This window comes from Lepidochelys kempii, chromosome 2, assembly GCF_965140265.1.
Source record: "Lepidochelys kempii isolate rLepKem1 chromosome 2, rLepKem1.hap2, whole genome shotgun sequence".
Taxonomy (NCBI): Eukaryota; Metazoa; Chordata; order Testudines; family Cheloniidae; genus Lepidochelys; species Lepidochelys kempii.
In genome coordinates, this window is record NC_133257.1 from 37,731,075 (window position 1) to 37,803,163 (window position 72,089).

General features: G+C 43.9%; 1 protein-coding gene across 1 annotated transcript; it reads left to right on the forward strand.

Annotated features, from left to right (window-relative positions):
• The first annotated feature begins 930 nt into the window (after nucleotides 1-930).
• On the forward strand, nucleotides 931-38,793 carry RRM2B (ribonucleotide reductase regulatory TP53 inducible subunit M2B). The gene is made up of 9 exons (XM_073330414.1): nucleotides 931-1,089; nucleotides 12,228-12,383; nucleotides 16,209-16,325; nucleotides 18,604-18,737; nucleotides 19,891-19,985; nucleotides 24,596-24,729; nucleotides 31,746-31,850; nucleotides 32,494-32,607; nucleotides 38,146-38,793. The coding sequence occupies exons 1-9, from the start codon at nucleotides 1,036-1,038 to the stop codon at nucleotides 38,296-38,298; spliced, it is 1,062 nt and encodes a 353-aa protein (XP_073186515.1). The 5' UTR covers nucleotides 931-1,035; the 3' UTR covers nucleotides 38,299-38,793.
• The last annotated feature ends 33,296 nt before the right edge of the window (nucleotides 38,794-72,089 follow it).

The window sequence follows — 72,089 nt, forward strand, 5'->3', positions numbered from 1 at the left end:
AGGATTGACAAAGCCCTGGCTGGGACGATTTAGTTGGGGATCGGTCCTGCTTTGAGCAGGGGGTTGGACTAGATGACCTCCTGAGGTCCCTTCCAACCCTGATATTCTATGATAGTATAGGGCCAGATTTTTAAAGCTATTTAGGCAACTAATTTTCAAAAGCATCAATAGGTACTTTCCCCCTTTAAAAACCTGGCCTGTAGTGAACATGTGGGATGCAGGTTCAACACAGAAAAAGCACTACACAGCGGCAGAAAGAGGCAAAATGACAGCTGCTGCTGCAGGCAATCCCCCTGTGTGGATCAAAGGAAGCTGGAGAAGTTTTGACACCAACTCACGAGATCATTCTGCCACGAGGTCACATGATCCCAAGGAACAGACATGTAGGAGAAAGAACAAAAATTTAAGACTTAAAATCTCAGGCATCAACTAGCAGGTGCTCGACTAGAGCCAGGGCGAGGGCTGATGGCTGAAGCTCCTGGCAGCCCGTAAGACAGTCAGGGACTGGGTGCGAGGAAAAGCTCAGCTAAACAGCGGGCTGCATGCAGCTAACGCGGGGAACGCTGCGGTGCTGGGGGCACTGACAGTTTCCGAGAGACGTCTCTTCGAGGCGGGCCTCTCCCTTTGCAGGTGTGACAGGTCCAGGGCAGCCCACGCAGCGCCCAGCCTGCCCGCTGCCGGAGGCCGCCGGCAGCCACGGGCCGGGCCGGGGGCTCCTGGGAACAGCAAACCCGGGCAGGCCCTTGTCACTTCGGGAGGGGGGGGGGGTGTAAAACATTTCACCGACTCACCCGCCCCCTCAGGCCCCTTCGCGCCTCTGCGCCGCCCCCGTGCGCAGCCGCGCACAGACTCCCCGCCCGGGGGAGGGCAGCGGCTTCAGCCGCGCTCGCTGAGCATGCTCAGTCGGAACGCGCACGCGCCGTCGGAACGCGCACGCGAGCAGCCGCGCCGTTTGTAACGTTCCAGCGGCTGCGCAGCGCTGGTCCAGCGTGTCCCTCCGGCCACTGGCGCAGCCCGGCTCGGCCGCCGCGCGCCATGGGCGAGCGCCGGGGCCGCGCTCCGCCGCAGGAGGCCGTAGGGCCGGAGCGGGTAAGCGCTGCCGGGGCGCCTGGCCCTGTAGCGGGTCACGCGCCAGGCTGGCTCGCGCTGCCCTCGGGGCAGGGGGCGCGCTGCGGCCGGCCCCTAGCAGCCTGGTTCGGGCTCGGGGCCAGGCCTACCGCGGGTGGGCAGCGCGGTGCGGCAGGTGCTCGGCGAGCCGGGATCTCCGCCCAGCGCCGGTTCGTTATTCACCCGGACGCTGGGGCTGACGACGGGTCAGCGTCCGTCTCGAGTGCGGCTCTTCGGAGGTTGGCGAGGGGGGAGTGAGTCGGGGCTACCGGCTCCCCTGGCTTCTCAAGCCCCCAGTTCCTGGAGCCCTGAGCTTCGCTAGACTCGCATGGCTCCCTTCCCGCTCAGCCTCGAGCTGTGATGGTGAAGTAAAGCTGGAAAATGTGCCCCAGAAGGCAGCTATGAAGAATCCGGGCCCTAAGGCTATACAAAATCTCACTGGCTTAAAAACGCTCTCATGGCTTTTGGGGGTGAACGGGGACTTGTGGTGTCTGAGTGCTTGGGGCTGGCAGCGCTATGCTCATAGTATCCAATGGGCACTCCTGCGCTCAGGGCTTGTCCACACTTAAAATGCCACAGCAGGGCAGCTGTAGCGCTTCAGTGAAGACAATACCTGCTGACGAGAGAGGTACTCCGCCTCCCTGAGAGGTGGGAGCCAGGAGAAGCCCTCCTGTTGACATAGCACTGTCTACACCAGGGATTAGGTCGGCATAACTGCATCGCCCAGGGGTGTAGATTTTCCACGTAGTTATACCAACATATTGTTGCTAATGTAGACCAAGCCTCAGTCATGACTTTTTGCTTTTTTACAGCCATATCTTCCTGGATTTATTTGTGTGTGTGTTTTAATGTAGTTCTCTGTTGTGTGAATGACTCCCAGGGACAACAGGTGTGCTGACACAGTGCTGTCCTCCATTGTTTCAGTATCATTGTGAAGCATTGAAGCATTCTCTCCTTGGACCTAGTGACTTAGGGTGTTACTACTAACAATAACTGGTAAAGTTATTCAAACAAAAGTGTGTTTTGTTTTTTAAGTTGACTGCATCTGTGTAATGAAATACATTTTTGCATAGAAAAAAGTCTAAAAAAAATGGACACCGGGGCTGCCAAACATCCTTTGATTTGGTCTCCTTAGTTTGGCTAAGTTCATAATAAAACATTTTGCTTTTAAAATATGGGATATCTTTGTTGATCTGAGTCTGAGCATGCACTCCTTGATTTCAATGGGAGTTCCAGCTACACCAGGAACACACAGGTCCTTGGGGAGCTTTTGAACTCTATCATATAGTAGTTGCTAAATTCTAGGGAAATGTCAAATAAATGTTAAGTGTTTACATGTATTTTGTCTTTTCTAAATTTAAATAAGGAAATTTGGTTAAGCCCTCTCCTTAAAGTGATGATAAGGGGTTTGACTTAAAAAGACAGGTAAATACTATCTTCTCTTGGGAGCGTTGTGATAATTAATTTGCTTGTAATGCACTCTGTAAGTGCTGAAATTCACTAGAATCTGAACAAAACCCTCCAGAAGTTGGAGGCCAAGTATGTTTGGTGATTTGTCTGTTACCCCACTGTTTAGATATTGATAGCTATGCAGGGATCCCAGCACAATTTGTTGGTTATTTATATTCGAGTAGTGCCTAGAGGCCCCAACCAAGATCAGGATCCCGTTGTGCTAGGTACTGTACAAAGACTTAAGGTATATCTACGTGGCACATTGAGTCCAGGCTCTGATCAGGTTTGAGCCCAAGCCCCCCTTCTGTCCACGGCAACTCAGTCTAACTTGGGTCAGCAAGCACTCTGGTCTTGGGGTTCTAGGATCCTGCTGGGGGAGTCAGAGCCCGAGTCCTGCTATAGCTCAGATCCAAGCCTTGTCATTTTGCAGTGTGGACACAAGTCAAACTGCAGATCCAGTTCAAAAGGTCTGCGTAGTGCAGTATGGGTGAGTTAGCATGGCTTTGATACCTTTATTAAATCCAAAGGCCAATAAAATTGCTCTAAATGTGGCTAAAATGCCTAAATAATAAGCAGTTTACTACACCTAAACAGTAACAAAACATTCATAAGCATTTGATCAAGTTACTTACAAACAGGCTAAACCCAGGGGTTATTAGTAAGGCTCAGATTTTGTCATGGATAATTTTAGTAAAAATCACGGACAGGTCACGGGCAATAAATAAAAATTCACAGAAGCCCGTGACCTGTCCATGATTTTTACTAAAAATATCCTTGACAAAATGAGGAGGGTCCAATCCCTACCCTGGCGGCTGGGCTACTGCGGGGTCCCCCTGCTGCTGCTGAGGTGGGGGTGGGAGGCTCCTGCCAACTGCTGCGGCTGGGCAGCAGCAGGGATCTCAGCTATCTGCGGTGAGTGGGAGCTCTGGGGGACCCACAGGGAGCTCTGGGGGACCCCTGCTGCCCAGCAGATAGGAGCTGCTGCGGGCCGGAGCAGAAAATGTCAGAGGGGTCTCTGGAAGTCACAGATTCTGTGACATAATCGTAGCCTTAGTTATTAGACCCATATTGGTTGGCTTCACTGCCGTCATGCAGGTATTAGTATTAAACCCTTTAAGAGTTTTCTTTCTTATGTCCTTTAACAAACAAGTGATGTCATTGCCAATTACTGACTTCAGCTGAAAGCCTATTTGAGACAGTTCATCCTTGTTTCTAGTCTTAACCCAGATAAGTTTTACAACCGACTTTCTTCCCAAGGCCTTTCCTCTCCTCCTCCTTGCTGCTCAATAGTTTTTTCATTGCACTTGAATTCACATAGATTTTAACACAGGTGTACAGGTTGGGATGGGCCATGTTGGCTCATTTGAAAACAGATTTTTTTTGTCTTATTTAAAACCATCTCCAGTTACCCCTGTGGGTCAGAGGCCTTCTTTTTAGAAACTTCCCCTTATCTCATTAGTAAAGCTAAGATGATGTCACAGATTCCATGACTTCCAGAGACTTCTGAAACATTTTCTGCTTCAGCCTCAGCATGGTTATCAGCTGATGGGAGGCCCCTCTCCCCCCCCCCCACCCGCAGATCCCAACTGCAGCAGGGCTCAGACTCTCATCCCACCGTCAGCCCCATTTTGTCACAGTTTTTTTTTAGTAAAAGTCAGAGACAGGTCATGGGCTTCTGTGAATTTTTGTTTGTTTCCTGTGACCTATCCCAGACTTTTACTAAAAATAATTGTGACAAAATGTTAATCTTACTCATTAGTTACTCTTTCAACCAGACATCCTCCCTACTTTATTACTTCTGGCCTTGTAACTTATTATTTTCAAGGCCTTTGTTATACAGCCAAAACTGCACAGGTCGTTTCAGGGGACAAGACAAGATGTCACATTTATTATAATAACACAATTTGATTTATGAACAATAACTAATATCTAATACCTATGTGCGCGCACACACACTCTCTCTCTCTGTGTTCTGCAGCTGCTAGGTAGTTACCAGTCCTGACTGTAGCCTGAGTTCGTGGCTTAGGTTCGTAGCTTGTGGCAGCTAACTGGCCAGGAAAGCCGGGCACAAGGAAGGGCTGGGTCTCTGTTGGGCATGCACCAATGCCTTCCATGTTGGCAGCAGAATGTTACCCTCCAAAATCTTCCATCTCACCCATCCTTTTTGTAGGCTTCAGTTTGAATCCAGAGACTGTAGGTCTTGCTGTGTCGCGCTGCCTCTGGGTTCCGTGTGATTGATCACCCATCAATTGCAGACATGACTTTCAGCCTAGGACCTGGCTTTGATGTTTCTTCAGTTGTACTTTTGTTCTATTTTTTTTAGGGTGGACTCTTCATGCTTTGTCAGGGCTGTTGTCTGGATCTTCAGTCGTTGGTGTTTACACTTTATTTCATCAGGACAGTCTGGGGCTGGAGGTTGATTCCATCATCCATACATACCTTATTCACACATCTAAACTACACTAATCAGATTACAGCAGGGTTTTGCAAAAATGAAGTGAGCATTTTAAAATGGAGTTTGGGACAAGTTAAAGTGGAGTTTGGGTTACAACATGGATAAGTGTAAGGAATGGCAAACAGTGAACAGAAGTTACAATGTTGAAACAGTGTAAGTTTCAGTGATTTAAGCCGCAATTGGATTGAAAGTGAAACTCTATTAGCCAGTTATTGGGTAACCAGTTTTATGAATGAATGTTGTTTATTAATATAACTTCATAAGCAAAGTTTTATGAATGAAAGTGAACAATTAAAAACAATTTCATTGATCAGTTCTACACCTTCCTTGTACTTGCTAGTCAGGGCCTTTCTTTACAACACACATGTCCTTAATCAAACTAATTCTTTAATTGCATATTTGTCCTACACAGGATTAGAAGCTAGGTCCTCTGAATCCCAGTCATTACCTTAGTCGCAGGACCATCCTGACACCAAGCAAGCAGCTGAGCTCCCTGCTTTTTTCAGTAGAAGGCTATTGGTAATTGGAAAATCATCCTCATTTTAGCAGATAAGGCCTTTGTATGCCCAGGTCAGGGTCTTACAGGTGCTGAGGGAAATCAGAAAAGGGACAAGTACTTATTGTCCCAATGCTGGTCTCCATGCTACTGATGATAAAATGTTATTGTTCCCACTGTTTTGGAATGTCCTTCCCATCTTCTCTTCCTACTCTGGAGTTTGCTTTAAGATTTCCTCTATCATTTTCGAGGTTATTTCCCTCTTGTGTATGCCCCCTGTACCAAAGCTAGGAGGGTGGGGAGTTGTGGGGTGAATGGGTGGAAGACAGTGAGGTTGCATGTTCACTCCTGCAGGCTGTCCTTGCACTGGAGGGTGTTACCTTGAGGTGAGTCCCTAGAAGACATAGAAGGATATTGTTAAAAAAGACAATGGGCAAACTGGGAAAATAAGCTGCACCTCTGTTTGCCAGGATGGTGTCTTTTAGCTAGTGCCGGAGGAGAATAGAAACACTAGCTATATGGACAGCCCTGAGAGAGCTGCTTTGTCTTACAATGTGCCTGCTAAAATAGAGCTCACTCTGATTGAAATTCTCTTTTATAAACACCTGTAGATCAGCAGAGTGCACTGCATAATAAACTTTTTCAATTATTGGTTTGGACACAAAGCATTGTGCTATAAAATGCCTTGCAGTCTCTAGACAGACAAGGTGGATGAGGTAATATCTTGCACCCTGCAATCTCTGTGCATTGTGGAATGCCTCTGTAGGCTGATTTTTGGCAATGTACCTCCATAAAATTTAATGTACCTAATGTGACCCTATACCCCATATTCTTCTTAGAGATATTCTTATGATATGAATATGGCATAACTAAGATATGTTTTGTGCAAGATGGGTCATGGGAGGTATCACTGAAAAGGTTATGATTTACTGAATGTAATTATTCAATTTGTAGGCCTGTATCTGAAGTTAGAAATATTAGCTATGTAATAATTACAACTGTGTTTTCACCTGGAGAACACCCACCAGACAGTATGTAATCAGCCTGTATGGGCCATTAGGAAGGACAATAGGACTTTGAAGCTACTAATCTCCCTCCTTCCTGAGAGGTTTCCTGGGATGCTGTGTTGACACTGCAGGGTCATGTGATCATGTCACCTGGTACAGGATACCATCTTGAAATGCTGGTACTTTTCCACAGGAAGGGGGTGGGGGGACAAACTAGAAAACAAGGTTCCCACCATATTCAAATCCTGTTTAATACTGGGGAATGAGTTAATCAGGGCTCTTCTCCACTGCTTCCCTGCCCAAGAAGGAAGACTGCTGAAAACACCTGAAGGATCAAAGGAACTAAGCTGGGGGAGGCAGGGGCTGAGCCCAGGCGAGAAAGGTCAGCCTGTAAAAGGAATTTCTGGAGATTTAAGCTGCAAGCAGTGCAGTTTACCTTCAAGAAACTCTGCGACCTGCTTGAAACAACATTTAGGGTGAGAAATTATTTGTAGTCAATATTCCTTAGGGTGTATCTATGCTGGCAGAGTTACAGTTCCAGCAGTTAACAGAACCACTCAGAGAGGGCTGAAGGAAAACCACTGTTGTGTGTTCACACTGTCAGCTGCCTGCGCAATAGTGTGTTCGCACTTGCGGTGGTATTCAGAGCAGTGCACTCTGGGTAGATATCCCTCAGAGCATCTCTTCCTTTTCTGCCGCTAAGAGTTGTGGGAAGGCGGAGGTCATTGCGCGGCATCCTGGGTCCTATCCCAGTGCCCCGTGATGCATTGCTTCACATCCCAGCAATCCCTGTGCTTCCATCCGCATTTGGCGCCATCTCTCAATGGTTTGTGTACTGCGCACTCTGCCTCTTCGGTCTGCAGGAATGGATCACACGTTTTTTACCAGTATGCTGCTCACTCTGACTAATACATCAGGCGTGGCAGTAGAGTTATTTCTTAAACTACAAAGACGAGGAGTGCGATATTGATCTTGCCACGCATAGTAGCTACAACACAAGATTGCTTGTGGCATTCGTGGAGGTGCTGACCACAGTGGAACGCTGCTTTGGGGCTTGGGAAACAAACACTGACTAGTGGGATCACGTCGTGATGCACGTCTGGGATGACAAGCAGTGGCTGCAGAACTTTCGGATGAGGACAGCCACATTCACAGGACCGTGTTATGAGCTCACCCCGCCCTGTGGCGCATGGACACAAGAATGAGAGCTGCCCTGTAGTTGGAGAAGTGCGTGGTGATTGCACCATGGAAGCTGGCTACTCCAGACTGCTACTGATCGGTCGCTAACCAGTTTGGAGTGGGAAAGTCGACTGTTGGACTCGTGTTGTCGGACATGGGCAGGGCCATTAATTGCATCCTGCTCCGAAAAACTGTGACTCTGGGCAAAGTGTGTGATGTGGATGGCTTTGCACAAATGGGCTTCCCTAACTGCGGAGGGGCAGTAGATGGCATGCATATTCCACCTAGCTACCGAATACATTAATCACAAGGGGTATTTCTCTATGGTTCTCCAGGCGCTTGTGGATCACCGTGGGCATTTCACGGACATTAACCCAGGCTGGTCCGGAAAGGTACATGACGAGGTCTTTCGGAACACTGGACTGTTCAGGAAGCTGCAAGCAGGGACTTTCTTCCCAGACCAGAAGATCACTGTTGGGGAAGTAGAAATGCCCATTGTGATCCTGGGAGACCCTGCCTACCCCTTAATGCCATGGCTCATGAAGCCATACACGGGGCACCTTGACAGCAGCAAGGAGCGGTTCAACAACAGGCTGAGCAAGTGCAGAATGACTATGGAGTGTGCATTTGGCCATTTAAAGGCCCTCTGGCGCTGCCTTTACGGGAGGCTGGACCTGTCTGATGACTATATTCCTCCACTTATAGCCGTGTACTGTACGCTCCATAATATTTGTGAAGGGGAGGGTGAAACCTTCACTCAGGGCTGGACTGCTGAGTCTCAGTGCCTGGAGACTGAATTTGAACATCCAGAGACCAGGGCTATTAGAAGGGCGCAGCGTGGGGCCATAAGGATCAGGGATGCCTTGAAGCAGCAATTCGAAGCTGAAAGCCACTAATATTTGTTGCTATGCTCAGGAGTGCGGTGCTTATACTGCTAGGAGGTGATTGTGGTTGGTGCAGACGATGCACTGTGAAGGTTTAAGAAAATTTCCTCTTGCTTTGGAGGTCACTGTTTGCTTTCAATTAATGGAATAAAGATTGCTTTCAAACGAACACAATCTTTTATTAAAAAAACAAAAACTGGAGGAGAGAAACAAACAAAAAAGCACATCAGCACTGAGGGAGATGGGGGAAGGGAAGGTCCCAGGAGGAGGTGGGGTCCCGGGACAGTGTAAAGATTTGTGTATGTCCAGGTATCATATGCAGCCTTGTCCTTTGGAGTACAGTGCAGTGGGTACTGAACTTCAGCAGAGCTAAACTGCAGAGGGACGGGTGTTGAGTGCAGTGGTTACTGGGAGTCTGCAGTGCTGTGATGTGGGAGGAGTGGAATGCTGCGGGTACAGACTGGAGCCAGAAGGTTGATAAGTCTGTGTTGGTGGTGTCTGGGGGGGCATGGGAAAGAGTTTTGCGACTGTGGCTGCAGGGGATGGCGGGTGCGAAGCTGCTCAGTTTGCAGTGCTAGTAGCACTTGGAGCGTGTCCGCTTGGTGCTCCATAAGTTTAACAGCCGCTTCCTTCTGGTGTGCCGCATTCTCCTTTCGGTCCCTCCTCTTGCTGTCCCGCCACTCCTTCAATTCCTGTTTTTTGGCTGCAGAGTGCATCATGACCTCACACAGAAAGTCCTCCTTAGTTCTTCATGGCTGCTTTCTAATTCTGTGCAGCCGTTCAGCCGGCGATAACAAAGATGGAGACTAGGCTCCCAAGGTCATATCTGTGAAGCAAAAATGCAACATTTTACGGAAGCAGTATTGTTTGCAACACACAGACCACTGAGTCAGTGATTTAAAACACAGCCACTATTCACATACGTGTCACTAACTGGTTGACCCCAGGCAGCACACATGAGCCACAAGACCCCCAAAATGGTGAGTAGCCGCAGGGGAAATAGGTGTTCCTGGACCCTACTGTACACTGGGCACATGGGTCTTGGGGCCCCACATTTTCCACAGGCTGTGTTCATTATGGAAGATATCTCACTGCTGAGGGTGAGCAGGGAATCAAGGGAGGGTCTTCTCCAAGACTGCGGCTTCCACCCTGGCCTTTATGCAGCTTGCCTGTGTGCAGCAATGTGTGCTCCCCCTTGCCTGTGTGCTCCCCCCCCCCCAAGTGATGGCAATGTGGCGTAGGAAAGTTACACTTAATGGGGTTAAGAAACAAAGCAGCTCTGCCAAAGAACCCACGGTAGCAGATTACCCATTATCTCCATGAGAGTTTCCTGGAGATCTCTGAGGCAGATTGACTCCCTCACTTCATGGGAATTAACAGCCTGTTCCGCCATTCAGACTAGGCATGTGGTGGTATGCGCATCACAGACACAAGCCTGCTTTCTGCAACCCTTCTGCCCCCAATAACTCGCTTCAGTGATTCCCAAAATCAAAGCCACTTCCAGGGGTCTCCTCTCCTGTTTACGCTTCGCCAAGCTCCAACAGCTGTGACTGGCTTGCCTCCTTCGCGGTAGAGAAGAGCTCCTGGCTGCATGCATCTCAGGTCTCCGAGTCATCCTCTTTCTCTGGGTCCCCCGCCCTCTCCACATCCTCATCCAAGATTTCATCCTGCTGGCTTGGTCCACTCCTGACTGGCACGTGAGCCACTGAAGTATCCACAGTGGACTTCGCAGTGGAGGTGGTGTCGCCACCGAGTATCATGTGCAGCTCTTTGTAGAACCGGCAGCTCATGGGCGCAGCACCGGAGCAGAGGTTTGCCTCCAGTGCCTTGTGGTAGGCGTTCCGCAGTTCCTTCACTTTGACCCTGCACTGTAGTGTGTCCTGGTCATGGCCCCTTTCTGTCATGCATCGTGAAATCTGTCCGTAGGTGGTATAATTCCTTCGGCTTTAGCACAGCTGAGACTGGACAGCCTCCTCTCCCCAAATGAGGTCCAGCAGCTCGGCATTGCTCCAAGCCGGGGATTGCCTGGTGTGTGCAGCAGGCCTGGCCATCTGGAAAGATGCGCTGAGACCATTGCACGCGTCACCGAGCAAGCTGGAAGGGGACTTTCAAAATTCCCAAGGAATTTACGGGGTGAGAATGATTAATGATGGTTGTGGGATTTTATACTTCAGAGAAATAAAACTTTATAGCTTTAAGTCTCTGTTGTGGGTACCATTTTTAGTGGGGCAGGGCAGTGTTTAAAGGTTGAGCAGGCTGAGAGGGGCTCCCAGCTCCATTCAACATTGCAGAGGACAGCCACTACCAGAAAATGTTGTTTAAATCCCCTTGTACAGTTTTATTCTATTACACCATGTAATACTTCCTGGTAGAGTTCTACATCACAGCAGTTTCAGGGTGGCTGTCCATATGGGGTTCTTGTATAATATCTAAAATCCTCTGGGTCAGGTGGCATTGTTTGCAAAAATGCTGTCCAGTGGCTCTTAGTATGGACAAGGTGGCAGGAGCATTATCAGTGGTCCTGTTCTTGTCCCTTGTCTTCAGGTACTTTTGCCAGAGCTCCTTTGCTTTGATATGGCACTGGAACCAAGTCTGGGAGTGTCCCTTGCAGTTATTTGCTATGACAATGGCTTGAGGATGTTTGCATTCTGGTGACTCTTACGCAGATATAACTGGATGTGCAGCTCTCCAAAGAGGGCAGTCAAGTCCAGGAGCTCTGGAGGGGTCCACAGAGAAGCACCAAGGTGCATGACTGATATAATGGGAATATGAGCCTGGGAGTGTGAACTCACTACTTCCTGGTATCGAACAGGGGCACACCTGGCTGCCCATCAGCATTTAAATAGGAGGATGATATCCAGTGAAGATGAAATCCGAGCAGTTGAAGGCACACAGATACACAGACAGGTTGATGCATGTATGAAGCATTGCAGTCTGGTAGCAGTTGGAGGACTGCCAGACTTGGAGTAGTTAGGAAGGCATCCACGCAAACGCTAAAGTGGTGGGGGGAGGGGAACCTTACTGTAAAGTTTTTCCTGTTCCAGACAGGGTTAATTACTGCAACCTGATACGCCAAATAATGTACTTAAAAACAGTATGTGTGGACACAAGGACTTCAATGGGAGCAAACCAGAGCTAATCAGATGTAACATCCCTGCATGGACAAGCGCTGAGTAGCTGTGCTAGACACAAACTGGTAGTGGGGTTATGTGACCTTGCATGTGCATTTAGTTCAACGTTGTTTGCTCCATGAATCTTGGCAATACAAGTTGGGTTTCTCCATTGTATTGCACAGAGACTTTTTTGCAGTGTAGAATCAGACATTTCCTGACATTGCTGCACCTAGTACAAGGCAAACTTCTAGGGATGTTACTTATTAATTTACAACACTCAAAATTGTTCTAGGTAGAGCCAGGCAGAAAGACAAAGCAATAAGCTATGGTAACAAATAGTAGGGATGGCGGAAGGAAGAGCAAGGGTTACAGCAGAAGATCCTCCAGTTACTTGGTTTAGGCATGTGCATATCTCTGGTTTAATTCAGAGGAATTTTTTTATCTTTCCTCAGATGAATTATTTTTAAAAAGAAAGTAAGTGGTGGAATAATAACGGGGAAATAATCCTCTGAAATGACACTGCTTTTTCTTTAGGGTTTCCCTTCAGATGCTATTGAAAATGACTTTAAACCAAATGAAGAGCCTCTTCTCAGAAAAAATCCTCGTAGATTTGTCATCTTCCCACTCCAATACCCAGATATATGGAACATGTATAAAAAGGCACAGGCTTCCTTCTGGACAGCAGAAGAGGTGAGTGTGATGTTCTGTTTGGGACACTCAGAACCGTAAGCCACAGTGTGATCTCTTTGCCTCAGCAAGTCTCAGCCTTGTTGGAGATGAGATTTTCAACTGCCTGCCACTCCAGTCTGTCCTTGACACTCTGCTGGTCTACACCTTGCCCATGCAATTAACAGCTAGCGAACCCCAGAGACGTCTCACTGTGATGCTCACAGAAATTAAGTTTGCTGCCTCCAAAGAGAGTGTACACGCCAGCCTGTTAGGTTAGCTGAAGACTCACACTTCACTTTAGAGTATACCACTGATATTATTTTGTAAATAAAACAAGAATGAGTTTATTAATAAAGAACAGAGATTTAAGTGATTCAAGTGGGGTTCACAGGGGTCTGCTCTGGGTCCAATATTGAACATATTTATTAATGACTTGGATATAGGTAGAGAGAGCATACTGATCAAGTTTGCAGATGAGACAAAGTTTGGTGCGGTGGAAGGGGGGTTGCCAATACTTTGGAGGATAGAGCTAACATTCAGAAGTATCTTGATAAATTGGAGAACTGGGCTATAAACAACAAAATGAAATTCAACAAAGGCAAATCTAAGGTGCTGCACTTGGGGGAGAAAAAACAAATGCATAAATACAGAATGGGGGAAAACTGGCTTGGCAGCAGCACTGCTGAAAAGGATCTGGAAGTTGTGGTGGATCACAGCCTCAACATGAGTCAGAAATGAGATGCTGTTGCAAAAAAAGCAAATGCAATTTTAGGTTGCATTAACAGAGGCATAGCATGCAAGTCATGAGAGGTGATAGTTCCGCTTTACTCAGCACTGGTTAGGCCTCAGCTGGAGTACTGTGTCCAGTTTTGGTCATGAATGTATAGAAAGGATGTAGAGAAACTGGAAAGGATCCAGAGGCCAGCAACAATGATGATCAAAGGGATGTTCAAAGGAATGCAAGCCATACGAGCAAAGGCTGAAGGGACATGGGTATGTTTCGTTTGGAAAAGAGGCGATTAAGGGAGGGATATGAGAGTGGTTTTCAGATACATGAAAGGCTGCCACAAAAAAAATGGAGAAAAGTTGTTCTCTTTTGCCAAAGAGGGCAGGACAACAGGCAATGGGTTCAAACTACATAGCAGATTTAGATTAAATCTCAGGAAAAAATTCCTAAGCGTAAGAACAGTAGGGCAATGGAACAGACTGCCTCAGGAGGTTGCAGAAGCTTCTTCGCTGGAGGTTTTCAAAAGCAGGCTGGATAGCTATCTGTCTTGGATGGTTTAGACACAACTAATCATGCATCTTGGCCGGGGGTTAGACTAGATGACCCTTGTGGTCCCTTCTAACCCTATGATTCTGTGATACTAAGCAAGAGAAAAAGACAGGTATGATTGCAGACAAAACAAAAATAAAACGTGCTTTCTAGTATCTAAAGTTTAACAGATTACAATCTTGGTCTGAGGCAATTTCTCATCTATTGTCAGGTTCCAGAGACTTCAGCCCAAATGGTTGAAGGATCCACCTTTCACAGATTCCAAGAGCTCTGGTCTCTTGTCCTCTAGGTGATGGATTAATGGCTTTTTATTACCCTTATATTTCCCAAAGTCCATTGTCTCTGCCTCAAGAACCAGGAAGTCTCCCTGGGATGCAGAGACTTTCCCCTGGCTTGTTCACTAAACTCTCTCCTCCATGGTTGTTAGCTTGATAGCTTTACTTACCTTATGTGTAAATGTGCTCTTATTGTCCCCTGCCTGTAATCAAGCAGGTCAGACCGGTAAATACACATTTCTTTATCTAGGGCAGGCAGGGTTTGTGCACTGCCTTCCAAACACTTTTTAAGAATGTATTTCTAGTATACACATGTAACTCTTTGTACACAACCCATACATACATCACACAATGATTTTCAGGACTGGCATATGATCAGTTTAAATATTATACCTTACAAGACACCTTTTAGATACATATTATGATAAGTGTGTTGGGGTTAGTGAGTGTGTCAGGCCTGATATGTGTTGCAGTGTGGTGTCTTAGGGACACAGTGAGTACTATGGTCCAGTGGACAAGGCCCATGATTTAGTAGTCAGGAGACCTGACTTTTATTACAGGCTCTGCAGTTGACTTGCTGCATGTGGCCTTTGATGGGACACTTACACTCTCTGTGCTTCAGTTTCATCACTTGTAAAATGCTTTGAGATATATGGATGAAAATGCTCTATTGAAGTACTAGCCACTATTATTATTTTTTTTTTTTTAGGCAGATGATTGTAAACGGTGACAGCTGTTAAATATACATGTAGTTTACTCCAAGTTGAATTGATTAAATACTCCTTCCTACCTAATGACACTCCTTAGCTCTAAGTTAACGCACTTTCTCCACACCAGTCATGATTTTATAGACCTCTATCATATCCTCCCTTAGTTATCTCTTTTCCAAACTGAAAAGTCCCAGTCTTATTAATCTCTCCTCATATGGAAGCTGTTACATATCCTTAATAATTTTTGTTGCCCTTCTCTGTAAGTTTTCCAACTCCAGTATATCTTTTTTTGAGATGGGCCGTCCAGATCTGCACGTAGTATTCAAGGTGTAGGCATCCCATGGATTTATAGAGGCAATCTGGTATTTTCTGTCTTATCTATCCCTTTCCTAACATTCTGTTTGCTTTTTTGACTGCCACTGCACATTGAGTGGATGTTTTCAGAGAACTATCCACGACTCCAAAATTTCTTTCTTGAGTGGTAACATAATTTAGACCTGATCATTTTATAATGTATAGTTGGGATTATGTTTTCCAATGTATATTACTTTGCATTTATGAAGATTGAATTTTACCTGCCATTTTGTTGCCCAGTCACTCAGTTTTGTGAGGTTCCTTTGTAATGCTTTGCAGTCTGCTTTGGACTTAACTATCCTACCAGTTCCTCCCACTCGCTGTCATTTTAGCACCAGTGCCATGCTTGACTGAATTGGGAATCTAACTGTAAGAATAAAGTTTTTGGTGTCTCATTGGTTTTCACATCTGGCCCTACCTAACTGCTGCCGTGGTTTTAAAAAAAAAAAATACAACCCCTGCTAAGGAAGCTGTGGTTTCTACCCCAGCCAGAATTCACTGTCTTATAGAAGAGCAAACATGTAATGCTTTCTTATTGTCCCAAACAGTAGCCTTGTGGGAGAAATTAGATGTCACATAAAGAAAATCCTTGTCATTTTAAAGGCTCGTTGCAAAATGGGGTCTTTAATTGCAAGTATCATTAAAGACACATTGGAAAGCATCTCTGTTGTTTGACACATATTGAAGTTTTGAAATCCTGCTGCTTTACAGTGAGGAAATGTTTTTCACTTTCAGTGTTGTATGGTTCAATATCTAAAGTAGTTCTCCATTTCTGTAGTGTCTTTCATCCTAAAGTGCTTCACAGACTGATGAAGGGTGCTATGTAAAAGTAAATTGTTCTACTCTGCCATTAGAAATATCTTTGCAGACACACTATAATATAAGACATCTAGTGGTCATTCTAGTGACTCTAAATGGTGTGCATATTCTCTGAGTTTCCAAAGATCTGTATTTGTGTGGGGGAGAGCGGAGGGGAAGGGGTCATTTATAAGCTGCAAAGCAATTAAATTATGTTATGGTGGCAGATACGCTACCGTACTTCATTGCTTTCACTGTGTTTGATTTTGAATTCAATTACAAATGTAATAAAATTCTCTAAACATTTTTCAAGTTTGATCTCAAATAACTCCCAGCATCACTGATTTGCTTAAGCTTCTTCTATTTTTCTTCATGAGTTATCAACATGAACGGACAATAATATTATATTTTTCTTTCTTTTTTTTACTATAAGGTTGATTTATCAAAGGACTTTCCTCACTGGAACAAGCTGAAATCAGAAGAAAAATACTTCATCTCTCATGTCCTGGCTTTTTTTGCGGCCAGCGATGGAATTGTAAATGAAAATTTGGTAAGGCATCTTTACAATGAGCCCATTTCTCAAGAGTTACCATTCATCTGGCTAGCAAAAACTCTTCATTTCAATTTTGACTTAATATAATCAAGTGACTCTTTATTGTTTACAGGTTGCATTTTCTCTTTTCCACATCATTTCAGTTTTGCTTAGACATTTGAGCAACCTGTTCTCCCTGGGCCACTATTTAAGACAAATTAGGCCTGTGACGGGTTTGGGCCCTTTGGGATGTCACCTGATGTGCTCGCATGCCACTGAGTCAGCCTATTCTGCCAGTCTGGTCCCCTTTACCTGACCTTGCTGGGTTAGGCTCACAAGCCTCTTCCAGCCAAGCACACAGGCAGGGCCATACCGAGCTGCACAGAGAGACAGAGATCCGTTCTGGAAAGATTCAGCCTTAGGGGCTTGCTCCAACGCTCTGGTGCCCACTCTTTTTAAGGGGTACAAACACAAAGGTTTTATTAAATTTGACCCCTCCCTCAATGTGGAGGGAGATATGCACAACTTCTTGCCCTCTCAGTTAGAAATTACCTAAACTGGGTTATATTACAAACAAGAAATAAGTTTAACTACAAAAGGTGAATTTTAAGTGAATGTAAGAGATAACAGACAGAACAAAGCAGATTACTGACCAAATAAAGCAAAATAGGCAAGCTAAGCTCAATATACTGAAGAAACAGGTTACGAAATGTAAATTCTCAGCCTAAATGTTATTTTAGGCAGGTTGCAAAGTTTCTGTGGTTCAGAGTTCCAGTTATATTCCTTTTCAGACTGGAACCCTGTCTCAGTCTGGACACCCCCTACCCCGCCCCCGCCTTCCCTTCAGCTGGCTTTAGCAGTCTTTCTTCTTGAGCAGACAAGTCATGGAGAGGAGGAGTCCCATTTGCCTTCTTCCCTACCCTTAAATAGGATTTACATAAGTCGGGAATCCTTTGTTTCCCAAACTTGACCCCTCTTCCCTTCCAGTGGAAAGTTACAAGAAGTCCCAGGTAATGTTTATTATCAGGTGATAAGACCACCTGACTCTGTAGTATCACAGCGTACATGAGTCAGTGGCAGTATCAAGGGCCCGCAGGAAGGCCAAGCCTTTTCACAGTCCATTGTCCTCGCTCATGGGCCATCGGCCCTGTCTTGCTTTTCCATTGTTGTACCTGAAGTATTAGCAGTGGGCATCACCCAAAATAGCATAGTTGAAATACAGATACATAGACAATATTCCTAACTTCAAATACAGAAAAGATACAGGCGTACAAATTAGTTAATCACATTCAGTAAATTATAACCTTTCCAATGTTATCTTACAAGACCCATCTTGCATAAAGTATATCTCAGTTGTCATATTCATATCATAAGCATATTTTCATAAAGAATATGGAGTGAAATGTCATAAGGCTCACACCAGTATAGTCTGAAGGATTCCAACCACTCCGTTCCTGGAAACAATCTTTAAGTCCTCCCTTCCAGGAGACTGTGTTCATTTTTGGCTCTTTAGGAATGGAAGATGGGATTGAACTTCTCCAGTGGTGTCATCAGTGTTTCTCTTTGAGTTGGTTAAAATCATACTCTCTCTCCCTAACATAGCACTTTTAAAAAACCATAGGGGATACTACCATGTCCTTGCCAGTGTTCCTTATCTCAGTAAAACTTATTCTAAGGACCTGTGTTTACGAAGGTGACTTGTTGGGGATATCTCTGAATCTACCAGGTCTACAAGGAAGTGATGCATCTCCCCTTTCTGATTATATGGATTTTCCATTTGTAGTCACGCTGTGGCTGCAAGATATCTGACCTTAAACCGTCCATGGTGTAGGCCTGAGAATGGCGCATCCTGGACCTTGTGCATATATAACTTCTGGGCGCACATCTAGGGAATACATTATAGTATGGGGTGACGTTGGAGAAAGAGACACACATACTCTATGACATAGAGATTTCGTGAAGTACTGGTTTATTTTATTTAATATCAAACCAAAATCCTGAGTGTTTGTGTAATGTGAAGTTTTCAGTATTGCAGTATTCTGCTTTATACTTTCAGTACTTATACATCATACCTCTTGATTACAGTTTTATAAGCTACATATACAGCGGCTTTATTTCACTTTCTCAAAGAATAATTCCACAATCTGCTAGCTGTTTGCATGCATGTTTGTGAAATGTTTCAATCCAACTGCCCCCATCCTTTCTCCATGGCAAGGGGGTTGCTTTTGTTCATCTCAGGGCTTGAAAATATTCTTTCGGGTAGTGCTAATACCCTAACTGGCACTTTTTTTTGTAGGTGGAGCGATTCAGCCAGGAAGTGCAAATCCCAGAGGCTCGCTGTTTCTATGGATTTCAGATTCTAATTGAGAATGTTCACTCAGAGATGTACAGTTTGCTAATAGACACGTACATCAAAAATCCCAAGAAACGGTAATTCTCAAAGTTGTCACAAAGTCATTGAACATATTATCTCAGTACTGGCTGTGCAGTCTAGAGGGCTAGTCATGTTGCACATGCCAGTATCACCTGCCTTCTTTCCCATACTGACTCGCTGGGTGGCCTTAGGAAAATATTTATCATTTCCTGCTCTGTATTCCCCATCTATAAAATGGAGTAATAATAATACCTACTACACAGGAGTGTTATCAGGGTTAGTTAATATTTGTACAGTGCAATATAATTGATAGATTGAAACAGTTCGGTTATGGATCGTTCTAGGAATTTAATGCTATTTACTGATCTGGGTTTGGTAATAATGCTATCTGTCACTTTACTTGCATACAACACGTTTGTTGCTAATATTTTTCAAAACCTTCCTTTAAAACTACCCTAGCCAGTTATTTATAAATTGAAATGTTGTGACCTTTGACTATCAGTTTTGCCCTATATGTCAACAAGAGAGTCTAATGTAAATTTTAACAGTAATAACAATAGCAAAAAGTTAGTCTGTGGCTACAGATGTGTGGAGATACCATGGTCCTGTAGTGAGGGTCACGCAGAGCTGCATTTCCAGGGCAGCATCCTACACTGGAGAAGCTCAATATCTCCTGGAACTCCCAAGGTACATGGGTGGTAGGGAGATGGCTGCTGTGTCATCTTGTAAGCGTATGTCTCTACAACCTTTGGGGGTACTGAACACAGTTAGCTTTGCTAGCCAGAATCAGCAGTTGTATTCCACAGGGGCTGAAACTGTACCCAGCTCCTGTGTGGGCCTGCAAGGGGAGCCGGGACGGAGAGTCTCCCTGAGGAGGAACTGGCTACTATCTGGCTTATAGTGTGAGATGCACCATACTCTAGTGGATAGGACACTGATTTGGTAGTTGAGAAACCTGGGTTCTATTCTTGGCTCTGCCATGTACCAGCTGTGTGAGCTTGGATAAGTGACTTTCCCTCTCTCTGTCTGTTTGCCCTTGTAGCTTTTGTCTGTTAGATTGTAAAAACTTTGGGGGCAAAGACTGTCTCTTACTGTGTTTGTATAGTGTCAAGCAAAGTGGGATCCCAATCTCAGCTGGTGTCTCTAGGTACTAATATAATACAAATAAATTATAAGTGTTTGTAATATTACCTTTGTTTCATTCTATAGAGAATTTTTATTTAATGCAATTGAAACAATGCCTTGTGTCAAGAAGAAAGCAGATTGGGCCCTGAGGTGGATAGCAGACAGAGACTCAACTTTTGGTATGTAGCTTTTTAATTGGGTGATTACCCTTTGTTAATCTGAGGTATATATAATGGAGTTTTCTGGGTCTGAGCTGCAACCTTCCAGAGCAGAATTTCTCCTATGTTTAAGGGTTACGTGTATCTTGAGTTTCAAGTCCAGCCGTGATTTCTAAAAAAAGAAAAAATCAGATCAGTGCATAGATCTTAATCCTGAGCTAATGACGTGTGCCAATGTCAAGGCCCAGTGGGGATCATAGGTGTAAAAGTTCTGGGGGCTTCTTGTGATATGAATAAGTGATAAAAAGGCAATTATGACTTTAACATGGGTTCAACTAATACTCTGGGTGTGTCAGCATGTCCAAGCACACACACACACCCACCCACCCACCCACCCCCAAAAATGAAGTCATGTTACTGTGAGAACTTGTTTGATTCACTAGCGTAGACACTCTTGTTTTGGGTGGGAAGAAATGAGGTGCAGGTTACGTTGTGTATTTGGGGGGGAAAGAGGGATCATCCCAAGTAAGGTTTTTCTTTGGTAAAATTTAGACCACGTAGTGATTATTGGTGGCTTTCCTGAAAATATTTCAGTGAGACTATTGAGAATTGTTAGTCAAGTTCCAAATGTCAGTTGTGGGGGGAACCATTTCCTTTCCTGCAGTCTGCTGGTAGAGCTGCCTTGGCCAGATGTAACATAGGTATTTATACCTTATTTTCCTATTAGTGGCTCTGGCAACTTGTATTTTCTGTACTTTTTTTTCACTTTTTACCAGACATATTGCCAGATGTTTGTTGCATAGATGTTTCACTTGCTCTGACTTTGTCAGCTGACTGCTCAGTATGTTCATTCTAAAGTACAGCAGGACCCTGTTTCTTCTTCATGCAAAGTGATTGCTAGGGGGGTGAAAAGAACCCATTAGCCCAACTTCATTATGTTTTTTTTCAGGAGCATTCAGAAATAGACACTCCTGATTTGAGATTTCCAATGAGCATATTAAAAACTTTGTTACATATTTCAGTATGCAAGAGCCAGCCAGTAGGCATTCAGCAAGAAATTTTGCTATATGGGTTTTAATATCAGGTATTGCATTTGATCGTTAGCTTTATGGACACTTATTTTTTAGGATTGTCTGGTATGTTTTTAGAGTTGTCAATTATATTTCTTCCGTGTGAACTACAGTAAATATGCTATTTGTCTTTTAATTGTTTTCTCCATATGACCTTTCCCTAAATAAACCAGTAGATGGCACCTGCATTCCATTCATTGGAGTAGAAAAATAAATGTCCTTTTCTTAAAATGATCTGTGCATGGCGCAGGGGGCAAAGGTGCCAGCGTTTAAGGCACAGACTGTGTACCTCTGGAGACCAGGATATTTATCTATATACATCATCAGGATGCTTTAAAATACAATATGCATTTCTATGGAAACAGGGCTTTGATGGGGAGGAGTACATGGGCTTGAAGGCACTGGGGTGTAGAGTGGGAGGAAGAGAGGCAGAGTATGCAGTGGCCCAAGGTAGGGTGAAGAAGAGATGGCAGCAGAAATAGGAGGCAGTAGGAGTGAATTTGGGGACACAGAACTGGAAGGGATCTCTTGGATCATAGGGTCCCCTCCCCTGCTATCACAGACAACTCTGTCATATAGTCCTGTTCATAAATTTATTATCTTGAATTAGAGATGTAAGAGTTTAACCGGTTAACCAACAAGCTTGATGCTTATCGGTTTCTGTTAATGATTAAACTTTGCCCGTGGTCCCTCCTGGTTGCTGCCCCACGCGCCCGGGACTCTGCTGCCGCCTGGCATCCCTGTGCACCCAACATCCCTGCATGCCCAGCAGCCTGGCTGCCACCTGGCATCCCAGCACACCCAGGGTCCCTCCGGGCTGTAGGCCCTGCACCCAGGGTCCATTCTGGCAGCTGGGGGGGACCCCAGGCGAGGGGATGGTTATACAGTTACTGTTTTTACATTCAAGATGGGGATGTAAATAACATGTATCTGGATTGTCTGCCCCCACTGCTCCTATTGGGAAGATGTTCCAAAACCTTATTCTGTAGATGTTTAGAAACCTTCTTATTTCTAGCCTAAACTTATAGAGCCAGGCCATAGAGATCACAACTTCCCTAGCCTGCACCACAATAGCTCTGACGTTGAGGGGCAGGTGCAGATTCCATACCCTGATATTGATGTATTGTAGCATATATCTTTCTAACTTCCAGTACACACCCTTCAGGAAGGCCACTAGTACCTAGGCTAATGGTAAGTGCTTTCTGCTTGGCTGTCTGGCAGGTACGCTGTAGGACTCAGTCTCCTGACTGCATGCTTTAAGTAGAGAAAGCTCCATAATTGGGACTTACTTAAAACAAGGCTGGCCGAAGCACTAGAATAGGTAGTGCAAGGAATTTCACAGTGGTGGAGGATGGGGCTAGTTGAATTAATAGGTCTCATAAGATGATAATCGATAACACCAGACTGAGGGCTCAGCTCCGCTTTCCTGTGTATGATACAGTATGGTCTAGTTGGCGCTCCTCAGCTGAGGTTTCTACACTGATGTTACTGATCTTAATAGTGGAGATGCACAGATTATTTTGCTTATTTAGACAAGCTGCTATTTGATCTCCAGTGAAAGAGCCCTGCCTTGGGACACTTCCCAGAGAACTTGCTAAGACTTTTATGATTAAATCTTAGGAGAGCAATGCCATGAAGAATATTATGGTGTATATTTTTGGCTGGAAGGGAATGTGAGGAGGAAAGTTTGGGTCTATCCTATGTGGAAGACAAGTTGAGTCATTGTGCCACCTAGCTAATGCACAGAATGTGTTACAAATACTTTATTGTGATTAAAGGGGTATTGCAAATAGAGTAGCAGTTCAAGACTCGTCGTAGACCCTCTTCCTTTAGCCGTTCCCCAATTGCTCGCTGCAGGGTGATGTCTCCATTACGAAAAATATTCCACCTCTATTGTGCCTTTTACCCCCCATATGCTCCACTGATTGGTTTGCAAGGCAGCTTGATGACTAGAGTTGTGCAGGTTGTCCTTATCATGAGCTTTTCTCACGAGTCCATAATCACCCTTCTCTGCATTCCCCTTGCAGGGGCCTTGGTGGACCTCCCCAAGTCACTTCCATTGTTTGTCTTTCTGGTTCTTTCGCTGCCACTGTTGGAAAGAGAAAACGGTTGAAAGGAATTGACCAGATAGAAGAATAACTCTTCTTGCACAGCAAACTAAACCTATGTGCTAAAAAGGCAGTGGAACCATTTCAGATTAATGGCCGCTGAAGAGATTAGCCTGTTCGGCTATCATAAGCATTAAGTAATAGAAAAGGAATATTTGCACTTCCATTGTACCATATGCAAATGTATTTCCTAAAATGGAGCATTTATAAATGAGCACCTCTTAAAAGTTAGACAAAGAAAACAAATTTTTCTGCATCCAAGTTATGTATTAAGAATTTTTCTGTTAGACTTCAAAAATCTCAACCCAGTGGTTATAAATTCATTTAGCGTTAGTTGTAACAACTTTAATTGTGAATACATCTGCTGATAATATGGATGTCAAAGTACAGTGCCTTATAGGATTTCACCATTAATTCAGCTCTGATTAGGCCTTTTTAAGATTAAAGTATTCTGGTGAATTTTGAACATAACAAATCATTAAGTATTGCTGTATTTGCTCTTGAGATTATACTAAATCTCCTGCATGTGTAGATTTTTTTCTGGGTAAATGCCTTTAAGCCTCTCAGTGTATGGGTTTACATGCACAGCTATAACTCCTTGGGCTGTGAACTTGTTAAATCTCAGAGGCTGAACAGGCTTAGGCTAGTCATTACCTGGATGAGAGATCTCCAAGAAGCACTCCTGATGATGCAGGAAGTGGTGCTGGGGATTCAGTAGGTGGCACTGTTCTCTGCAGTTAACATCGATAGCCTTTGTGGAGTCAGTGGCTACTGGGCAGTGGGTGGTGCTGTCATTAGGCTAAGGCATAAAACGGATTCAGATCATTTGTGGTCATTAAAGAGTTTCAGCTATTTTTGCAAGAGTCAAAATAATAATGCTCTAACTTCCCAGATGGAAGAAGCTATAGGAAGCAGAGTACTTCACAAGTCTTAATGAATTGTCTTGCCTCTGTCAGGTAGGAGAATACTTTTCCCTTTATGTAGGAACCTGAGACCCAGACAGATTAGGCTCCCATAGGAAGTCTATTTCCCAGTCTTGTCAATTAGTCACAGCCACCGTCTACTAAGAGGAACAGGGGTATTAGGCCTGATGTCCTGGCCAGATTTCAGTTTGAGCAATTAAATTCTTCCTTCTGAAATTCTCCCTTTACTTTCAATTGGATGTGCTATTTTTCCTCTCTTCCTGGTCTAAACTGCTGTGTGTTGAACACTTTTAATAGCTGTCCTGTTTCACCCCAAAAGTGGCTGCATTTCATTGGTGGGTAAATGATGTGTGCACGTACATGCATGTTGTGGGATCCTATGTGATGAAATGTAAAATATGGTACCTAAGTGGATGATGATTTCATGCTGTTCAGTATCAGTGTGTATCTAATGTAAGCTGCACGACTGACAAACTAGAAGCAAATTTGATTTTTCTGAGTCTTAATTGCCAGTGTATTGTATTAAACAGGGGAGAGAGTGGTTGCCTTTGCTGCCGTGGAAGGGATCTTCTTCTCAGGTTCTTTTGCTGCTATATTTTGGCTGAAGAAGAGGGGTCTGATGCCTGGACTGACATTCTCCAATGAGCTCATTAGCCGAGATGAGGTAATATGTAGAACGTTACATTTGGCCGGGGGGGGGGGGGAATGCTCCTCTAGCTGAGAGCAGCGTGTGGCTGGGCTCTCAGTGAATCCCCAGGCCAGAGGGGAGAGGCACCATTTTTTTTGCATGTTCCCCTCTCCCCCTAGAGCTGCTGCCCACACACATTTGAGCAGAGCCTAATAGCCATGCTAATAAGGGCAATACTTCATCCACCTCTATCAGCAGCTGTGGGAGAGGAAAGGAAGAATTGCGTCAGGTGCTGAAGAGGTGGGGTTTCACGGGGGAAAAGGGAGAAAGCAGGTAAGTGGATGCAGAAGGTTGGGGGGCGCAAACACCAGTGAAAGAAGGGGAAATCCAGCAGGGCAGAGAGGGTGAGTTGCTGGCAAGATGGAGCTGTTTTGACATGTTACTGCTGATGGGGCTGGAAGAGGGCAAAGGCCTGAGTCAGCTCTCTGAAACCCAGCCTACCCTGACATGCATAGTAGGATTCCGCCAGAGCTTGTTACATGGACAGGTGCAGCATCTTGACTGGGTGAAGGAACTGGTTGACCTGTCCATTAACTTTAAGCCACACCCACAGTATCCTCTCACCCGTTCAGCCATAGCTCGGCTGAGGCAGTGAGAGGCAGTGGATGGTGGCAGCACCAGGAAGACCCACCCTCTCTGCTGGTGGTCACTCTTCCACACAGTGCAGCATGTAGCCATGAGTCTGCAAACCTTGACATTACTGGGAACTGCAGGAGCACTGAAATCCTGTGAGGGAGTAGGCTATTTTTAGAACACGTTTAAAGGGAGAAGGGGTAGGAACAAGATTGAGAAATAAATTATCACTGGGCAGATGTTAAATGAATGTAGGAGAGCTTAAATACCACCATGTTCCCAGGCAAGAATAATCAACATCCTGAATAAAACTATTCACCTAAATCATCTTAAAAGGAAAAGAAATAAGATGAAAAAAAAATCCTAATTCACAGTGTGAGTAAGGAAGGAACTGGAGACACATGGCCCAAGAAACAAAGTGATGGTGAATAATGGGAGAGAGCAGACTTGAGCCAGCACAGTGCTCAGCTTCCAGCACTGAGGGCAGCAGAAGTCAAATAGACAGCAGAGAGCAGCAGGTGTGCACGTGTACTGGACTGCACTGCCAGCCAGGGGTAGTCACATACATGGGATTCTACAGTGCAGCCTGTGTCCTCTAGCTTTACAATGGAGGTGCAGCCTGCTCACCCTAGGGTCCGAGTGTGTCTATGAATGCAATTGGCTTTGCACTGGCTTCTACCACAGCACTCAGGTGGTGGATGGTACAGGTTGCCTTGTCCCCTTCTGAAGCTCTCTCCAGTTACAGAACACAGTACTTGCACTGGGCCTTCTGCAGTGCTTGGTCCAGTATGGGGGTATTTCTACAGAAGTAGCTGACCTTGCTCCCCTTCTTGTTCCTCTAGTAACATACTGTAAATATATCTTGTGGAGTGGAACAACTGCGGTTCTGTCTTACTGGCACTGTTAGTGGGGAACGCTTTTTAACTTCAAATATTTTTAAGAGATTAAAAAGTATGGTGGCTTGTAATATACTTGTAAGGCTGCACCTGCCAGTATCTTTCTGATATTGAATATGCCAATCACTGTAGTAACATGTATCCTCCTACTCCCTCCTCACCCCATCTTGTAGTGATGGCTCCTCATGGGCAGGGCCTTGCACAGTTAAGGTGCTGTTGGAAAAAATACATCATGTTTAAAATCTGGAGCACTGCAGAAGCTGAAGGACAGATTAATTTGCAAGATCAACAGAGCAATGGTTGAATCTACTGGCATTGGCTTAAAATGGTAAAGGATTCCATCTCAAGGAAAATAGCCAGTAGCTCTCATTTACTCTAATTTAGAAAGAAGCTATATTATGATGAAAGAATTATTAAAGTACATGATAGGACTGGAAAATAAAGCAAGGTATGGCTCAAGCCTGAGGCAACTTTAATGCTTGGGAAAATAAATTCTACTTCATGTCCACTAATAAGATCCAGTTTAATTTTTATTGTAACCTTTTTCATGCAATCAATATGTGTGTGGTTTTCAGCAGAAGTTTTCTATAAAACTTACTTTCAGGTTAATGTGATGTAGGATGCTAAATACAATAGGTCCAACTGCCCGTTTGTGGCGTGTCATTCAGCACCAAAAAAACCCATAGTTTTCCAGTTCAATTTCCAATGGCATAATTGTAATTAAATAGCTAGTTATTGCAATAAAAGTACAAAGTGCACAAGGCATCTGTATTGGGAGAGGATCAGTACAAAACTAAAATAAAATAGCAATAAAAATCCTGTAAAGAAAAGAAAATGAATTGTTTTGATGAACTGGTTAGATAGATTGTGGGCACCACGTAATCATAGAATCATAGAATATCAGGGTTGGAAGGGACCCCAGAAGGTCATCTAGTCCAACCCCCTGCTTGAAGCAGGACCAATTCCCAGTTAAATCATCCCAGCCAGGGCTTTGTCAAGCCTGACCTTAAAAACCTCTAAGGAAGGAGATTCTACCACCTCCCTAGGTAATGCATGGTTATTTGGGGAATGCATAAGCAGTCATTCTCTTTTAAGCGGGAGAGCCACAGATCTTAAAAATTTGCCAAAATCCATTAAAATATCAGGTAACATAATGAAAGTGCCAGACTGGCTTATGCTAGTAGTCCATTTAGTGCAGTATTATCTCTTTGACAGTGGGCAGCAACTGTTGAACCGAAGGAATATGCAAGAATTCCTGCAGCAGGCAGTTAAGAGAGAAATTTTCCTCTGGAAATTTTATTTCTAATGCCCATTCAAGGTTGGCTTATCTGAAATCTATAACCCTTCCAAAACTCTTGGTTGGCTGATTTGTTTTAATCTTCACTGTTGTCGCTCTGGTTTTTTTTATTGTCCATATTCTATCCAATTCTCTTTTATTTTTATTCTTAATGTCCTTGATGAAATCTTGTGGCAACGAAGCCTCCACACTAACTGCATGTTGCATGAAAATGTATTTTTCAGTGTTAGATTTGATCCCAGTAATGGAACTTGTTTTGTTAAATTAACCCTCCTCCTTTCTGCAAGAGCTCGGAGGGCACGTGAGAGAAGGAAAAAATCTTTATAAAGATAATTAAAATATCTTGAAACCATGAGTGTTCACAAATCTACTTCTAATGTCTGCTATAACATGATTACAAAGTATGATCCATAACAGGAGGATAGTACTAAATTTGGTTCCACATAAATACCATTTGTATTAAAGGATTGTTCAAAAATGCTTAATATCAGCAAATCGAAGAAAGTCAGCTACTTTTTCCTGTCTTCTGTTTTTCAACATAACGATTTGTAGATTTTAAATAATTATATTTCTGCCCAGTATAGATGAGTGCCCTTTTAAGATTTGAGAAATACAATTACAACAACATTGCCATCAGGGTGGATTTGATTTAATCTAGTCAGGAAGACTCGATTAAATCACGGATTTCTAGATAAAAGTGCATTCTTGTTGGTTGTCATAACCTTAATACATAGTCTTCACAACTCAGATAGATGTAGGTTTAATTTTTTAGAAGGTACACACTATACATTTTTAAAGTGATTTATTTTGAAAACTTTTCAGATTAGTTTTACAGCTATATCAGAAAATGAATGATTGTTTGGTTATTTCATTTACCAAAGGTAATTGAAGCAGATATTTATGAAGTCATTGGGAGGTGAACTGTCTCCAATTCAACAGGTTAATGATCAACATTTGGAGGATTTTCTTGCCATGCTGTATTAGGAGGAGAACATCACCAGACAGACACTTAAATTGTTTTATTTAACTAAAACAACGACGTTATTCTGGATTTTTTTCTTCAACAGCAAACATATAATATTTTAACAAAACAAGCATATGAATTTTTGAATTTAAACATTCAGTTTTTTTAAAATCAGGTTTGTTTTTGTTAAAATTGTTTTTAACTAAATTAGTTAAATGAAATATTTTAAAAAACAAAAATTAAATAGACGGTCAGCCAGGTCAACATGAGAAACTTAAAATATTGGCTTCTGCAGCTATCTCAGTCGTTTTCACCTTCATTTTCCTGTTTGTTCATAATCTGGAAAAGAAAAAGAAGTTTCCTGCTTTTTCAGGGCCAAAATGATTTCTCAATTTGAAATGAAGTAGTCCAAAGGAAGAAAATGTTCTTTCTACACCGGCAGAAGAAGCTGCTGCTGTTAAAAGTGAGATTATCACTTCAACAGTCTCTGAATCCAAGTGCTTAAGTGACTTCTACCAGTTCACTGGTGTGACTTTCTTTAAAACATCATCAGCAGACACATTTCTTGAATGGCTCACCCTTAGCTCTGAAGTTTATTATAGTTAACATTATGGAGGGATGATTGCTGGATGTCCATGTCATAGACAACTCCTCTTCTTCAGCAGTTAAGTTTTGACCCTGGTACTGAGTACTGAGAGTATTTGCAAGAAAATGAGCTGGAGATAGTGCTTGTTCCATTTGTTTTTTAATGCTTGTAATTTAACTCTGTCATTGCATATTTCTCTTTTTAAGATCTCACTCAGTTTCTTCCAAATTTCAACAGTGTCAGCAATAAAACAGTGATTTCCCTGCATTTTGTTCAAGGCTACAGAAATAGGCTTCAGGGTACTCAGCATGTGTTCAACATTTCTCTTAAGCCCAATGTTGAGAACATGTTGACAGTGCCATCAATTTTTTCACGATTTTGTTCACAAACTGTCATCAGATTAGGCCAGTTCTTGATATAGTGCTCAAAACCGTCCACTACTGACTTCCATCGCATGTCTTGTGGGAGAGTTAGCTTGGTTCCTCCCACTTTTTTCAGAGCAGCTGCTGCAAAGTGGTTGTTACGGAAGTATTTTGCAATTTCAGCAACATTAGCCTTTGTTTCTGGAATACTGAAGTCTTTGGCTAGGAGGTGCATCAAATGAACACTGCAACCGTATGTTATTAGCTTGGGACTCTCTTCTAAATTTCTTCTCATCTTGGATTCATTTGCAGCATTGTCTGTGACCAAGCTGCATACTAGACATTTGAATTTTTTTAACAGTTTGTTAGAGCTTTTACTACTTCTTGTAAGTATTCAGCTGTGTGTGCATTTCCTAGTGTATCAATTATTTCTGTAAGGAAGACATTCCCTTCTTCTGTTGTCATGCAAGCACATACAACAGGCTCATTGTGGACATTGCTCCACCCATCAAGACTCAGGTTAACAATTTTATCCTCTAGACCTTTTGCACATTGCTCAATTTCTCTTTCATACATTTTATCCAGCAATTTGCCTGTGACATCTGTTGGGTGGACTGTATCCTGGTCTTAATGATTGAACCATGTTAATGAAGTGTGGGTTCTCAATCATACGGAAAGGCAAGTTTGTTGCATAAACAAACAGGGCAGTTTTTTCATCAATTACCTCATTTTGTAATCTGCTTGTTCTTATCACAAATTTATCTATAGTTGTTTCTGAATGATGGAGTTTTTTTTCTTTTTGCTGCAGATGATATACTGTGGCTATGTGACATACATGATGTGACTGAAACATTATCATTGGCAGATAACTCTGAAACTGTAGCAAATGATGGTGATCTTGAAGGTGGATCATCTTCAGAATCCTGTATGTTGAGGATGGATTCTCCTAAACAAAATAAGTCAATGCAGTTATTTAATTATTATTACCATAGTGCTCATTTAGTATTACTCATTACATTCACTGACACTCAGTACTACTTTAAAGGTGAAATTGTAAAAGGAAGATCTGCCTATTTCAGTTATTTATTTTTTTTATCACAACTGCTTCTAAAATGATAGTACCATAGAGTAACAAGTATATTTATTGCTCAAACATGAGAATTCAAGAATAGTCCAGAAGGAAGACAGGCAATCCTTAAGAAAGAAGTATGAAATAAAAAAGTTTACCAACCTGAAGATCCTGCATGTTCAAACATGTTCCTTTCATCATCTTCAATGCAGCTTCCCCCTGAGAAGGAACACTTCTCATGATGTTTCATTCGGGCAACCAAACCTTGCATTTCTTTGTTACACTGTTTGCATTTTGCATGCATGCCTGTCTTACCCACAGGTAGAGGAGCTTCATTAAAATATTCCCAAACTGGGTCTCTTTTACGGCCTGTTGCCATTATAGGTTTTCCCTTCCCGTGAGAGAATGGTATGGTAGATCTCAAATCAATGAAGGCTACACTCAGAAAGACCTCAAGACTTCTGAAATATGCTGCACAAACAGTTTCACTTCTCTTTCTACTGCCTGTCCCTCCCTTCTCACGTTTATCTCCAGGCTTCTTCCCCTTGTCCAGATCTAATCCTCCCCCAACAATCTTCTGTTCATTGAACTTTTTGAAACTTTGCACTTTCAGAGAGAGGTAAGGGATTGACTCTGTGTACACAGATTTGCAGAGGGACAATAGGGTTGAGGTCTGTTGTTCTCACCTCTGTATATTATTTATTTAAAAACATTTTTGCTGTTAACAAGCATGTTATCTCTGGAGACACAAATCCACAGTTTGAGAACTACAAAACTAAGCATCTCTGATGGTATCTTCTAGACTGAGCACTGAGTCCCATTGGGTAGATAGAAAGATTAACCTAAATAATCTATACAGAAACCACTGGAATCTCATAAGATTGGGGCCCTAATCATGAACTATTGGAACTCATTTACAAAACTTTTCTTAAACATTACATGAATATATTGTCTCATACTATAGAATCAGAATTTATAATCCCTATTCTGTTATGAGATATCTTTTAAGCTATAATGTATCTTTATCTTTAGATAAGTTTTTTCCTCAAAAAGCATTTTATCAAAAAAATCCGATTTAAATAAAAACTGATTTTTAATCATTGATTTTTATCCACCCTGATTGTCATGAAGCAGGAAGTTAGGAAGCTTATTCCTCTCAGAGAGACAATTATCAGTACAAGTCTTTAAATAGCAAATCATGAGGGGCAGGAGAAACTAAACTTCTTTCATTCTTTTGTATTTCAGGGTCTGCACTGTGACTTTGCTTGTCTAATATTTAATTATTTAGTGAACAAGCCTTCAGAAGAGAGGGTCAAGGAGATTATTGTTAATGCAGTTGAAATTGAGCAGGTGAGCAGACAAGACTGATCAGTACAGTGTCACTGATGGCACAAGAGGATTTTCATGTGTAAAGAAGGTGATGCTCTAGTAGAATTTCTGGAATTCCTAATAAATGACTAGTCCACACGTGTAAACCACTGTAAAATTCCAACACACCACCTATAATCAGTCTCTTGGTACTCTTGATTGTCACAGAGAATAAAAGGCAGAGATGATTTTTGACAGTACTAGCCAAGTGATTAGAACAAGCTAAAGCCAGCACAGGTGGGTTTTCTTTCATGTTCAGTCACATTTACTAGAGGTAAGACTCTCTTGTTGCTACACATAGGATCTGATCCAGCTCCCATTGAATTCAGTGGCAAAACTTCCGTTGATCGTTAGTGAGAATTGGATCTGTCATGTAGTAAAAAACACCCGTGAAAGTTCTCACTGACTCTTTCACAAAATAAATACTAAAATATAGAAAGTTGCAAAGAGCTGATCAAAACAGGAGACATTTGCAGTTTTTTGTGATACAAGTTATTGAAGTAGTAAACAACTGCTGAATCTGATTTCATAAAAACATCACAAATGATGCATCAAGTAGATACCATTTGTTCCCCTTAAGTTGCAATGTCCCTTCTTTAAATGTCACTGTTGTGTTTTACTCCAGGAGTTTTTAACAGAGGCTTTACCAGTAGGGCTGATTGGAATGAATTGCACTTTGATGAAGCGGTACATTGAATTTGTGGCAGACCGGTTACTTACAGAACTTGGGTTCCCTAAGGTAAGAAAGTTGAGAGAGATGACCCTTCCAAGAAATACTGGCCTGTTAAAATGGCCAAGCAAAGTTGTCTGTGTGCTGCACTAATTTACCACAGGTGTTGGTATCGCACTTGTGTGTTCTGCTGTGTCTCACATAGAGAACAATGTCAATATACAGATTTCATTATTTGGAACAGATGAAACCATTGTTTCTCTGGCCAGAGTTGCCCTGTAATTACTACTTGGATTTAAATTGGAAGTGTGTGTTGCATTCAGTTGCTCTGGTTCTACGAAGCTATAATGAAGTAGAACCGCTTATATTCATTGCACAAGGTTAACAGATTAGCATGCCCATCAGTAAAATGCTGAATTTGCTTAGATGGAAGCAAGTGACCTTTAAAAAATACTGTTACTCTGAGGAAAACAGATCTATTAATAATGCTGACAGGAGAACTTTCTGAGGATAAATCCTTTAATTACACACAGAAAGAAGTGAACCTCTGAGAAATAAGTTAAGGGTTGCACAGAGTTTTTTGTGCTGGATGCATTCATTGGTACAAACCCCAAGTAAAAAAACACTAATCAATATACAGGGTAGAGTGGCGCTCTCAAGGGTGTGAAAAGTAAACATTTATATTGCACTGCTTTAGTGGAGTGAGAGCCAAGTCTATTCTAATACCTTGTTTCCTGAGATATTTCATGCTTCCTTGCTGGTTGCCAGGGTTGGTGGTTTGAGGAGGGGAGAACCAGTCTAGATATTATCTATGAGAAGCTGGAGAATTCCTGCTTTATTTTTACCAAGGAAAGTTACCAGTAAGTGGGTGCTGCTGCTTCGAGTGCTGGTCTCTATGTGTATTCCACACATGGGCATGCATGTGCTTCCAGTGCCTGAGACCGGAGATTTGTAGTAAGTAGCGTCTGTTGGTCCTCACATTTGCAGTTGCTCTCCTCTTGCTTCAAACTGAGGGTATAAAGGGTGGCACGGACCAATGCCTCTCCAGTTCCTTCTTACCACTGCCTAGTTTGAATTCTTTGTGTCCACTTTGATCTTTCTCTGCTTACAATATCTGTAATTATATATTGTAAATAGTTTTTAGTAAGTTTAAACCTAGTGTTTAAGTGTGTTAGTATTTTCATAGCTAGTCTAGTTAGTTTAGTTCTTGGGAGCTTCTCCCCGTGGAAAAGGACTATGTCAAGAGTCCCAGAGTTCAAGAACTTTATCTCCCGCCCTGGTTCCTTCTGCTTCAGCAATGAACACTAGCACTTCCTTTACTGACTTGGGGTGCAGCATCAGCCACAGTTTCTCTCCTCAAACTTGTGAGGGATGAGAGCTCCGTCTGTGGAAGCACCTCATGGAGCTGGCCCTGAGATCTCAGTCGGATGCAGGCTGGGGAGAACCTCAGTATAGTTGCCTTGTTGCGAGTTGTGCCCCTGCTGAGTAAAAGCTCTGGACTAGAGGTCAAAACAATTAAGCCTAAGAAACCTTCTCATAAAAGTAGGGAACATAAGTATAGGCATAAAGAGATCTCCATCCAGATTTGCCTCTATGAAAAAGGATTCCTTCCATCTTGGTCTAAGTTAGGTAAGTCCTCATTCGCTGGTCCTTAGGAATTAGGTCTGCACAAACCTTCTGTCCAAGAAGAAAAGGTGCAAAGGAAGAAGAATCTAACAGTTCTGATTCCCACTCCTTCCCACAGGACAGATTGTCCCTGTCTGGGAGCTTTACACTGTACACCTGGGAGTCAGTGATTCTGGCACACTCTGAGTTCAAGAGCATTGGAGGCTTGGCCCCAGATCCATCAGTCCCCACCTCAGGGACTCCTGGAACTCCAGGAAGAACTAAAACCTTTACCTCTCTGGAACATATTTTTGCTTCTTAGTTCTCCACAGAGGTCCATAATACCACTGAGGATTTGCCTTTTGAGTATAATCTCTTCAGTAAGAAGAGCAATGAGTCAGCAGCTTTAGCCGTATGGCTACACTATGCTCTCTTAAGCACTCTAGAACAACTTTGCTTCCTGGAGATTTATACCCTGGCCCTGAAGAGAGAGCTCCACAAGCAAACCTATAGCCCCAAGCCTCTCCCCCGCACTCCCCAGCTCTCTGCCCCCGGCACTTTATCACCAGTGCCCTCACAAATCACCTCGCAAATGACAGAGTTCAAACATCCAGGTATGCAGCTTCCTCCAACTCTGCAACCACTGTCTGCCCTCACCCATTATCCAACGGTTTCATTGAGAATTGCATGCTGATATTGATGCCATGCCGTACTGCCCTGCAGATCTTTGATGGCTGATACCCACTTCAAACACAACTGGAGGGCAATAATAACATACAAGGGGGTATTAGAGATCATCCACGCAGGTTACGCAACATAGTTTGTCTCACCTCCCTATCACAAATCATCTTCTCAGGGACCACTCTCGCGAGAAGATCTTTCGTCGGGAGGTGAACTTTGTCCTTCAGAGAGGCACCGTAGAACCGGTGCCAGCCCAACATCAAGGAAAGAGGGTCTACTCCATATTTCCATATCCAGATCCCAAGAAATATGGAGGATGGAGACCAATTCTTGATCTATGCCAGCTAAATGTCTTTATTCACAAATCAGAATTCACATGGTAACACTGGCATCAATAATTCCCTCTCTGGAGAAGAACACATTGTTTGCAACCCTCAACATGAAAGATCTTTACTTTCATGTGGATATTCATCGGTACCACAGAAAGTTTCTAAGATTCATGGTAGGACAAGAACACTACCAGTTCAGAGTTCTCCCATATGGGATGGTGAGAACCCAAGGTCTTCCCAAAAGTCTTCTCAGTGGTGGCAGCCCAGATGAGGCACAACAACTACATCGTCTGGCTACTAACGTGCTGAACAAGTCAGGAAGCCCAGTCAGTGACCTTGTCCTTACGCCATTTCTGACGTCATTGGGAGTCTGTATAAAGAAAGAAAATTCCACTCCCACCAACACTATAGATTTCATAGGACCAACCTTAGCCTTTACTGAGGATGAGTCTATCTCCCTATAAACAGATTTGAGGCCATGAGCAATCACCCCTAGACCTCACACTACATTGAGGAGTGTGTCTTTCCCTACTAATCCGCATGGCTGTGTGTGTGTATTTAACACCATTTATCAGACTCCATCTCTGTTGCCTCCAGGCCTGGTTTTGGTCTGTTTATTCACCGGACAAGGAGAACATGAATACCAGGGTAACAATATTGTAAAAGGTCAGAACCTTTCTTGTATGGTGGACAAAATCGGATCAGATGTGAGCGGGAGTCCCCTTTCTTCCACCCCTACCCAATGCAACCATAATCATAGTTGCATCCCTAAGATGGGGAGCCCATATGGACAGTCACACTGCACAAGGCACATGGTTCCCATGTGAGACCAGAATACATATAAATCTACTGGAGAGGAGGGCAGTTCACCTTGCCTATAATGCATTCCTCCCCCTCATATGGTTCTGTCATATCCAGCTAATGTCAAACAACATGATTGACTGTCTTTTGTGTAAACAAACAGGCTGGAGCGAGATCGCTTCTTTTGTGTATAGAGGTACTGAATTCATGAGACTGGTGCATCAAGGAGAATATCTTGCTGTTGGTGACATACTTACCTGGTGTGCAGAAGATTGGCAGAAAATCTCAGCAGGCCATGAGTGAGAAATACACAATTCTGTCTTGACTGAAATCTTCACCCAGTGGGAAACACCATCTTGGGACCTGTTCCCCTCCCAGACAAACAAGAAATTCAATCTCTACAGTTGCAGAGCAACATTAGGCTGAGGCTGTAGGGGTGATGCTCTTCTGTTATCCTGGACTGACCATCTAAGGTACGTCTTTCCTCCCATCCCCCGCTACCTCAGGTTCTATAGAAAATTTGCCACAACAGGGCCAAGATTATCCTCATTGTATCCAATCGGCCTAGATGTTTTAGCTTGTGGGCCTCCTATGAATGTCATCCCATCCTCCTACCTATATACAATCTTTTCTCGATCAGGAGAAGGGCAGGATCAGAGATTGCAACCCAGACTCTCTTCGTCTCATGGCCTGGTATTTGGATGATCATCAGACCTGAAACATTCATATTCAGAGGCTATCTGAAATATTCTTAATCACAGCAGAAAAATCTCCACTAGAAAATGCTCTCTAGCTAAATGGAGGCCTTTCTCTATCTAGTCACAACATAAACAGCGTTCACCAGAATTGGCGGGTATCACTGCCATTTTAGACTATCTCCAGTCCCTCAAGATGTCAGGTTTTTCCACTGGCTAGCTGAAAGTCCACCTGGCAGCAGTCAGTGCCTTTCCTCATCCAGTGAAAAGCCACATTATCTTTACTCACCCTGCCACAATTTGATTCCTCAAAGGACTCATTAAGACTTTCCCACCAGTGACAAGTACCCATGCTACATAGGACCTCAGCTTAGTACTCTCAGCTCTTACTTTCAAAATGATGGTCACATGTTCCACGTAACACCTTTCCATGAAGGTTGCCTTCTTATTTGCCATCAAGTCAGCCAGATGGGTGAATGAATGGGGTGCACTCATGGCTGACCTGCCATATATCATATATCACAGAGAGAGTCTCTCTTCAGAGTTTCACATGAACCAGCTTACTCACTTACCAATATTATTCCCAAAACCTCATGTTTCCAGCAAAAAAAAAGAGACTACACTCCCTCAGTGTCAAACAGGCCTTGGTCTTTTATCTACAAAGAACGAAACTGAATGGGAAAACACCAAGAATATTTGTCACCATAACAGAGCGCTCACAAGGACAAACGTTACTGACCCGGTGACTCATTAAGTGGATCTCTGGATGCATTATTCTGTCTCATCAGTTGGCATGTGTAACTTGCCCAGATGGGTATGAGGGCCCACTTTATGAGAGCACAAGCAACCTCAGTGGCATCTCTTTGAGCTGTATCAATGCCGGATGTTTGTAAAGCTGCTATCTGGGGCTCCAGCCACAGCTTTTATAAAGCATTTTGCCCTCGGCTGGGCTTCCTTGGTAGATGCAGCAGTGGGCACAGTAGTGTTATAATATCTATACCAACTGTATCCTCGCACTTTCCTCCTCTTTGAATATTGCTTACCAGTCACTCATGTGGAATATATATAGGGACCAGTGCTTGAAGAAGAAATGGAAGTTACTTACCTTTAACTGGAGGCTCTTTGAGATGTGTGGTCCCTATCTGCATTCCACTACCCGCCCTCCTTCCCCTCTGCTTTGGATGTGGAACTAATTCATGGTAAGAGAAGGAACTGGAAAGGTGTCTGTCCACGCCACCCTTTCTGCCCTCGGTTTGGAGCACAAGGAGAGCAATTCATGCATGGACCAAAGGACACTACTTGCTACAGATCTCCAGTTTCAGGCACATGGAGCACACACGCACCCATGTGTGGAATACACATGGGGACCACAAATCTTGAAGAACCCCCAGTTACAGGTAAGTAACATCATTTTGTGGATTATGCATATGAGGATTTGTAGGAGCATCATGTTGTCATTTCAGGAACTCCAATTTAATAAAGTTTGCTTTTCTCAGGTCTTTCAAGCAGAAAACCCTTTTGATTTCATGGAGAATATTTCACTGGAAGGAAAAACAAATTTCTTTGAGAAGCGGGTTTCAGAGTATCAGCGCTTTGCAGTTATGGCAGAAACAACGGACAATGTTTTCACTCTGGATGCAGATTTCTAATCTCTCTTCAGAGAGCATCTTGACTTCCCCCTCCCCCATCTCACTTTTTGTTGGGAAGTTTTTCTGTATTTCTTCTGGAGTCTACTAGGTTTTTTTTTTTTCTGACTTCCTACTTTGTGTGAAGTTATAAATTTACGCTTGAATAGTCTATAATTTAGCTGTACAATATGTAGGTTGTAATCTATAGTGTATATATTTTTTTGCTTTACACCATGTAAAAATGTCCTCTCAGAAATTCATGCGGCTTCTTAAAGGGATATACTATAAAGAGCTTGTTTGAGTCATGTTGTTGTGACCATTGGATGAAACTGGACTGGTGACTTTTTTTTTTTTAAATGGCTGCAATAAGTGTTTTACTGTGCTTTAGATAAGTTAATTATTTCTTCGTTTGTATCTGTGCCTCACTTTGCAGTATTTTAATCTTGAACACAGATGAGGTTACACTGCATGTAAATACGTTCCTATAAACTTTTCTGACAACTTTTAAAATGTAAATTCGTGAATCTAGAACAGTGCTTCCACTTTGTCCCTATGATATAGTACACTTCTCCACTGCTTCAAAAACATTGGTAGAGGAAGGAGTGGTGTGTGTTTAGTGGGGTGTACGATATGATTATGGGATGATCTTATCAGATCAAGTGATACAATTTGCTTGGATTTCCCTGTTAACACGTGATCTAGGTCAAGCAGCTTTCATGACGCATGCCAAACCTGGCCTATCAGTAATAGCAGCAAGCGTTCAAAGGAAAATATCCTTCATTTAAGATTTGATTTGTAATATTATAAATCAGGTGGATCTGTATTTAAAACTTGAGCCTGTAACGAGACAGTGAAGGAAAAAGTCTTTGGTGGTGGTCAAATCTCAACCTACCTAATTGCAGCTACTTACATATAAGTGCCTTAACAGTAAGCAGACTTACACCATCTTTAACCCCTTGTTCCACTGGGGTTGTGATCAGCATCTGACACTGAAATATCAATATCAATATCAATTTCTTCTTTATTTTATCCATTCTGCTGGATATTCTATACTCTCCCATCCTTCTGAGTTTCACCAGTATATTTGTAATGTAAGATGGTGTATTGTTCTGTTTTTTTTTTTCCCCCTTGAGGTATATTTTTTTTACTTGAGCCTTATACCATTGAGAACCCAGATACTATGGTGATGGTCATCTGTAGAATAGCATGCTCAATGTGCAACATCACACCATTACAATGGAATTATCAGGCCATAGTCAGAATATACTACAGTGTTTTTAAATTATTCTATCAACACTGTAGTATACTGTGACTATCAACCCCTAACTAGTGAGTGCTGTATAAATGGTGATGTGTGATCTATAGTACAACCTAGCGTATGTGTGTATTTTAGTTATGTCACAGGTAACTGCTACAGTATAGGCATAAATTGAAGGGATGGCTTTGACACAGTGTGATTTGGTGTAGAAGGAATAACAGTAACAATCCAGCCCGGATTGGCAGTGACAAAGTACAGCAGAACCCCATTTATCTGATTTAATTGGGACCTCTGGCCAGATCGGAAAATTTGGATAATCCAGAGAATGGAAAAGTACGAGGCTGCAGCACCATCTAGTGGCCACAGGAGAGATCTCCTGCTTCTGGACTGGTGTGGGCTGGTTGTTCAGTTAATAGGAATGCCAGATAATGGAGGGTCAGATAAACGGGGTTCTACTGTAGTTACCATCTGAACTATGTGAAGTAAGTCAGTCATGTCAGTCTAGTTCCTGGTGGACAGGTGTCCACATCACAAAAACTATCAGAATAATAGTTCAGTAACCCCTTGTTCAGAGTCTGAGCAAAGAGGTGAAGGATTTAGCAGACATGGAAGTAGAACTACTTTCTCCTAGAGATGCCCTGTCCAGTCTGGAGGGAGACACATTCGTGGGGCAATGAGGGAAAGCTTGCACCTCTGGCTGTACCTGTTCTTTGATTAAATAGAGAACTACAAATTCTGGAGCTCTCAATTCAGCATATTTCATGAGCAGGACGTTCACATGGAAGGAGAAAATGTTACAACCTGAATGTCAGCTGTTCGGGGAAAGGCAACCTCTTTTCTGCTTGTATCATTATCAGCTTGGTGGTATGAGGAGAATTTTTTTTAAGCATTTATCCAGTGTTATAATTTAAATTAAGATACTTGATTTTTAGTCCAGGATATTCACTGTTTTGTATATGGATTTGCTCAGGTCTTCTACATAAGCATAAGATACCAAAGTCCTGTTACAATCTTTATTCAAGTCATGTGTGAAATATTTTTATAGTTTCAGTAACACAGTTCAAAAGATGGTCCTGGCCATCCCAGACTTCCTAAAGAAATGGATGGGGAAATGTCTATGGCTTGCTAGTTCGTTGTGTTATTGAAAGCCTGAAATTATTTAAATTATGTCTGAACAATATAATCTAGTGTCTTTGGAGCTCTCGTTTTATTTTGTAGGGGTAAGCTTGGCCTCCATACCTTGGCTCATGATAGGAAACAGAATATGCACTCTCCGCATTTTCTCAGAATCATTCTGTTGTGTGGGGCAGGGTTTACTCTCTGTGCATCTAGCAAGGGGTTTCATCCCTTAAACCTATGGATGTCCGAAAAGCTGTGCAGAGCTTTGGATACCCACTGCCAGGGGTGAGGATTCTTGGAAATCTACCAAGAGCTGAGGGAAACATGTAAGATAGAGTGGCTTCTCCCTCAGCCCCCTAGAGCCAAAGAACCTCACCCCACTGGTCTCTGTGGTGTTTTCGGTCAGGGAGAGAATGCAGTAGAGCCACAGCTCCCCCAGCATCTATATGAGTGTCTTGGCTTCTTGGGCACAGTGTGTTACCCTCATTACTACCTAGTGGATTGTGGTAATGTTACTCACTGTTTGCTCCCTACTGGGAGTATTTGACACAGTCTCTGTGGCTGAGTCTTAAGGGCTACAGAGCTGATAAGTCTGCACTAGTTTCCTGTAGGTACCCACATTCCTTTTTATATTTTGTTCTCCCTGCAACCATTGATAGCTATTGAACAAACCCCTGCCCTCAGTAACCTGTCCCTTATGTGTCTCTGGGAATTGGCCTTTAACATAATGAAATATATTCTCCCAATTCTGTATATACATGTACGTAAAACCTGTTTAATATTATTGAAAACTGAGTGCATGGAGAGGAGACTGGATCTCAAGATCACTTATTAGCCCTGGTCCCATAAGTCCCTGTGGCACTTACGATGCATTCAGTTTTCTGTTTGTGTAGGAAGCAAGATTACTGCAGAGCCTAGTTCTACTGCATTGCAGTGCATAAACCTCTGCTTGCCAGTGAGTCAGTTATGGATTTTTTTTGAGACACTTTGAAAGCTTCTAAAACTGAAAACAAGGTTTTTGCCTTGTATGTGCCCAAATCCTCTCACTTTTCAAAGAAATGTTCACTTTTTCCCAACCCTTCTAAATTTGAAAGCTAAAAAGGAGTTGGACAATAAGTTCTTCTAGTGTGTGTGATAGTCTGCTGCACTGTCCATGGAGAGCGTATTATTGGCATTAAAGATCTAGGAGCATTTGGCCCATCAGAGCCATTCCAGGTTCCAGCAGGATCTCTTTGTGTTGTCAACCAAAAGAACGCTCCCAAGACAGCAAGATGTTATAGACTGCTGACCTGAAGGCAGTAATTCTCCTGGTATCTGTGGCTATTCCCTGGTTCCGTTTATCTCGCTAATGTACGCTTCTTTGCCCTTAAAAAGAAAAGGAGTACCTGTGGCACCTTAGAGACTAACAAATTTATTTGAGCATAAGCTTTCGTGAGCTACAGCTCACTTCACAAAAGCTTATACTCAAATAAATTTGTTAGTCTCTAAGGTGCCACAGGTACTCCTTTTCTTTTTGCGGATACAGACTAACACAGCTGCTACTCTGAAACCTGTCATTATTCTTTGCCCTTGTGATTAATTTCTAGGTCTGTGAATGATAAGGAGGAAAGGGACAAGAGGTTAAATTTAGGCCAGTATAGTCATTTGATCAGTCATAATGGAAGATAATTTTTTTTTAATGTCCCTGTATGCAATAACAGAGAGAATTTGTGAAGGTGCAGGGCCCTGTTCTTCTTTTTTGTGTGTAGAAAGCCCTGGAAGGGAAGGCCGCAGACTTGGATACAGCAGTGATGAATCCATATGGCGCCTAGAAAGCTCATTCAGCCACTTTTGCTCTGATGCAAGTTCCCTTGCAGCAGGTATGGGTGACAGCAGAATGAAGCAGTGCCTAAACCTAGCACAGCCCCCCACACACAATCAACACATTGCAGCACAACAGTCTATCCCTGCCATTCTGCCATTACCTGGGCTGCTGTCCTCTGCTGTATGTTAAATGCATGGAGCACAGTCTTTCTGCACACTGTCTTTCCATACTGTGCAGCAGGCCCCTTAGTTACTGTTGCATTATATTTTACAATATGAACTAATGACCCAGAAGTGACACATTAAAGCCAAATAAATTATCACGGACAGGAGGAGCTAAGGGGTTAATGACATCCTGTTCCACAGAGGGATTGAATTGGTTTTCAAGTGTGTTTGTATCAGTGACCATTTAAAACTATTTGACACAATAGCATTTTTAATATAACTGAAAGAGCACAGGAGGTTATTGTAATTAAAGGGAGGTGATACAGAGCAATGTATCTAGTTCCCTCTACTTGCCACCATTTTATAGATTAACCTTCCCCAGTTATTTGTAAGATCAAGCAGTAAAATTTATCATTCTAAATTCATAGATAGTAAGGTCAGAAGGAACCATCATGATAATCTATTCTGACCTCCTGCACAACGCAGGCCACAGAATCTCACCCACCCACTCCTGCGATAAACCTCTCACCTATGTCTGAGCTATTGAAGTCCTCAAATCATGGTTTAAAGACTTCAAGGTGCAGACAATCCTCCAGCAAGTGACCCGTGCCCCATGCTACAGAGGAAGGCGAAAAATCCCCAGGGCCTCTTCCAATCTGCCCTGGAGGAAAATTCCTTCCCAATCTCAGATATGGCAATCAGCTAAACCCTGAGCATATGGGCAAGACTCACCAGCCAGATACCCAGGAAAGAATTCTCTGTAGTAACTCAGATCCCACCCCATCTAACATCCCATCACAGGCCATTGGGTCTATTTACCATGAGTATTTAAAGATCAGTTAATTGCCAAAATCATGTTATCCCATCATACCATCTCTTCCATAAATTTATTGAGTCTAATCTTAAAGCCAGATAGGTCTTTTGCCCCCAGTGCTTCCTTTGGAAGGCTATTCCAGAACTTCACTCCTCTGATGGGTAGAAACCTTCATCTAACTTCAAGTCTAAACTTCCCGATGGCCAGTTTATATTCATTATGTGTATCATAGTGGTGCCCCCTGGCCCTAATCCAGTGTCATGGCTCCATTGTACTGTGTCTTATGCACACAACAGGAACATGGTTCCCAACCCAATTTATGCCGCTACGCTGTGTTGTCTTTATTTGTTTTAAAGTTTTAACTGAGAATCAGGATTTTAAGCATATACAGCTGCAATTCTAAGGTGTGCTGTATCCTCTGTGAATGCAGCGTGACAGGAATTCCTGACAAAACACTCCAGTTTCCTTGTGTCATGCTATCAGATTTTCCTGCTTTTGCAGGTTATTAGAGTACCTGTCTGGCATCCTTGACAACTGCTCCCCAGCTTCCACTAGATGCTAACAGCGTTCTTCCTGGCCCTTCTTCAAAAGACATGAAACAAAAGAAGAAGTCAGTACTAATCAACACAGCACATAAACCTTTTGGTATTAAGAAATGCTATTTTATGATTAACAGCTGTAGGTCACAACAGTGTTTGTTACTGAAGTGTTGTCGCCAATCATATTGCTTTACATGAAATGGCCATTGAACAATCAAAGAATTTTCTACTTATCACATGTTCTGCAGTGCTAGTAATATGTGAGTAATTAAACTCAAGATGTCAAAGCACAAGTCCAATGCCTGGGAAACAAATCACCCTATCAACCAAAAGATACAGATACAAATTACGTTAATTGTGATGTTATTGACAGGAACTGTGACCATATAGAGCAGGGGTGGGCAAACGTTTTGGCCTGAGGGCCACACCGGGGTTCCGAAACTGTATGGAAGTCTGGATAAGGAAGGCTGTGCCTCCCCAAATAGCCTGACCTCTGCCCTCTATCTGCCCCTTCCCACTTACCGCCCCCCCAGGACCCCACCCCCATCCAACCCACCTGTCTCCTGACTGCCCCAACCCCTATCCACACCCCCGCCCCTTACAGGCCCCCTGGGACTCCCACACCTATCCAACCGCCCCCCCCGTTCCCCATCCCCTGACTGCCCCCTGGGGCCCCCTGCCCCTTATCCAACCCCCCTGCTCCCCGCTCCCTTACCATGCTGCTCAGAGCACCAGGACTGGCAGCCGCGCCGCCCGGCCGGAGCGAACCACGCTGCCACACAGTCTAGAGCACGGGGGTAGGCCGGTGACTCTTGCAGCTGTGCTGCCTGACGAGCTTGCAGTCCTGCTGCCCAGAGTGCTGGCAGCACGGTGGGCTGAGGCTGCGGGGGAGAGGGGACAGCAGGGGAGGGGCCAGGGACTAGCCTCCCCAGCCAGGAGCTCAAGGGCCGGGCAGGAGAGTCCCGTGGGCCGGATGTGGCTCGCGGGTTGTAGTTTGCGCACCTCTGGTATAGATCAGTGTTACACCTGGTCTTGTATAGAGGAGGCCAAGTGGAGTGTCTATGGAAAGGTTGTAATTTGCTGGTTATAGTTATGCTTTCTGTAGGTGTGTGTCATTTTTGTATTCGAAGTTATGAATATTGGCTATGTACTTTTTTGATTTTAAGTAGCCTCAGTGAAGCAATTGGTCAGCTTCTTGAGAAAAGACTATTCTCGGTAAGTGCCCAATCAAGAAACAGTTAAACTGACAATGGACTTTGAGAGACACCACTCCACATCTGAGCTTTCCTGGGAACGTTCAAACTAACATGTAAGCAATGGCGTCGGCCTGTAAAGAACTGCGTCCTGCATGGACATGTGACTTGCCCATGTCACTCCAAAACTCTATCTTGTAGCTGTGATGCTGCATAGGAAAACAAGGGGTTTCCACCCACAAGAGGGACTATATAAGGCCTGGGGAAACCCCTCCATCTTGTCTTCAGCTGGTTCAAGAGAGATCCTCTCCACCCCAAAGTAAAGAAACTGGAACAAAGGACAGTAACTACAGAGGTGTGAGTGATTGCTGGACTCAGACTAGGATGAAGTCTAGTCTGTAAAAGAAGCTTATTGGAACACCTCTGAGGGTGAGATTTACCTGCATTTAGTTTCTTACTATATTAGGCTTAGACTTGCGTGTTTTATTTTATTTTGCTTGCTAATTCACTTTGTTCTGTCTGTCATTATTTGGAACCACTTAAATCCTACTTTTTTATTTAATAAAATCACTTTTTACTTATTTCAGAGTAACAGCCGTGTTAGTCTGTATTCGCAAAAAGTAAAGGCGTACTTGTGGCACCTTAGAGATTAACCAATTTATTTGAGCATGACCTTTCGTGAGCTACAGATCGGATGAAGTGAGCTGTAGCTCATGAAAGCTCATGCTCAAATAAATTGGTTAGTCTCTAAGGTGCCACAAGTACGCCTTTACTTTTTACTTATTAATTAACCAAGAGCAAGTATTAATTCCTGGAGGAGCAAACAGCTGTGCATATCTCTCTATCAGTGTTATAGAGGGCGAACAATTTATGACTCGTTTCAGAGTGGTATCCGTGTTAGTCTGTATCAGCAAAAACAATGAGGAGTCCTTGTGGCACTTTAGAGACTACCAAATTTATTTGGGCATAAGCTTTCGTGGGCTAAAACCCACTTCATCAGATGCATGGAGTGGAACATACAGTAGGGAGGTATAGTAAAACAGACTTATTTGGGGTTTGGATCCCATTGGGAACTGGGTATCTGGGTGTTGGAGACAGGAGCACTTCTTAAGGTGTTTTCAGTCAAGCCTGCAGCTTTTGGGGAACATGATTCAAACCTGGGTCTGTGTTTGTAGCTGGCTAGTGTGACTGGTACAACCAGGCAAGGTACTGAGGTCCCAAGCTGCCAGGGAAAACGGGGTCAGAGGTAGTCCCAGCACATCCGGTGGCAGTCCCAAGGGGGTTTCTGTGACCCAACCTATCATAGTATCCTTCCTTGTGTTCTGCATCTTGACACAGTGGGATGGTGAGGGCGGTGTGGGTGTGTGCGTGCGCCAATGAAACTGAGGGCTGTGCCAATGGGAGTTCTAACTCCTGTTAGGACCACCCACACAGAGGTCAAAGGGTAAACACCAGATGAAAAGACTATGGGTCTTCCAGGTGGAGGGTTGAGCAGTAGGCCAACAACCTGTCCTCATAAACCAGTTAAGTTATAGAAACACAACAAAGTTGCCATTTTGGGAAACAGCATGATGTAGAGGAATGGTGAAGCCTTGTTCATTCTCTAACATCTGAGAGCACAGGAAAGATTCAGATCAGACTTATTGTATATGCTAGCCATAAACCAAACCACCCACCATTCCTAATTTAAAGTATTCCATGTAAAATTAAATTCAGTGTCCCATCTACTGTATGTCTATCTTTACTCCTTCCATGCCCAGAGAGAATGTGGTCCCACTCAAGTTGCCCACTGCCCATTCCTCATGCAGGAGACCCAGTGCAGTGCCAACAATCAACAGGTGGTAATTCCAGTGATGAAGTCCTTATGCTTTGGAGTTACATGCCATGACAACTGAGGGGGTGAAATTTTTATATACATTAAAATTTCAGCACTGAAGCTTATTCCTGCCGCATTTGTGTCAAGTGCTAGAACCTGGGCAGAGATGCAGAGCTATTTGGCTGAATCACCCAGCCAGATCATTATATTATTTTTTGACCAACAAGTATAAAGGAGTTTAGTGTCTGAGGCAGAGGAATTAGGAGCTGGAGATAGGAATCCTGCAGGGAGAAACCCTAGGAATAGCCAAGGTAAGGGAAGAATCTTAACCTAAGTTTGTTTCAGTTTAGAATAAAGGTGAACTCCAGGATGGGGGTAAAATTGTACTATATGCAGTGTGTGTTTGCTGCTAGGAAGAGTAACACCATTTTCAGTTTGGTTGGGAGAGAGAAAAGTCACTGTTCGGCCTACTAATGTGTAAATGGAGAAGCTATTCTATCAACTCCCACGCATTACCATGCACTCTCATGGTGTAACAAAGAGTAAATATAGATGACAAGTTCAGTCTGCAAAAGTTAGTTTCAGACAGCATGACGACAGAGTCAGGAATACCGTATTTTGCCCTTTCAAGTGAAATAAAGCAGGCACTAGGAGCACTGGTAATAGAATTAGGAAGATGGAGAATGCTGTAGTAGAGAAACCAAGAGCAAATATCAAGTCAGTCTGCAAAGCTCAGTCTGCAAAGCTCTGATGATCCTTATTTATCTTGAATCCACTTTAGTAGTTTAATGTACGTCAGTGTAGTCTTTGTCCCTTACGGACTACTGTTTCTCGGCAGGTACCATATGCAGTTTAATTGGCTACAGTATTGCTGCTGGTATATTTGCATTGACAAATTTTTCTCCAGTTCCTACCAGTTTGTCTTTTGTTCTAAATAATTTAGTTATTGTCAACACAGTAAAAACTTCAGCATCTATTTTCTTTCTGGAAAAGCAAAGACTCTCTCTCTCTCTCTCTCTCTGTTGTGGTTGTTTGCAAATGAAGCACAAGATGCTAAGTGCTGTAGTTCTTGCCAAATGTTACCTGCGAATGATCATATCATACTGTTATATAGAGCCCATAATTAGAGAATCTCCAATCACGCTGCAAATACTAATTTATCAGTTCTCAACCCCCTAACTCTACTGTGAGATAAATAAATATTCCTATTTTACAGAGGCGGTGTCAGGAATCGGAGCCTGTAGCAGAGCTAATCTCCAGGCAGCCTCTGCAGTACAGCTGGCCTGCAGCAGGCCCCCTGATTGGGGCCAGCAGGCTGGATCTTAAGCCAGCAACAGCAGTAGGTCATTGGCTTTCAACGCTCATGCCAACCACTGCGCCTGCTCCTTTGTTACCTTGTTCCTCCTGCTTCTGCCTTCCACCCAGTATTGGCTTTGTCCTACCCCTGCCCAGGGGCGGCAGGTTTGTAGAAATTTTGGTGGTGCTCAGAACGTCCAGAGCCCACCCCCTCAAAACTCTGCCCCACACCTGTCTAAGGCTCTGGGAGGGAGTTTGGCTGGGGGTGGCGGTCTGGGGTGCAGGCCCTGGGCTGGGGCAGGAGATTGGGGTGCATGAGAGGTGCAGGCTCTGGGAGGGAGTTTGGGTCGGGGAGGGGATTTGAGGTGCAGGCTCTGGGATGGAGTTTGTGTGCTGGGGCAGAGGGTGGGGGTGCAGGAGGGGGTGAGGGATGCAGATTCTGGGATGGAGTTTGGGTGCAAGCTCTGGGCTGGGGCAAGGGGTGGGGGTGCAGGCTCTGGGAAAGTTTGGGTGAAGGCTCTGGGCTGGGGTTGGGGGTGCAGGGTCTGGAGAGAGTTTGGGGATGGGAGGTGGTGCGGAGGGAGGGGGTGCAGGCCCTGGGAGGGAGTTTGGGGCCAGGAGGGGGTGTGTGGGGATGGGATGCAGGCTCTGGGAGGGAGTTTGGGGGCAGGAGGGGGTGTGTGGGAAAGGGGTGGGGGTGCAGGCTCTGGGATGGGGTGGGAGGGTGTGGTGTTTACCTGGAGCTCCTGGGCAGGGTGGGCTGGGATGGCCTCCGTGCACTGCTACCCCCCAGGCTAGCTTCCTATTGGCCGCAGGGGCACTTGGGGTGGGAGCAGCACGTGTAGACACAGACACACCCTGCCTAGGGGCTGCAGGGAGAGGCTGGCAGCCACGTGGAGCAAGCAGGCAAGAAGCCGCTCAGCTCCACTGTGCTGCCGGTGGTGGGTGGAGGCCCTGGGTCATTTCGCCCAGGAGAAGAGAGTGGGGAGGAGCACCCGGGGTGGAAGGTGGGGCCGAGGAATATTCCTGGTGCCCAGGCACCACGGGCCCTAGAGCTCACTGTCTATGCCCCTGTCTTCCACCCTGCTTGCTGCAGTTCCTGTCTTCTGGTTTGACCTTTGGCTCCAGCTTCTGACTACTGACTCGGCGCTGATCCTCATCCTTGGGGCCTGACACCTGCTCTGACCACTAAGCAAGACTGCCCTCATACTGGTTTGCTGACAGAGGAAAACTAAGTCAGAAAAGTAGTGTAGTGACTTGCAGATTCCTGTGAGTTCCTTAGTATCAGCACTATGATTAGAATGAAGAAGTTCTGTACCTGAATACATGCTCAACTGTAAGCATGGGATTAAGACCCATTGATTTTAAAGTGCTGCAGTGGATTGGTGTCTAGATGACTAGGCTGTAGGACAACAATAAGGGGACTTTCCTAACACTACACAGTGAGACAGTTGGGAATTGAATTTAGGAGTCTTGACTGCAAGTTCCTCTTGCTCTGTGACCTCCTTTAAATCTTAAAACATTTCCCTATGTAGATCAGGATGTGCAGATCAGATCCTTAGTTAAATCTATTTCTAGAATAAGCAACAAGATTTCCTAGAGAAAAACTCAGATTAGCTTCTTGTGAACCCAAAGAATGAAACCACCAACCAACTTGCAGAGAGTTCAGAAAAGAACCACAAGAATGATTAAAGGATTGGAAAACATGCCTTATGTGGTAGGCTCAAGGAGCTCAATCTATTTAGCTTATAAAGAGAAGGGAAAGGATGGTTTGATCAGTGTGTAAGCACCTAAGTGGGGAACAAAAATTAGATAATGGCTCTTCAGGCTTGCAGACTAAAGTATAACAAGATTCAATGGCTGGAAGTTAAAGCTGGACAAATTCAGACTTGAAATAAGCTGTAGGTTTTTGACAGACAGGGTAATTAACCATTGGAGTAATTTACTGAGGGCTGTGCTGGATTATCCATCACTGGCAATTTTAAAATAAATATTGGCTAGTTTTCTAAAAGATGTGCCTTAGTTCAAATAGGAATTAATCCAGGAAAGTCCTATGGCCTGTGTTATACAGAAGGCCAGACTAGATCAGCAGTTTTCAAACTTTTTGAGCTGAGCCTGCCCCCTCACTTTGAGTTACAATTTTTGGTTGAATCCCCCCAATATCTGCACCCTCCCCCCCGGGTTTTCAGGGTTGGGGAAGGCGTGTGCAATGGTCTGTGGGGACGGAGCCAGCACTGGGCGCAGAGGCCGCCAGGCACAGAAATTGGCGTGCAGATTTTGACGCTGACCCACAGGCTGCGTGGTCCGCTGAGGTGAGTCAGAGGGACGGAAGTTGCGCTCCCTACTCAAGCCTCGCTGCTCATGCTCCCGAATGTTAGGGAGGTGCACCCCACAGTTAGAAAGCCTCTGGACTAGATGATTGCAGTGGTCCTGTCTGGCTTTATAATCTGAGAAAACCATCACATACAATATAGAAAAATATTCTTACTCTGTTTCTAGTGACACCTTAGATTAGTTGCAATCAAACCGAACAGGTCAGTATCATGTTTGTTTCTAGCTGAATACCATTCCTGGTTCTCGTGCACTAGGCCAGCTCCCTTGTTGCTTGAGTTTATAGCAAGTTAGGAGAATGTTTCAGTAGTCTCTGCTTTGGTTTAATTTCCTTTAGTTCTATGTTAATCATGCTTCATAGAATCATAGAATATCAGGGTTGGAAGGGACCCCAGAAGGTCATCTAGTCCAACCCCCTGCTCAAAAGCAGGACCAATCCCCAATTAAATCATCCCAGCCAGGGCTTTGTCAAGCCTGACCTTAAAAACTTCTAAGGAAGGAGATTCCACCACCTCCCTAGATAATGGCTAGGGACTCTCCTCTGTCGTCTGACTCTCATCTGTCAGCTTCAGTTGCTTGGTCCTGGTTTTGGTTGCTCGGCATCATTGTTTATGGCCTGTTTTTCATGACGTGAAGCCAGAGTTCTTGCGTGTCTTTGTGTGCACACTGACTGGGGTGTACGTAAATGTAGGTCAGGTCCCCATTTCCTTTTATGTAAGTCAGAAGTTTAGTTTAATATGACCCACTGGTGACACGCATGATAGTGGCCGAGTTAATGCTGCCATTCGCTGAGGGTGGTATAAACTGTCTCTTTATGGAACCAAAATGCTGTTTGCCAGTCACCTTGGCCACTGGGCATCCCTTCTTTGTCTCATTTATTTAGATTGCAAATTCCTTGGTGCAGGGACTGCCTTTTGGACTGTGTATGGTGCCCAGCATAATGGGGTCTTGAGAGAAGGTTTTGGGTGCTACTACAGTATAAATATTAAATAATTATGGGAGGCTGCCATCCACTCCATTGCAAATGGCGTCACTGCAGTTGTGGGACTTCTGGGAAATCAGCGGTGCCACCCACTCCTGAGCAGAGTTTAGGCCGAGAAAGGAATACTGCATCACAGATCAGCATCCACTAGGGATGTGGGATCTAAAAAATCTGTGCTCTCATAAGATGACATAGTTATTACTAAAGTGCACCTACTGGCCACCCAGAATTTTACAGTGATAGTGGGGTTAGAACTCAGATTCCTCTGCTTTAAAAGCACAACCCTTAGTACTTGAGATAATGCTCCTTTAACTGGAGTAATATTAAGACTTAAAACCCACGTGTTCAGGTTTAATTCCATCCAGGAGAGGGCAGTGATACACATACACACGAGCCAATATTTTACATTTTCCCCACACTTAAGCAAAGCTTATCTGGGGTTCACAGACATACAGATCAACCAGCTGCAATAGATTTCTGACTCCCTAGGACTTTGCTGTATTGCACAGTGTGGCCACACAGAACTTCGTAGCAACAACAAGGATTGACCAGAGATGGTTCTATTCCAGTGGAGCAGCACCTACAACTTCAGCTACAGGAGAATCCTTTACCTCTGGTATTATGAGGGCTGAAGCTCTGCCACTCAATTGATCAGTTCAGATTCCATCCTGTAGAGAGGAGTGACACACCCACACCATACGGTCTTCCAGGATGTTATAAGGTCCATCTGAAATATGTTCAAATGTCATATGTTCAAAGGGCTTTGTTGGTTTCCCTTTGTTGGTTATTTTGATTGTTTTATTCCCACTGTATTCTCTCATCTGTCAACCAGAGATATTTATTTATATATAAATAAATAATATAAATGAGCATTTCTATCTCCCCAGTTACATGACACGTAATTAGTTTTATTCACAGCAGATCTGAAGATTTATATTATACGAGCACCTGATACAATCAGGAAATGTTGTTATACTTCCCCCTGCTCTCTCCATTTGAGTCTCATGGTTGTGGTAATGGTTAGATTATTTGGTCCCTTTTGCTAAGGACTCAGGAGTGCTCGCTTTAAAAGCTAACTGGAGTTTTCTAACCCTTCCAAAGCTTGAACTGAGGACATATTTTTGTTTGCCCTCAGCATCTTCAACAGCTATTTTCACCACTTCTGTTCCCTCCCGCCCCTCTCAACCTTGTGACTTTTGGATAGTAGGGGCTGTGGCAAGGTCTCTCCACTGACACAGTGTGAATTATAGGTGCCATAACTAGGCAGCCCTTTCTTTTGGCTAAAGTTATAGATAAATTATTCTATGTGAGAACTCCATGGTTCGAATGGTCTTAGGGTTAATTGTCTTCCTGAACGATTGAAATTCTGTTGCTCCAGCTGGAAAGCTGTGGGAGAAAGTAGGCAGGCTTGTTTAGCAGACCTGTAGTCTCATCCTCTGGTACAAGAACACTAGTTGTTTCTACGGTATGACAGGAAGGGCCACATTCTTAAAAAGAGGAGGCTTGAGCTGCATACAAAAACAACTGGCACTAAGAGTCTATCAGACTCAATGTTGCCGCGAAGGGTTTTACTGAGGCTCATTAGGTTGGGATAGATTGTTTTCTGACTGTCTGTCCATATGGGATGGTCTATAGAATTATGTAGGAAATGATAACTCTTTTCTATGTCTTTTTAACTATGCTGTAGAATTTACAGAATTAAATCCCTTCTATTAGATTAAAAACCTCTAAAAATAATATTATTCTCTACGCCACTCTAGGTTTTAGAGTAGTTTTTATAGAACCTCATTACAGCTCTATAGAACTATATTTGGTTTAGTGCCTGTTAAATTAAGTTTTCCATAAGGGTGTATGATAGGGTGTGCACTCCACACTAGCCCTGATGGAGTTAACGAGGACCTGAGAAGGCCAGTTGGGTTATCTGGAGTCACCTGCAAGAGGGAAGGCCAGAGTTAATTAAGAGAGAAGCCCAGCTGGGACACTGTAAAGCCAGGAGGCTGAAAACAAAAGAAAGCTGCAGTCGCTCCTTGTGATGAGGGAGGTCATCAGGGACAAGAAGGAATTCCAGGGTGAGAGTAAGTCCTGAGATCCTGCCTGGGGGTATGGAGTCTAGCAAGAGGCTAGGAGGGGGTGAAGTAACCATGGGGAGTAGAGTAGGCTCCCATGGTAAACCCAGAAATAGACAAGTGATGACAGAAAGCTGTGTAGGAAGGAGCTCAGGGAAACAGCAATAGGGACAGGGATTGAGCAGACCTGGATTGCTGGTGATAGGGTCCCTGAGCTGGAACTTGGTTTAGCAGACACGCCTGGGTTCCCCTGGTATAGTGGCACAGAGCCCCGAGCCGGGGCTGAACATTGACCAGAGCAGGCCATCCACAGGGGGAAATTCTTCCCGGCTCATCTCTAGCCATTTTAAATCCATTTTGCACTGTAGGATTTAGCAGATGGGAGAATCCAGCCATTGGGCCTGATTTTCCTCGTTCGTATAGTAATTCTAAGCCAGTGCATCTCTTTTAATTCCAGTGGAGCGATTTCTGATTCATCCCAAGCAAGGGGAGAGTCTCATATATCGAGTGGGAGTGTCTCTTCCTTCTGTTAGGGCAGAAGGCTGCCAGGAAAGCAGGGGTTTGGAGAGAATTTCTCCTTTGAGTTCTGGGCTAAGATAAAAAGAAACTTGGGTTGGGAAAGCATGATGAGAAGATGAGCCTTCTGTGGGCTTCCTGGAGAGGGAAAGTTAGGAAACAAAAGGGAATTTTCTTTGAGACGTGTCTCGGGTAAGGAATTTTCTTCAGTACAGTTAGCTGTGGCTGTGAGTTGGCTTGAATTAATCTGATATGTTAGTGAGTGGAGGAGTTAATTTATTCTAACAGCAGTTTGGTAAAGATGTTCAATCCTTGGTTGCAAATTGGACAAAGGGGGGAAAAAGAGAGCTACTGATTAGCTAAACTGAATTTAAAATAGTGGTGCAGCCTGTGTTTGATTAATAGACCGTTACAAAATGTTAATTTACAGATAGACTGAGACTATCACTGTGTGTCAAGCCCCCTCATTTCCCAGGACTAGGACAGCAAAAGGAAGTCTTCAGGGAATCCCAAAGTCCAGCAGGGAACTTGGAAGTCTACAAGTAGCTACCAACAACTTCAAGGCTTGCAGGGTCAGATCCAATATAAAACTATTCCCATTATGTGAAGCAAATGCCTTTGGAGAGGAATATAAATGCTATGAAGCATTCTGAGCTCTGCGTTCTTTATTAGAGGCTGAACTGAAATAATGAATTAGAAATAAGAGGCATATTACAGAAATGAACTTCAACCCATTCAAGACATCTTAAATAGAACAGGTTATAAAAGGTGGTGATGTTTCTGCACTATAATAGGAAATATTCCTGCCATTTGATGAGAGACTTACTCATCATTTATTGATTCTATGAGCGCTTAAGAGGTGAAGAGTTAATAGCTTAATAGGCTGCCTATAGCCTTGAATGTCCTTACTGAGCCGTTCCAACCCTCATTCATATTACGTGTAATTGTCTTCCTGAAGCAGAGGATATTTTTATTTGTATAACCCCTCCTTAATTTGTTTCACTCATTATAATGGTGGTGTTTCCCATGTTTACTCATCACTCAATATGTTAATGGAATTGTCTGTAAGGAGTTTGTCTTTAACATGTATTAGAAATTTTTCACATTTTCAGCTAAACACTCTGGAGGAGACCTTTCCTAATTCATTTCTAGGTGACTTGCTGTCCTTGAAACCCACTTCCTCCAGCTATGTTTCCATGGTTGACCTTTACTCTGGTGCAATCTACTTCACCCTTTCAACCCTACCTTATTCTCATATCTAAAAATCTGTCCTCCCAAGTCTCATACACAATATATATTTTGTGAAGGCAACAAAGAAGCCTTCTATGTTTTGCCCCATCTTTAATTGGCTTTGGCCTTCTGGGTGCACAGAAGTCTTTGGGCCAAAGATGCGGCTTGCCATGATGAGCCCTTACAGTGCAGGTTGGCTGTGATGTTGACAAAATGCAGGGATACTCTAGGTTCTAGTGTGTGTTGACCCTGTTTTGGCTGGTTCCCCTGCAGGACACTAACAGCTTTTCATTGCCAGAGTCTGTTGAGGAGGATAAACAGTGCTACTGAGCATGCCAGAGGGGAGTGTGTGCAAAACCACACTGGAGGTCTGGCATAGAATCATAAAATGTAGGGCTGGGAGGGACCGCAAGAAGTCATCAAGTCCTTGCTTTGAGGTAGGACAGGTTTTTTCCAGCCTGTTCTTAAAAACTTCCAGTGATGGGGATTCCACAACCTCCTTTGGATGCCTATTCCAGAGCTTAATTATGCTTATAGTTAGAAAGCTTTTCCTAATATCTAACCTAAAACTGCCTTGCTGCAGATTAAACCCATTACTTCTTGTCCTACCGTCAGTGGACACGGAGAACAACTGGTCCTCATGGATGATTTAGTTGGGGATTGGTCCTGCTTTGGCAGGGGGTTGGACTAGATGACCTCCTGAGGTCCCTTCCAACCCTGATATTCTATGATTCATTCTGTTTGTAACAGCCCTAAATATGTTTGAAGACTGTTCTTGGGTCCCGCCGAGTTTTCTTAAGACTCAACATGCCCAAGTTTTAAAACTTTTCCTCAAAGGTCAGGTTTTATAAACCTTTTATTATTTCTGTTGCTCTTCTCTGGACTCTCTCCAGTTTGTCCACATCTTTCCTGGAGTGTGGTACCCAGAATTGGATGCAGTACTCCAGCTGAGGCCTCACCAGCGCCGAGTAGAGCGGGGCAGTTGCCTCCCATGTCTTACGTAGGACACTTCAGTTAATATTCCCCAGAATATTAGCCATTGTCACAACTGAATCACCTTGACTCATATTCAATTTGTGATCCACTATAACTCTCAGATCCTTTTTCAATAGTACTACCACCTGGCCAGTTATTCCCCATTTTGTAGTTGTGCATTTGATTTTTTTCCTTCCTTTGCACTTACCTTTATTAAATTTCATCACGTTGATTTCAGACTAATTCTCCCATTTGTTAAGGTCCCTTTGAAATCCAGTCTGGTCCTCCAAAGTGCTTGCAACTCCTCCAGCTCGGTGTCATCTACATATTTTATAAGCATACTTTCCACTCCATTATCCAAGTCAATAATGAAAATATTGAATAGTACTGAACCCAGGACTGTGGAACCCCACTAGATACGCACCCATGGAAACCCACTAGATGCACCCTCCCAGTTTGACTACAAGCCACTGATGACTACTCTTTGAGTACGGTTTTTCAGCCAGCAGTGCATGGACCTTACATAGTTGCATCTAGACCACATTTCCCTAGTTTGTTTATGAGAATGTCATGTGAGACACTATCAAAAGCCTTACTACAATCAAGATATATCATGTCTATTGCTTTCCCCACCCCCATCCATTAGGCCAGTAACTTTGTCAAAGAAGGAAATTAGGTTGGTTTGGCATGATTTGTTCTTGACAAATCCATGCTGGCTATTCCTAATAACTCTATTATCTGGTGGGTGCTTACAAACTGATTGTTTAATAATGTGTTCCAGTATTTTTCCAAGTAACAAAGTTAGGCTGACCGGTCTATAATTCCCTGTGTTCTGTTTGATCCAAGAGTAGGGTCAGCACAGAAATATCAACTGCTGGAAGGGTGGGGACCCAGGAGGAGGGAAGAAAGGCAGTTAACAAGGTGAGTCCTTGATGGAAGAGCCCAGAGCTTTTAGAGGAAAAGAGGCCCCACCCGTTAGCCTGCCAGAGTCTCCTCTGCAATTATCCTTGCAGAATGGCCAGAGGCTCATTGTGACTTATATGGACAGCAAGCCCATTATTCTTCCTAAGATGGTTGGAAGAAAAACCATGATGGAGCTGGTAAGACAGCAGGTCTTTTACATCCCTCCCCATTTCTCCACTGTGAGTTTCCTTGCTGGGCATAGTCCTTGAGGAAACCCCAGATGAATTTTGATAGAATGATGCCTGTGAGCTGTTCTCACATTTGCAGCCTTTAACATGTTCCTGGAGTGGGGGGCAAGAGGTGGCACTTAATGTCCCTGGCACATTAGTTGGGTGATTTCCTTTTCATGGGCCCCCAAGGACGTGGGCATTGTGAGGCATTGCTGGGCCATTTCTTAGTCTCATGGACAGGCTCACTGTTCCACAAGGATGGGACCACTATTGCTTATTTCCATATTGAACTGGACACTGACACAGGAAGCTTGGATTCCTAAGGACAAGATCAATGCACTAAGGGAACGTATGGCAAGATTTAAAAAAGGAGGCCAAGGTAATGTGGAAGAAAAGCTACCCTCTTGTGTTTCCTTGTACACAGTGGTTGTGCACTGTATTTCCTCCTCATTTCTTCTTCCACTGCTTTTTTACAGTTACACCCTCTGCTTCATCTAACTACATTTTTTTTTAGGGCAGGCTGGGGCACCTTGTTTAGTTTCCTTTTCTTATCATAACTCTTTGTGTGTCAACCAGCCTTCTGTGCCATTGTATGCTGGAGGGCAACATACAGCCCTTAGGAAATATATGATGATAAAATAATCATCACTGATGTCATCAGTCACTGGGTTTGCTTTAATGCTTGTTTTACTGTATCTCATCATGGTGCCATTTCCCTAACTCACTGCCACAGGCTACTAGTCCAACACAAAACTCAGTCACAATACATAGGGGAAATTTAGTGCACAGTTGCTGAGCTATTGTAGAAGATGTCATGTTAGAAATTTGGCTAATTGCTGTCTCTCTTTTCAGGAGGAATCCATTAGGCAGACATCCATCTGCATAATTATGAAATAACTATTTTTTTTTGTCATCCTGTCCTTAATCTCTCCACTTGCATTTCTTCTATTGGCTGATTTCATTCTCCTCCAGCCCATTAGACTAGCAAGCCTTTAAGAAACTGAACTTCATGACAAGGTAGGTTTTTCCAAGCTCTTCCAAACCCACTCTTTGGCTATTGATAGTACTTACGAACATGTCCTCAATGCCACTGTACTTAGCAATATATCATCTTTCTCTCCTGCATCTGTTCTCTGTAAGTGGAAACATTACCACATGCTGGCTGGATTACAAAATCCAAACGATACCACACAAAACAGGAGCAACTGCCAAGCAGAAAACAGTTGTTGCCACTTTTATTTTCTTTGTGTCACAGCTGTTAATCTCTTCCTTTATTGGTGCTGTTGCTAAGCGTAGCTCTGAATTAAGGGGATCTAGGCAGTCTCAAGCCAACAAAAAATAGACTAATTTTTGCCTAGAAAAAGGAGAGAATATCTTTTCAGATCATTTACCACTTGAGGTAATAAACTGGAAAGACAGTTAGGTTACTGCAGTTGTATGTGTTTCAGCAATGCTTTTTTGAATAGACATGTACAATAAATCAGCCTCATGGAAATGTAGGGCTGGAAGGGACATCAAGAGGTCACCCTACCATCCCTAAACTGTTGTACAGTACAATGTCTTTGGCCTACGGGCGATGCACTTTCCATATTCTTTCAGGTGGAATGAAATATCACACACTACAGCTCAGATCCTCAGCTGACTGGTGGGCACCACAGAATTCAGTCAAGCATTGATTTACATAAGCAGAGGATATGGGCCATCCTTATTGGCATGTTGCAACAAGGATCGGGAGGAGCAGAGGTGTTGTGAACTCCCATAGCCTAGCCATGTACCATCCTTTTCACTTTTCATGTCCTCTCTCCCCTAGGACTTGCCCTTTCCCCCTCTGGGATGAAGTAGATGTTGAGCGGAATTTTAGGCCTAGGCATAATTTCCACTATGTTAGAAGTATTGCAACCAAACTAGAGCACCCAGCGGTATGTTAAAGTGCAGTAGAATGTATGTGCCTGCCAGTTGTTTATAAACCCAAGGACTGTTAAGATGTCCTCTATTTGCAGAGTGAATTCAATATGAAATGTAAAGTGTTGCTGCAAACTAAGGTGAAAGTGTGCGATGCTATTTCTTAAAGCAGAACAGTGAAGCTGTTGTCTTCTCTGATCAGTGTATGCCCCAGAGCTTGCCCGTGAGAGTGCAGCTTATGGAACTGAAGGAGTGGGAGGGCGAGTGCTAGCAAAGATTTCCATAAAATTGGTCAAATGGATTCAGTTATTTCTGTGGTCGTTCTGGAGACCATAGCTGGAGCTGTGGCAGCCAGCCAGCTCAGCTGTTAATTCTACAACAAAAACAAAATGCAAGAGTCGAGCACACACAATGCCATAATCAAATTCAGTGGTAGCTAGCGCCCATGGTGGCACACTAATCTCAAATTGTCGTATCAAAACAAGGTGCCACATCAGCTGCTGCCAATCCTTTTTGCCTAAATATACCCAGGGAAAACCCTGGCTGGAGGACAGCGGGAAAGGGTACAAATGATAACTTTGGAGGGCGGGGGAGTAGTGATCCACCTCTTCTCCTACAGTTTCTTGGGATAAGTCTTTTTTCCTCTTTGTTTTCCCCTGGATGTAAGCAGAGTCAGGATGAACTCTACCCTGACATCTGGTGGTGAGTCATGGTGGGTTGTGGAAAAGAACTTCAGGGGCTGATCTCATTTGCATAGGCACACCCACCCTGCCTAGATGGTCATTTTGGCTGCTGTAGGAGCCCCAGTTTCTCTGTTGTTGGGGCAGGAATAAACTGTTGTTATCCTGATTATGTGAATCAAGGACAGTGGAGCTGTACTTGGCCTTTTGTTATGATGGAGGGACTCACCATCAACTAAGGAGCACTCGCTAGGCAAGGGTCATGGGTTCCAAAACCCAGTGAATGGAGAGAGGCTGGGGATAGGTATTAATACCTGGTGGTATGGGTCCTATGGTGAGGGCCTTACATGCTAATTGCACTTCCTCCTCTCTCCACTGTGGAATATCAGAGCTAATTTTGATTCTATTAGGAATCTAGTTACAGGCTGCTGAGCTGAATTCACTTTGGGCCAATGGTGCATCAGCACTGAGGCTCCCCTACTACAAGCTGAAATCACAAATGAGCTAAACTTACAAAGAGCTGAAATCACTGAGTGTTGTGTTAAGTAGTGGGGGAGCCTGAAGATCTATTGCGGAGCAGTTTGTGGGATGGCTGGCAGAGCAGAGCGGCTGGTGGAGCGGAGCAAGTTTTGGGATGCCTGGAGCAGCTCATGGGGGCGGCTGGCAGAGCAGAGCGATTCGTGGGACAGCTGGTGGGGTGGAGCGGAGCCCTATGGAGAGGTGGGGCAATCGGCTTTGGGCCATGTAAGGTGCCCCTTAACACCCCCACACCATCTCCACCCAGGTTGGGAAGTAAAACTCTGCGGATAAACTTTCGAATTCTGGGGCTGCACTGACCAGGGACAGAGATTTTTGGGGTGTTGGACTTTTGGGACTTAGGGTGATTTTGGGTTGCTGGACTCAAGAACAAAAAGGGAAAGGACATGCCCCAATTTGCTTGAGGTGGGTTTTTTGCTCATGGGTTGTGTTAGGAATCCTGTTTGGTGTTTCTCCAACATAATGCCACATTGTTTCTCTCTGTTATTAAAAGGCTTTGCTACACTCAGACTCTGTGCTTGGGAGAGGGAAGTATTGCCTCTTGGAGGCGTCCAGCGCGGTGGTATATATTTGTCCCAGGTCACTGGGTGGGGGCTTGAGATGGTTTTGCATTGTGTTATTGGAATGGAACCCCTAGATACTGAACCCGGCCCTTGTTGCTGTCAACTCTGATGGGCAGAAGGATTACACTATATAATTTGACTACTCAGATTCAGGGGTTAGTATATACAAACTCTGGTGCCTATATCACAATGATAGAGAAACACATGGCCCAACTTTGTACGATTTCTGTTGAAGTCAAGGGATTTGATTCTTCTCTGACTTACTACAATTGTATGGTGGTGTATTCTAATGATTTCAGTAGTGTTACTCCTGACTGAGGTGGTGATAGCAGGTTTGCAGGTGCTGGAAGGGATATACGGAATGTTTTTGAATAGCTCCACTCTTTCAGAGACATATGGGACAGAAGTTTTGGGTAGCTGTGTATGTTTCCTGAAGACTCTTACATGGCATCACTCCTCATATTTAGCATGCACACAGTATCCACACCAGTGATGATATAATTAAATTATACACACAATCATAGAAATGTAGGGTTGGAAGAGACCTCAAGAGATCATCTAGTCAGATGCGTGTAAAATCTTTAATAATAGAAAAAGGCACAGAGATCCCTTTCCCACTGATCTCATGTAAATAACAGGTATGTGAACATCTGTCATGCCCATGACACTATCTGATGGTGAGACAAATATCCTACTCATGCACAGTAAGGCATCAGAATCCCATTTTGGGCAACCAGGTCTAAAGCCTAAAGCCTGCGCTGCTGTCAGTGGATTGGGAGTGTTCTCCAGGGGACCCTAGGTTGGGGGTTGCAGTGTAGGGGAGCCATGACTCCATAGCATCCTTTTCCTTCGAAATATAATAGCAGGAGTGGGTGCATTGGAATTTTGGGAGCAGAAAAGGGGTATTATGCCTGGCATTATCCTCTGTTGGCTCCATCACTATTCCAATGGGTACAGTCTGCAGCTGCTACTATGCAGCAGAGAAGGAAACGAAGAACCAGAGCTGTTTCACAGAAAAGCTTGGCCCTTCATGGATTGGAAGTGCTGTTCCCTAAATTTTGGGGATCCACACAATGGAGCGGCTGTACCGTAGCCTTTTCCACAGCTCCCCTGGCCCTCTTGAGGGGAAAATTTGATAGAGAATCATGAGGTGAGCCTCATGGAGTTACTGGGCTGCCTCCTCACTTCCAAGGGGGTAGTTCCATGGCAGGGTAACAACTTGCAAGCAAATTACCATGTTGGGAGGGTTTTCTTGAATCATAGAATATCAGGGCTGGAAGGGACCTCAGGAGGTCATCTAGTCCAACCCCCTGCTCAAAGCAAGGCCAATCCCCAACTAAATCATCCCAGCCAGGGCTTTGTCAAGCTTGACCTTGAAAACCTCTAATGAAGGAGATTCCACCACCTCCCTAGGTAACCCATTCCAGTGCTTTACCACCCTCCTAGTGAAAAAGTTTTTCCTAATATCCAACCTAAACCTCCCTCACTGCAACTTGAGACTATTACTCCTTGTTCTGTCATCTGCTACCATTGAGAACAGTCTAGATCCATCCTCTTTGGAACCCCCTTTCAGGTAGTTGAAAGCAGCTATCAAATCCCCCCTCATTCTTCTCTTCCGCAGACTAAACAATCCCAGTTCCCTCAGCCTCTCCTCATAAGTCATGTGTTCCAGTCCCCTAATCATTTTTGTTGCCCTCTGCTAGACTCTTTCCAATTTTTCCATATCCTTCTTGTAGTATGGGGCCCAAAACTGGAAACAGTACTCCAGATGAGGCCTCACCAGTGTCGAATAGAAGGGAATGATCATGTCCCTCCATCTGCTGGCAGTGCCCCTACTTGTGAGTCAACAAGGGCACACTGTTGACTCATATCCAGCTTTTCGTCCACTGTAACCCCTAGGTCCTTTTCTGCAGAACTGCTGCCTAGCCATTCGGTCCCTAATCTATAGCAGAGCATGGGATTCTTCTGTCCTAAATGCAGGACTCTGTACTTGTTCCTGTTGAATCTCATCAGATTTCTTTTGGCCCAATCTTCTAATTTGTCTAGGTGCCTCTGTATCCTATCCCTACCCTCCAGCGTATCTACCACTCCTCCCAGTTTAGTGTCCTCTGCAAACTTGCTGAGGGTGCAGTCCACGCCATCCTCCCGATCATTAATGAAGATATTGAATAAAACTGGCCCCAGGGCCGACCCTTGGGGCACTCTGCTTGATACCGGCTGCCCACTAGACATGGAGCCATTGATCACCACCTACTGAGCCCGATGATCTAGCCAGCTTTCTATCCACCTCTGTTGATTGGCTCTCCAGAGGACCAGGCAATGCTGTAAAGCACAAACGTACATTTCCTCCTGAAAATTGCCCACATCACCCATGGTTTTTCTCTGTAGTTAGATGCATGATGACCTAGGACTATGCAAGTAATTAATGGACTAGTCACTAAATGAATGTGATTGTTTGTGCTGAACTATAAATAGACAGAAGTAGTACAAATGGGAAAGTGCCTGTGATGTTACCCGATTGGTTTCATTACTCCGTTAGTTTGGCACATTTCTAGGGCTGGTGTTAATGAAAGGGGAGTATTGCCTCAGGAAAATGCAGGGCCATCAGTGAGACTTCCGTAATAAACATTAGGATGCTGTCTGGGCTAGGAATATTTAAGGGAGATATATTCTGTGCTATGACCTGATCTGTTGGGACCAATATATATTACTTATTAGCTTTGTATTTAAATATTGTGTAGCAGGGAGGGGGAAGGGTGACTCTTAGGATTTCCTATTTGGGGATACAAATTTTCTATAAAACAGTTGATAAGCAGCAGCCTGTTTGCTTGATTGGAAGCTCCAATATATATTGTGAATCTCATATCACTGACTCATTCATTTTTCACATTACTGTTAAGTAGACCTGGATACCTCCAAGCTGGAGGGCTACATCTAGCTGCTCAGGAGTGGAATTAATATCTGTCAACTTCTCCTGCTTTATGAGGACAATACAATTAAGTTGTATTCTGAAACCGGGAAAAAATGAGTCTGTGTGTCTCTCCCCTCCAGCTCTTTAATAAGGTTCTCTGCTTCAGATCCAATTATAGACCTTTCACAAAATCATTGCTTTGTTTGTGTTTGTATGCACTAGTGTTTTAGCCGTGTTGGTTTCAGGACATTAGAGAAACAAGATGGGTGAGGTGATACCTTTTATTGGACCAACTTCTTGAGCTACAAAGAGCTCTTTTTTTTCTGACCTGTGTAAGCTCTAAAGCTTGTCTGTCTCACCAACAGAAGTTGGTCCAATAAATGATACTACCTCACCTGCTTTGTCTCTTTAAATTAAAATTGGCCACTTTATGATTACTCTAATTTACACCTTTCTGTTCTCTCCTATTCATGGCTTTTCCTGCTACGCCTCTCTTCCAAATCCTCAGCAACATCAGTATAGGCTCCTGGTGTGAATTACATCATGACCAATCAATTTAGTGTAATGTGTAAACTGAGAAAGCCAGAAGGTTAAATTACATCAAGTTAGATTCACCCAGAATTCAAGTTAGATTCTCCCTTAGATTCACCCAGACTCATCTCTAAACTTATTCCTGCATCTCTATTCCTTATTCAGGAAGGAATAAGGGCCATATTCCAACTTTGGATACATATGTCAGTGGGAGCCCTCTGAAAGGCTGTCTGAAGCCAGGACTTTACTCTACAGATATAGAGTTAACTCTGAACCTGTAAATCTCATGGATTTGCCAGCATGCCTGTGTTGTTCACTGTTTAAACATGAAGAGTTTTTTTTTCAGTATTGTGTTTTGGAAATGCTTAAGCTGGTGACTATTCCATAGGGATCTCATTTTAAAGAGAGTCAGGTGGCAAAGCTTTCTCACCATTCATAAAAATGGCAAAAGAGGGTAGATAGATAGGAACCCTTGTAGATGTTCCACAGATTTTCTCAAGTAAATAGTTCTGTGAGAGCTGTGGATATTAAATACAGTGTCCAACAGACACAGCTTCTCCACAGGGATCAAGTCAGAGCTACCAGAATCAGAACTCTTTGCCTTGGTTACTTCTCTCTGCTCCTACAGTAATAAACAAATCTAGGTTTCAGCAACACCTACCTTTAGGCAATATGGACGCAAATAACTGCTAGTCCTACATACCAGGATAGATTTTGATTATTGAAAAGAAGGTCAAGAGGTGAATTGATCATAGTCTATAAGTATCTTCAGAGGGAAAAGATATCTGACACTAGAGAACTCTTTAATCAAGCAGGAAAAGGCATAATGAGATCCGAGAGTTGGAAGTTGAAATGAGACAAACAAACTTAACTGGGAAATAAGTGGAATTTTTGAAGTGAGAGTAATTACCCACTGGAACAGCATACTAACGCATGTCTTGTCATTTCAGGTCTTTAAATCAAGGCTGGATGCCTTTCTAAAAAATATCCCGTAGTTTAACCACAGGTTATTGGACACGATGTGGGAACTATTGGATGGAATTCTGTGGCCTGGGTTATGTAGGGTGTCAGACTTGATGAACACAGTGGTCCTTTCTGGCTTTAAAATTTATGAATCTATTAAGAGAAACTTTCATAAACAGAAAGAAGCTCACAATGATGTTGTCAAGCAGGGGTGGCCAACCTGAGGCTGAGGAAGAGCCAGAATTTACCAATGTACATTGCCAAAGAGCCACAGTAATATGTCAGCAGCCGTGCCATCAAAGCCCCAGCGCCTCCCACCCACCGGCAGACCTGCCAATCAATGCCTCCCCTTCCCTTCCCTTCTGATCAGGTGTTTTGTGGTGTGCAGGAGGCTCTGAGGGGGAGGAGAGAGGGCACTGCAGGCTCAGGGGAGGCGGCGGGAAGGGGTGGAGTGGGGGCAGGGCCTGTGGCAGAGCCAGGGGTTGAGCAGTGAGCACCCCCCAGCCCATTGGAAAGTTGACGCCTGTAGTTCCAGCCCTGGAGTCGGTGCCAATACAAGGAGTCGCATATTAACTTCTGAAAAGCCACATTTGGCTCCGGAGCCACAGGTTGGCGACCCCTGTTTTCAAGGATGCCTCAACTAAGCTCTCAGAAACTGAGTGACAACTCCCCAACAGCAAATAAAAGGTGCATGGTCCTGAATGCACTCTAATAACTGCCAGTGGATTGTACCTAGAGGGAATAATTGTTGGCTATATATGTCCTGGCTATGCATAGGCAACAGATAATTGCTAATGAGACAGGTTATCTTTCACACAAAGTCAAGAATGCTTTTCAAGCACACAAAAAAAAAAAAAAAGTAAAATCCCTTATCTTGCATTGCTGCATAAAAGATTCGATATGGAATAACTGTTCAAAATACCATTTCACAAGGAGATTACTAGAAATGGATTCCTTGAATAGAAAATAAGATTTTTATAATCCTTTAGTAATTTGTTGTTTTGATCTTTGCATTTAATTTTTTTAATTGTAGGTGGCAAATGTTAGATGGGTAGTATAAGGTGGGTGGGATGATGGTGAGTGATGCAGGAATTTATAGTAGTGGGAACTAGTTGAATCCTTTAACTGATCACTTCCGGATTAAGGGCCTGATTCTCATTCATGGTTAGGTCCCTTTATACTGCTCTTGCAGCCTGTCGAAGGGGTGGCCTTAGCGTGGGTGTCATGTAATTTAGTCTCATTTTAAGGCTTCTTTATATTACCAGCCCAGTGTAAAAGGGGGCTTAGTGTAAATGAAAATCAGGCCCTTAACCTTTGGGTTTTTTAGTTGTCTCAGAGACACAATTCCTTCCCTGGACTGCTCCTGGGGCAGCACAGCTTCTATTGGCTAGAAGCAATGTTTCAATCTGGCCCTTAATAAATAACATCTTTTTTTAAGTTCAATATCTGTATTTTATTAAATTTTACAGAACTGCATGTACTGTATTAGAAGACAGAATTGCATTAGTGATACATAATTTCATTTCTGGTCAGACTGCAAATAATTTCCATATTCCTGTGAAACTAATCTCAAGTCACTGTGCTTCATCTTCCACACTATCTGTCTTTCTGAGATGTAATATAAAAACACTCCCCACACAAAACACAGGGCATACAGAGTATTAATTAATAAAGTATAGCAATAGACCCCGAGGAATCATAGACTATTCACTTTCTTGCACAAGAATAAAATGCCACTCTCTTCATTTAGGCTGATGCAAATGCTCATTTATGTTCTTCCTTTCATCCCAAAAGGATCCTGATGTATTTTACAAACTGATATAAATACCCTTTATAGGCATAACTGCATCCACTGAAACACAATGGTTTAGGTGAAATGTGGCAACTCATTAACAAGTGCACAGAAACTACTCAACTTTACATTTGAAACTTCCAGGAGAGGCTAAATAGGCAAGATTACCCAAATTGGATCTTGGTCATGACAGGTTAAACCCAATCTATCTACTGCTCTTACATAGATTTTCATGGAAAATGCCATGTTAACAATGCCATATAATCAAAAGATGGCAACGCCAGTATTACTGTGGCTCCCAACACCATGTTGAAGATGCTGATTCAGTATTGATTCAAAGGATGGAATGCCACAACTGAGGAGTTGGTCTATACAGGAAAGTTTTCCTAGTTATACTGGTGTAATTATACCAGTATAATTCCCTGTGTGGACATTCTTAGTCTGGAATAAGAGTGGCTGCTTTCAGTTTAACTTAAATCCCTTCCATAGTGACAAACTTAAACTGGAAAAGGCATTCTTATTCCAGAAGAAGTGTGTCTATATACCAATGTAAATGTATCAGTTTAAATTCACCTTAGCTTAGAACAGTATCATTTCTCCAGGGAGACAAGCTCTGAATCACCAACACCAGTATCTGCAGCACATAAATGATCTTCATTGTTTTCCATCCTAGCACTGACTTGGCCAGACCCTGTTGTGCTTGTAAGACCTCATGTGGTCACAACACAGACTTGTGGCTGATGAGAAAGAAAAGAGGTAATTCAGTGGTACAATTCAGTCCACAAATAGAATTACCACACTGGATCTATTCAGAATCTGGGCCTACAAATCAATGCACAAAAATTGACAGTAACGCTGGTACAGAGGTTAGAATTCATAGATGGAGTTGAGGTCATCTCCTGGGTGAGGGCACTTCTCTCACATCACAGATTCCTCAGCTTCTCCACACTTTTAGAGAGAGTGCAGTCCAGCCCCAAAATTTCAGCCGGACACTGTCTCCAGCTTCTGGGCCATATGGCCGAAGGCACATCAGTTATAGCTCATGCAGGACTGCGCATGAGATGCCTGCAAGCATGGTTCATTTTGTTTTACAGACCAAACAGAGACAACATAAATAAACTACTACTGATGCCCACCAAGATCAAACAATCGAATTGGTGGAAAGACCCAATAAATGTCTGCACAGGAATCCCGTTTGTTCAACCTCCCCAATCGCTACTCCTGACCACTGACACATCCCTCATAGGATGGGGCACACATCTCAATGATTTCTCAATGCTGTGGCAATGGTCTCCATCTGGGATATGCCTTCACATCAACCTGCTCGAACTCCGAGTGGTCAGGAATGCATGTGTTCACTTCCTCCTTCTGATCAGAGGCACACACTCCCAAGTCGTCATGGACAACATGGCCTGCGTGTATTTTATAAACCGACAAGGAGGCACCAGCTCACCCTCTCTGTGCATGGAAACATTAAAACTATGGAACTGGTCACATTTCCCACAATATCAGCTGCCTGCCTACTGGGAGTGCACAACATGACATCAGACAATCTCAGCAAATTCCCCCAAAACCATGAATGGGAGAGAGATTCAGTGATACTCCACGACATATTCTGGCGATGGGGGACACTGACAACAGACCTGTTTGCCAGTTATCAGAAAAAGAAATGTCCACAGTACTACTCCAGAGCGGGGATTGGACAACTTTCCATGGAGAACATTCTCCTCCTATCATGGGACAAGGGCCTTCTTTGTGACTTTCCGACATTCCCTCTAGTACTGAAAGTCCTTTTGAAAATAAAAAGAGAAAAAGCAAACATCATACTGATCGTTCCCACCTGGCCCAGAAAGACACTGTATCCTTACCGGTCACAACTGGCGCTTTGTCCAATGACTCTTCCAATCACTCCTTACCTTACGAAAGGCACACTCTCCATCCCAACCTGCTGATATTGCAGCTCAAAGCCTGGCTCCTTCTTGGTTCCAGCACATAGAAACATCTTGCTCTGAAGAGGTACAGAAAGTGTTATTACTTAGTAGAAAGGTGGCTCCCCGTCATACCTACCTACAAAAGTGGACTAGATTTCAGATCTGGTGCCAGCCCAAAGGTCTCACCCCGGATGCAGCCACTCTGTTTGTAATCCTAGACTATCTGGTGGCGCTCAAGAAATTGGGACTGTCTGTTAGCTCAGACAGAGGGCGCAGGAGAGGTGCGGGGTGCATCAGGGGGTTTAGGGCAGGGGGTTGGAGTGCAGGAGGGGTGTGGCAGGGGGCTCAGGGCAGAGGGTCGGGGTGCGACAGGGGGCTCAGGGCAGAGGGGGTGCGACGGGGCTTACGGCAGGGGGTTGGGGTGCAGCAAGGGGCTTAGGGCAGGGGGTCGGGGTGCAGGAGGGGTGTGGAGTGCAGCAGGCAGCTCAGGGCAGGGGGTTTGGCTGCAGGAGGGGTTCGGAGGGTGGGTCTGGCGTGGCGTGCACCGGGGGCAGGGCAGGCTGCCTGCCTGCCTGCCCGCCCGCCCACCTGCCCGGCCTCCCTGCTCCCGCGCCACTCCAGAAAGCGGCCAGGACCTGGGGGAGGGGGGAACATGGGTCTGTGTGTTGCCCTGGCCGCGCCTCCAGGTACCTCCCATTGGCCGAGATTCCCCATTCCCGGCCAATGGGAGCTTAGGGGGAGGTACCTGGAGGAGTGGCCAGGGCAACACTTAGACTCCTGTGCCTTGCCTCCCCTCCCCCAGGTCCCGGCCTCTTTCCAGAGCGGCGCGGTGGCAGGGCAGGCAGGCAGGGAGGGAGCCTGATTGATTTTTAATTTGATTATTAAGAGTATTGTAACTAATTATTTTCTTTGAATAAATGTTATTGTGTTTTCAAAGAATTACTGGTTGAGTGTCAATCCTTTGAGCGGAAGGCTGTATCCATGTCCTCTGATGGGTTAACAGAACCGATCTGTTCTGGGGAGTCCTCTGAGAGTCAGAGACAAACACCCTGGTAAAACCCCAGCAATTCCTCTAGGGTGGGCCACCCCTTGTTACCAGTGATGCAAGTAAGCCGGTATGGTCAGGGACGCTGTACCATTAAGACATTTATTGCCGGTATGCCATACCGGAAAGACACATTTTCAAGAATGAATTGTAGAGCCCTTCACGGATACAAATTTATATCCGCTGATAGAAATTGGTATCTGCTGAACCACAGGGCTGTCTCCCCTGTCTGGGGTCTGTATGGCCCTGCCAGAGGACAGGGCTGGGGGCACCTCCTCTGGCGCAGCTGTACTACCGGCATGGGGCGCTGGCTCCTGGGAGCGATGGCCCTATGTTCTGCTTCTTTTGCCGTTGTGGTTCCCAGGAAAGCCCTGCGGTTCAGCAGATACTCATTTCTATTCACAGATATCTGCATCCGCCAATAGAAATTTGTATCTGCGCAGGGCTCTATTGTCATAGACTGTTTTTTGTGTAATGTGCCAGGTATCGTAGCTGTCCCAGTACACACTTCGTGCAGTGTTTTAGGGCAGCTGTGCAAGACTAGTCTGCGGCCTAGTTCCTCTTGTTATCCTCATAAGGGTATTGGAAGAGCGCGCTGGCATATGTAGCTAATTGCTAAAATATGTCCCTTGTACGTGTTGTGTTGTTGTGTATTGGGTTGCGTTGATATCAGTTAGGGCAAGTTGCTATGGGGATAGGTGGTAAATGACTGGGGGGTTGGGTCAGTGGTTACCACGTGGGGTTAGAATATTTAGGTGTGAGGCGGAGGCTGCAGCCACAGTTTAAGTTTAGTTCTGGAGTTGGGACTTAAGGTGACAGAGAGTAGACTGCTACAGTGCCGACACGTTCTGCCCAGATATACAGTTTATCGAATCAGATCCATTATTTTAGGTGTGTGCCTTTGTAAGGAGCAAGTGAGAGACAGCCTCCATTGTCTGTGTCATCTCTGTGTGTGCAAGTTACACTTGATTTAGAATCCGAATGGTCATGGTAAGGCATCTACGCTACTGTTGCATGGCGCGAAAATAAAAAATCTGGGCCGTGAGTGACATTGAAGATGGTCAAATCGAGAAACCAAATTTAGCTAGCTAGTTCAGGTTTTTTTAAGTAGTTAATAAGGGTCAATCACAATGTCAGTGCAACAAATGTTAATAAAAATGTTCAAGCATAAAGCAGAGGATGAATGTGGAGAAAGTAGGGCCTCTAAAAAAAAAAACAAAACAAAAAACATGAATGAGTTACCGACACCGCATGAAGCCACAGAAAGGCCAAATCTGCAGCCTGAGGAGGGTGAGAGGTCTGCTGAATCAAGGGGTAAGCCTACTGTTGAAAAGCAATACCCAGCTGTGTGGTTGAGGGTTCAATTTGACGAATTCCAAAGGAAAAACTATTGGCTGTTTGCTTCCAGTTGAACGCTAGGGTGTAGAACATGTAGAGACGTTTCCAATTTAAAGCTTTTTCTCAGGTCGATGTGTGAATATCGCTTCGCAATGGACTGAATGTCAGATTTCATCTTTTGGGAAAAGTAAAGAAACAGAGCTCACATCATTTTGAAAAAAAACTAATGAACACAAAAAGTCAGCTGCTCACACTGAAGTGACAAAAATTCTAGAAACAGCTACGAAAGGCATTCTGGTCAACATCAATGCAAAAGGTGAAGAAGCAGCATTTGAAACCACTGCTTACGTGTTCAGGACGGCTTACTACATTGAGAAAATGAA

Coding starts and splice junctions, on each gene's coding strand:
- RRM2B (XM_073330414.1), top strand. CDS start 1,036: ATGGGCGAGCGCCGGGGCCGCGCTCCGCCGCAGGAGGCCGTAGGGCCG. Junction 1,090..12,227: donor AGGCCGTAGGGCCGGAGCGG/GTAAGCGCTGCC, acceptor CTTTTTCTTTAG/GGTTTCCCTTCAGATGCTAT. Junction 32,608..38,145: donor CAGAACTTGGGTTCCCTAAG/GTAAGAAAGTTG, acceptor TGCTTTTCTCAG/GTCTTTCAAGCAGAAAACCC.